General features: G+C 51.1%; 2 protein-coding genes and 1 pseudogene across 4 annotated transcripts in view; 1 reads left to right on the top strand and 2 right to left on the bottom strand.

Moving 5' to 3' along the window:
- Positions 1 to 12,896, top strand: part of POMGNT2 (protein O-linked mannose N-acetylglucosaminyltransferase 2 (beta 1,4-)) — a 14,532-nt gene extending 1,636 nt beyond the window's left edge. The window contains exon 2 of the mRNA XM_039837450.1: positions 10,751 to 12,896. Within this exon, the coding sequence (XP_039693384.1) occupies positions 10,863 to 12,608 (1,746 nt within the window). The 5' untranslated portion in view covers positions 10,751 to 10,862 and the 3' untranslated portion in view covers positions 12,609 to 12,896. The remainder of the gene's footprint in view (positions 1 to 10,750) is intronic.
- A 10,216-nt stretch (positions 12,897 to 23,112) lies between these two features.
- Positions 23,113 to 66,879, bottom strand: GASK1A (golgi associated kinase 1A). Of its 3 annotated transcripts, XM_039837448.1 has the most exons (6): positions 66,198 to 66,834; positions 41,281 to 41,437; positions 36,688 to 37,947; positions 26,109 to 26,231; positions 24,288 to 24,391; positions 23,113 to 23,611 (listed from the first exon to the last, which is right to left on the bottom strand). In XM_039837448.1, the coding sequence occupies exons 3-6, from the start codon at positions 37,882 to 37,884 to the stop codon at positions 23,401 to 23,403; spliced, it is 1,635 nt and encodes a 544-aa protein (XP_039693382.1). In that variant the 5' UTR covers positions 37,885 to 37,947; positions 41,281 to 41,437; positions 66,198 to 66,834; the 3' UTR covers positions 23,113 to 23,400. The 3 variants fall into 3 exon arrangements, with proteins under 3 accessions (XP_039693382.1, XP_039693381.1, XP_039693383.1); XM_039837447.1 differs by lacking the exon at positions 41,281 to 41,437 and having other exon boundaries at positions 66,198 to 66,839; XM_039837449.1 differs by lacking the exon at positions 41,281 to 41,437 and having other exon boundaries at positions 23,419 to 23,611; positions 26,050 to 26,231; positions 66,198 to 66,879.
- LOC120582554 (uncharacterized) lies at positions 32,380 to 32,498 on the bottom strand (annotated as a pseudogene).
- Positions 66,880 to 70,727: the final 3,848 nt, after the last annotated feature.

Raw genomic sequence — 70,727 nt, 5'->3', positions numbered from 1 at the left:
CTAAGCCTTGCTTAAGAAAAAAAATTAGCAGCAAACAAAGGCTTCTAGTGAATGTATTGAGCTAAGCGGAAAATTAAATTGCCAAATGCTCCATTCCCCCCAAATCCTCATCTTTCTCCATTTGGTGTTCAGTCGATACTCTCCCCTCAGACTTGGCCATCACCTGATAGGCTTTTTAAATAGGACGAAATGGTGAATGGGAAAGGGGAACCATCTAATGTCACCATAGGCTTTGGGGTCGGACTTGAGTTCAAGCCCCAGCCCAATGACATCATAGCTGTGCGACACCGGGCAATTCAGTTAATGCTGAGCGTATTTCCTCAAATGTGAGATGGGATTGCTGAGACCTGTTTTAGGTCTGTAAGGGAATTCATGAGATAATTCACGTAAAGGACTAAACATTGTGCCTGGCATAGAGTAAGAGCCAGTGAGTGGGAGTTGTCATATCATTATGATTAATAATAATATTCTAATAATAATCAGGCACTGTGCTTTGCCTGTGTTGTCTCTTTGAATTCACAGAACCACCCTGTGAAGTGAGTGTAACTGTTTTTCAGACCAGAAAATGGAGGCTTGCAGGCATTAAGAACTGGCCCAGGCGGTCACAGAAGAACAACTACTACACGATACCACTTTTTCGATGAATCTAAAATAGTCGAACTCATAGAAGCAGAGGATGGAATGGTAGTTGCCAGGCATTGCGGGAAGGGAAACAGGAAGGTATTATTAGTCAAAGGGCACAAAGTTTCAGGTACATGAAATGACTAAATCCTAGAGATCTACTGTACAGCACAGTGCCTGTCGTTAACCATACTGATATATTATTATATACCTAAATTTTGCTTGGAGAATAGATCTTAAGTATTTTATCATTAAAAAAAAATAGTAATAAGAGGGCAGAAGGAAACTTTTGGAGGTGATGGATAGGTTTCTGGCGTAATAGATTACAGTGATGGTTTCACAGATGTGTACTGATCTCTGGATGCGTCAAGTTGTATACATTAAGTATGTACAGCTCTCTGTATGTCAAAAAGAATTGGTCCGGGGTCATGCTGCTGCCGAGTGACAGGACAGGAGCTCACATCCTGGCATCCCAGCTCCAGAGCTGGTGCCATTTAATTCCACTCAGTGGTCTTTGCAGCTTTTAAGGCACCACTGCATCCTGGGGCAGACCCGGGGAGCCTCCAGCACTGCAGCGAGGGAGAGTTCTCATACTACCCTCTGCAGCCTGGCTGCCTGTTTCCTGTCCCCGTCCGAGGGCCAATGAGACTGGAGAGGAGCGCCCACCGAGTGAGTCTGGGGGAGGCGGTGTGAGCAGGAGGCAGCCAAAGCAAGGGCTCATGGGGCTGGAGGAGGGTGCAATCCTGATGAGACCTGGAGAGCTTGGTTATGAGAAGAATCAGTCTTGTTTAAGGGCTGGAAAGAGTCTCTGAGCCGCGTTCTTCTCTGGGCCTGATCTCTGCTTTTGGACGGGGCGGGCGGGGCGGGGGGGTGCTACCCATGAGCCATGGACTGGAGGAAAAGGAGCTTTGGATGGAGCCAGCATGCCACAGCTTTGTCCTTGGCTGCCTGTGAGAGCTCACACTGCCTCTCCAGACCTCTTTTGTAAAATAAAGAGTTGAAACTGATCATTTCTAAGAGCTCTTTTAGGTCTAAAAAGCAGGATTTTGTCCTTCTAAATTGGTGGCTTAACCCTCTCAGCACAGCACCTGGCAGGCGCTGTAATGCATGATCGCAGCAGGGTGCCCCCACACTTCCCTTGAGGGACAGAGGGGCCACAGCTCCCTGAGCTTCCTGCCATGGGGATATGTCTGTGCCTGGCCAGGCGAGGAGTGATTACACAAAGGAAGCCTTGGGTTGCTAAGTTACAGCGGAGGGCCTGTGGTCTGCGTTTCCAGAGTCATCCAAACCCGCTCTGCCCCTGAGTGGTAAAAGCTCATTGCTCTGAGGTCTCCCCTTCTCCTCTGTCACCAACTGCACCTGCGAGCCTGATGGCAGATGAGCCATCACTTAGTGGAATTAAGTGACTTGCTCTAGGTCTGATAGAGCAGACCTAGAGCAAGTCACTTAATTCCACTAAGCAAGAGTGTTTTTCATACTAAAAGAACGTGGAAATAATGCCAGTACCTGCATTGGAGGGCTTTTGCGAGGCTTACATTGAGAATGGCAGGAAAAGGCCCAAGGGCAGTGCCTGGCACAAAGTGGGTGCTCAGTAAAGGGAGACCCTCCACCCTCTGCCCAGAGGAGGCCCAGCATTCCGCGTTTCTGACTTCCCAGGTGATGCTGGTCCTGGGTCACATGGTGAGTCCTGCTTTGGAGGACCCGTGACAAGGCCCCTCCCTACTGCAGAGTTGCCATCACAGACTGATCTTGTTTTGCTGGGCCACCTCCAGGCAGGGACTCACAGGGTGCTGCTGATCCCGCCATGTTTAAACAGCTCTAACCCTTAGAGAAACGCTCTTCCCGCCCACTGCGCCAGACTCCCCTCCCTGTGACTTCTTCTGCAGGCCTCACTTCGGGGCCCTGGACCAGCCCACACAGCTGTGCTAGGGGCAGGGACAGAGCGGCAGCCAGCTGCTGGGAATTAGGTGTACCCAACACCTATGCCTGGGGCCTGGGGCCGCAGGTGTCACCATCATGCACGTGTCACCATCATGCACATGTGCCTAGCCAGTTAGAAAGGGTTATAGACCACCCCTTCTCTTCTCCAGGGCAGTGGCCCTACTCCTTCAAGCATCCTACACTGGTTAGCGTTTCTTGAACAGGGTCATGTACATGGTCGAGCCTGCAGGCTCTGGGTCTCGACACAGGTGCAAAGCCTGAGTGTAACGAGGAAACATCAGACAAACCCAAGGTGAGGAACATGCTAGGACATAACCGACCCTGACTCTTAACATTGTCAAGGTCGTGAAAGTCAAGGAAAGAACGAGGAGCTGCCCTAGACTGGAGGAGACGAGATATGATAACTGGATGCCATGCTTCATCCTGGCTTGGATTCTGGACCATAGAAGAGATGCCACGGATTAATAAGTGTCACACCAACATTAACTTCCAGGATTCGTGTTCCGTAAGAGAATGTTCTCCTCAGGAAGTACATGCTGAAGTGTTAAGGGCCAAAGGGGCAAGACGTTGACAACTGATTTTTACATTTCTCAGGAAGGAGAGAGAGACAGATGTGTCAAATTAACAGTTGGCCAATCTGTAGGAGAGTTCTCTGGACGACATGTGCAACCCGTTTTTGTACGTCTGGAATTATTTCCAGATAAAAAGAAGAAAAGAATGAGAGCACACAGACGCTAGAGCCCGCCCACCCGGGGCGGAGCCTCATCGTTGCTTCGCGCGCAGCCTGGGCTGGGCCCGACCTCTCTGCGCTTTGGCTTTGCCGTCTGTAAAGTGAAGATTGTCCTTGTGAAGTGGGGGACCTGGCACCTAGTGACTGGCCAGCATTGCTGCTGCTGCTGCTGCTGCTGCTGCTGTTGTTGTTGTTGTTGTTGTTGTTGTTGGGAAAAGGATGAGTTGAAGATGACACCGTGGTGACGAGACCAAAGAAAAACCTGAGCCAAGACCTGTCACCTCCCTCCACTTGCTGGTGTTGGTTTCCTGGCTCCCCGGGTGACTAGCAGGGCCCACTAGTGACCTGGTCACCCACCACATGGCTTCACCTGCAGAAGGCTTGGCAGGTGGTCACCTGAGCCCCGTGGGGCTCCACTGGTGAAACCCAGGTCCCCGGCAGCTTCATGCCCCTGCCTGCTCCTGGCACTTCCCACGCCTGCCTTGCAGCCTGGGCGCCCCAGTTCCTGCTTGTCTGGAATGCAGTGCCCATTCAGCTGCACAAGGCTTTGGGCCTGGCCATCACTGTCCTAGGATGGCTTAGTTGCCTCAGGACTTGCTTAGTGGGCAGGTATAACTGGACATAGTGATGCCTGCTGCGGACAGAGATTTGTAGCCAATAGGGACACGTGGATGCAAAACAGGGATGTTCATCTTATCCCTACAACCACCGAAATACCTCCCAAACCTTGCTCAAAACTCACCCACCCCTTCCCTGGCTGACCCCCGCCCCAACCAGTACAATTTCCTGTCATGCGCCTGAGTGTTGTGCACGCTCCTTCATGCTTCTTTGTGAATGTTCTGTGCTTCCTGTGGTGAGCTGTCCTCTGACCCTCTTGATGACTTCGGTCCTCTCAAACCGGACCTGAGGGCCCACTGGATCTGTGTACACGTTGGGGCCTGAGCATTCCCTGTAAGAACGATTTCATCTAGAAAAACTGCTGCAGGTTCTGTGTCACCTACGTGAGCATCTTTCTCAGCAGAGGCTCACACGATTCTGTTCCCAGCTGTGTACCTGTTTATGACCACATGGGTGCGCCGTTGTACTGCTCTGTTATGCCAGAGAGGACCATACAGGCAGATCTAACTCGCAAGTGACTCATGGGTGCCAAGCAAAAGCCAGATGATGTCAGGGTAGGCTGTGCAGCCAAGGGTCTCTGCCTTGGGAGGCTGATGAGAGAGTTGCAGGCAAACCAGTGGGGGGCTGGGCTCACTGCCTGCTTGACTGTCTCACCTGTGCCGAGAGCCTTGGCTGTCCTCAGCAAAGCCTGACATCACCCATCGCGTCAGGGGCACACGGACTGGAACTCTGTTGCAAACCCCGACCCTTCGAAAGACTTCCATACCCGTTTATTGATAAGGAAGTAGAGTCACAGTCACCAGCTATTAACGGAGGATTAATGTCTCAGCTTTGACCCAGCTGTGCCCTTTATACAGGAGTGTGAGATATTATCCACGTTAAGGTTTTAGTCTCTGAACTCTAAGTGTGTAACATACGCCTGCAAAAGTAAATGTTGAGTGTTACAAGGAGCACTCAGAGACCGCCAACATTTTGCCTAAGGGTAAATACTATTGTCGGAAAACACGAGGCCCTATAAATGTCTGTGTGAGTTTATCGATGGCATTGGCGCACATATAAGTGACCAGCATCAGTTCCCTGTCCTGCTTCTGGTAACAAAAGGAGTGGGAGGCAGTGGGAGAAGAGATCGTTCTGAGGATGTTCGAGTTGCTGGAACTCGTTTGCTCTTTACCAACTCACAGCGTGTGAGACACATCGGTGCAGGATGAAAGCGTCCATAACTCACTGGTAACTCAGGCCGCATTTAGGATAAAAGCACTTTCTCATGACAAAGTAGGAATGTTGTAATTTTCAGTGAGAAGTACGAATGGCCCTTAGAAGTAAAATTGTTATAATCATTACATAAAATCTTGTCTGGGCAGTGTCTTGGCCTGGGCCCTGCCAGGTCTTCTGCCACCTAGGCCTGGCAGGTACTGGCAGTCCAGCCCCCGACCTCCCCAGCCCTGCTCCTGGACCAGTGAGGAGAAGCTGGTCCGGGCAGCCATGCACTTGGGAACTCAGGTACATCTGGGTGAGGCCAGCAGGAGGAGGGCCTCACTTTACACCAAAGCCCACAAACTTGCACCGTGGTACCCAGCAGCCCCGGCCTGCACATCATCTTCACTTGATTTGAATAGTTGCCAGAAGTTACAAATTAGCACATTTCATATTTCAAGTGGATTTCTGGCTTCTCTGGAGAGACCAGCAGAGGAGTGTTAGGAACGGAATTGTACCCCCACAAAATCATATGTTCAAACCGTAACCCCCAGTGTGACTGTATTCGGAGATAGGGCCTTTAAGGAGGTGATTATGGTTAAATGAGGTCATAAGGGTGGGGCCCTAATCTAATAGGGTTAGTGTCCTTATGTGAAGAGGAAGAGAGACCACAGGCCTCACTCTGTCCACGCACACACAGAAGACACAGCACATAGTGAGAAGGCGGCCGTCTACAAGCCAAGGACAGAGGCCTCAGGAGAAACTAGACCTGCTGACACCTTGCCCTTGGACTTCTAGACTCCAAAACTGTTGAGAAAATAAATTTCTGTCGTTTAAGCCACCCAGTCTGTGGTGCTTTGCTATGGCAGCGTAAGCAGACTAATGCACACAGGTACCACCAGGCGGCTCTCCTGCCAGGCCTCACTAGCCTGGGCTTTCACCTGGGTGTTGGGTCTGCGCGTCACACAGCCCACCCCTGGCTTCGCTCTTCCCGTTGCCTCTCGGCCCCAGTAAGCATGTGAGTTTGTACCTCCTGCTCTAGGCCTAGAATTTCCGGAGCTTTTACTCCTTATCAGATCCCACGGTCTGTGAGAAAGACTTTTCTGTGCCTGTGTCTGGAGCTGGCCGGCACCCCCAGAAGTGGAGCCTGGACCCAGTGCCAGATGCCCAGACTTGGATAGTGAACCCTCATGGCAGGCGGCCCCCACCCCCACCCCAGCCACCAGCTCTTCCTGGGTCTGTAGGGGTGGCAGTGTCATGGACACCTTCTTCCAGTGCTTCTGGGAACAGATGAGATTCTAGAAAGGGAGGTTCGTTAAGTCCACGGTAATCTGATAATATTTAGCTGCTCCAGAAGCTACGTGAAGCAGGGGGTGAGTTGGCAGCATCCTTGTCTACCTGTTTCTAAACTGCTTTCTAAGGCATGTTTTTAATCCCTCATTCATTTCTTTTCTTCCTTTCCTTTTGAAAAATATTCCAGCTCTAGCATGTTTAGTCCAGCTTGAGACACTAAGCTCTTTGTGCCTCATACCAGCTGGATCCTAAATCTGGTGCCCGAGGTAGAGGAGGCAGAGAATTATGAAGTGATGACATTTGAGTCTCCTGGACTGCCTTGGAATGCCCGGAAGATGAGGTCCAAATGGCGCCTGGGCTGTTCGCCTGTGACAGTGCTTACACGCGCCACATTCAAATCCTGGCTCTGTTCCATGCACGCGCAGGGAACAGCTATTTACTTAGCTTCTCCTGGCCTCTGTGTCCTCAGGGATAACACAGGGAGAATATTAATGGTGCTGTGCTAGCCCCTTAATGCTGGGTTGAGAATTAAATGAGAAAATGTACAAAGAGCATCTAGTACACTACCAAGAAAATGTCGGGGGTGGTGGTGGCTCTTAGTGTTAACTTTATACTGAAAACTGGCTGCTCGGGACAGAGAGAAGCTTTTTCTAAATTTATGGGGCCATCTTCACGGGAGAAGGGAAACAAGCCAGTAGAAAGTCTGGGCGGACCTGGGAGATTGCGCGTACCATCCAAAGCAATCGGGGGTTCAGTCCCTTTGGGAATTGGCTTGAGGCCATGCGGCTGGCACCTGTTTTTCTTGTATCATTCATTTTAGGAAGCGCAATGGAAATATAGTTAGGTATTTGGGGGCCTATTCAGGTAGTTCACATGCGTGCGTTAGCCCAGGTAATTCTCACACATCCCGAGGCTATCGTTCCGGTTGTACAGATGAGGAAGTCGAGGCTCGAGGAGGTAAAGGAAGCTGCTAAGATGATAAAGCCACTTCACACCCAGAGTCTGAAGGAAGGTGAGCGTGAGCAGCGGCCCGGGAAGCGTTCCTGCCCACCAGCATTCAGGAGCGCTTAGATCTCCACGGCAGCCTTTTCGGTGTCCTGCACTTAGCGCAGGCCGAATGCACTTCGTGTCGTGGGAGATCCGCCAGTTGTTTCCAGCTTCCTAAACAGATTCTTCTGTCATCCACCTGACAGTGCTCCTCCTCTAGGGCGCACTTTGGGCAAGAGCAGTGAGAAGCAGGGGTCTTTCAGCAAAGCCAGTCCACTGTCCATCAGGATGACCCGGGGGTGGTTTCATGAGGAGGTGGGCTGGTCCCACTGGACAGGGAAAGCTTGCAGCCTGCGCAGAGCGCTTCGCTGACACTCCTGGGACAGGAGGAGAGTGTCGTGGTGATGGCCCCTCACCTCCCCCACCACCCCCGCCCCGGCAGCTAAGATGCTTCCTCCATCAGTGCTCCAAAGCATGCGTCCCCTCCTCTGTGACAGCTGTGTCACCTCAGGTATTAGCAGCCTCTTGTCACCTCTGCCACAGTGAAAACCTTGAGGAAAGGGATGTCATTTTCATTTTTGTGCAGAGCCTCACGCCCCGTCTTCTTCATGTCCTCTTAAGTCTTTGGACTCAGGTTTACGACTAAATATAGATATAGATAAATACAGATAACCTCTCACCACCTTAACTTCATTTAGGTGGGGTCAGCGAGACGTTGCGGATGGCTTGCCATGGCACCCATGCCAGCGCTGCCCCCCAGGGGAGCACCCCGTTACAGCGTTCGTAGCTGCCGCCCATTCTGCTTGGTTGGTGGCTCTGCCATGTTGGCATCTGACCAAAGCCAATGGTCAAGAGAGTGAACACGGGAATCCCAGAACCTTTGTCGTGAACAACTCCGGGCACGGCTTCCCACCACGCGCCTCAGAGCTAGGCCTCGGCAGGCGTTTTCCGGGGGGACTTCCTCTGGGGGTCTGTTCAGAGCTCGCTTCTTTGCTGGGAGATGGGAGCTCTGGGCAAGTGCTGCCTCCATGTCTTGTAAGCCTTGCAGTCTCGTTCTGTCTTAGCACGGGCTTCCTCCCCTGGGAGGAAGGTCTGCCACACCAGACCAGCCTCTGTCTGGGGCAAAGTGACCCGACAGGTAACTGGAGACACGAGAGGTCCGGTCATAATACCTGGAGGACAGACTCGGGTCCCACTGCTCAGAAGCGGGTTCTCTGGGAGAGAGAGGATTAAGGATGGCAAGCGAGGGGGAGGCAAATGCCAGCTTTGCTTTTGAGATTTCGAGGTCTTGGGCAAGTGTGCAAAGCTCCTAGAGTATGTGCAGAGACAGACGGCTGAGGGGTGGGGGGAGCACCCACCAGTGCAGAGCAAGGTACCTTATCGTCTGGGATTCTGGCCTCTACCCATTTCAGCAGGTCCAGGTGACAAAGGCACAGAGGCCGTCAGTCTGAAAGAGTCCTTATCCCAGGTCACCTTTGTCCTGGGGAGGCTCTTGGTACATGGAGTGGCCCTGAGCAACTGGTCAGACGTCGGGACTGAACAGACAGCATGCCCGCCCAGCCAGTCAGACAAGTCGCAGTCCTGCCGAAGGCAGCGGCCCGGCTGAGTGTCTTTCTCAGTCTCCAGGGCCAACAAGGGCTGCCCAAGTTCTCTCTCCCCACCCCTGCCCTGTCATCACTGAGGCTAGCAGCCTCTCCAGGTGCTGGTAGACCCAGGAGCAGTGAACCAGGCCTGGAGGGAGGGGCTGACCCTGGGCTCTGAGCATTTTGGTCCATTCATTCACCATTTTGAATTTTCCTCCTAGGGACTTGTGTGTTTATTGTCCAGGAACATTTTGATATGGTGATGGGGAAAGGCCTCTTCCATTGGGGCCAGGGGTCTGATGAATGTACTCTTCACCTCCATCTGTCATCTTTTGAAAGCCTTTCTGAGGATTGTGCTTGATCCTTCAGTTCTACCGCTTCTGCGGGCTGCTGCAGAGCAGTTGGGGCAGGAGGGGACCCTGGGGTGTAGGAAACAGACTGGAAGGACTCCGTAGGAACCGTGACTGCCTGATCGCTCGTGGGCTTTCTCCTCCCACACTCGAGCACTTGCCAGCAGGTAAAGGCCAGGGCGGCTCTCCATCTGTCTCCACAGTGGCGAAGGACAATAGTATCTGTGTTAATTACCGTTGCCCTAGAAGCAGATCCTGAGACAAGGATTCAAGTGCAAGTAGATGATTTGTGCTCCTTCCCAATAAACATAAATAGGGGAGTGGGCAAGTGAGACAGGGAAGGGAGAGGGGGTGTACATCAGGCCTTTACCGCTGTGGGTGACTGCTCAGTCCTTCGGGAGCTCTGGAAGCCTGTCACACCTGAGCTGTCCCACCTGGGGAGGATGTCTGTGCGTTAGTTCCCGGCAGACATCTGTGCAGGCTACCTGGCTTGTAAGTGGTCAAGTTAGGAACCCAGGCAATCAGACCTCCCGGCCCCATGCTTTAACACCACACTATTTCTAGCAAAATGTTCTGTCCATCCCCAGCGAACCTCCCTTTCCACATTTCCCCTTGGAAGGGTAACAGAGTCTGGAGCACCCAGTTGGCTATTCGCCCCACAAGGCGCCCACCCCCAGTTTCCTGGTTTCCACAAGCTTTGCCCCAAGGCCCAAGCTCAGCGGGTCAGCCCCCTGGGTTCAGCACCCTAGGTTCGGAGGAGAACCCTGGCCTCCTTCCTGCCTGGAGCCCCTGTCCCATACCCCCACCTGCTGCCAAGCCTTCCGTCCCCACAAGGACACTTAGGATAGGGGCAGGTCGCAGAGTGCTCGCCGGAGAGGCCGTGAGTGCCCGGGGCAGAGGCGCGCGCTCAGGATGGAGGCGAGTCTTTCCTGGAGGTGCCGCCTTCTGAGATTCCCTGGGTGCTCTGTTTTAGATTTAGCGTCTGTGGGAAGCTGCTCCTGTCTGTGGTCAGAGCACAAGCTGTGCCGCAGGCATCTGCCTCTCATCTCGCCAGGCACGGCTGCATTTCACTTTTTTCTCAATATCAAATTATTACCCGTCCACTCTCCAGAATTCTGCCATTTGTTAATAGTGATTTATTTGATTCTTTATCGTTTGCCTTTTTGGCCAAAGCAAGTTATGTGACCAAGCCCAGAGCCAGGGCGCAGGGGTCTGTACCGCCCTGTGGAAGCAGTGAGGATGGGGGAGGATGGGGGAGGATGAGGGCCTTTGAACAACAGTCTAATCACTACAGTACCGATGCGCAAGATGGTGCGCGGATGCCACGCTGTAGCTGGGGGACAGAGCCCAGCGCGGTGCCCGGAACACGGCGGGAGCTCGCGACGACTCCGGACAGCCTGTGCCAACACCTGTTTCTCTCCCTTCCCTTGCAGGCTTTCGCCGGTGCCCAGGGCACCCGCAGGGATGGGTAAAGCTCGCCCGGCCTGTGGCGCTTCCCAAGGGCCGGCATCTCAGTAGGGCCCCCCCGCCCCCGGCGGCATTAGGATGCACCTCTCGGCGGTGTTGAACGCCCTGCTGGTGTCGGTGCTGGCCGCGGTCCTGTGGAAGCACGTGCGGCTGCGCGAGCATGCGGCCGCGCTGGAGGAGGAGCTGGCCCTCGGCCGGCAGGGCCCCGAGGCGGCCACGCTGGCGCTGAGGACGGACTACCCACGGGCGCTGCAGACCCTGATGGAGGGCGGCACCACCATGGTGTGCACGGGCCGCACGCACACCGACCGCATCTGCCGCTTCCAGTGGCTCTGCTACTCCAGCGAGGCGGAGGACTTCATCTTCTTCCACGGCAACGCCTCCGTCATGCTGCCCAACCTGGGCTCCCGGCGCTTCCAGCCAGCCCTGCTCGACCTGTCCACCGTGGACGACCACAACACCCAGTACTTCAACTTCGTGGAGCTGCCGGCCGCCGCCCTGCGCTTCCTGCCCAAGCCGGTGCTCGTGCCCGACGTGGCCCTCCTCGCCAACCGCTTCAACCCCGACAACCTCATGCACGTTTTCCACGACGACCTGCTGCCCCTCTTCTACACCCTGCGGCAGTTCCCCGGCCTGGCCCACGAGGCCCGGCTCTTCTTCATGGAGGGCTGGGGCGAGGGCGCGCACTTCGACCTCTACAAGCTTCTCAGCCCCAAGCAGCCCCTCCTGCGGGCCCAGCTCAAGACCCTGGGCCGGCTGCTGTGCTTCTCCCAGGCCTTCGTGGGCCTCTCCAAGATCACCACCTGGTACCAGTATGGCTTCGTCCAGCCCCAGGGCCCAAAGGCCAACATCCTCGTGTCTGGCGTCGAGATCCGGCAGTTTGCCCAGTTCATGATGGGAAAGCTGAACGTGAGCTGCACAGGGGCCCCCCAGGGCGAGGAGTACATTCTGGTCTTCAGCCGCACCCAGAACAGACTCGTCCTGAACGAGGCCGAGCTGCTGCTGGCGCTGGCGCAGGAGTTCCAGATGAAGACGGTGACGGTGTCCCTGGAGGACCATGCCTTTGCGGACGTCGTGCGGCTGGTCAGCAACGCCTCCATGCTGGTCAGCATGCACGGGGCGCAGCTGGTCACCGCCCTTTTCCTGCCCCGCGGGGCGACCGTGGTCGAGCTCTTCCCGTACGCCGTCAATCCCGACCACTACACCCCCTATAAGACGCTGGCCACGCTGCCTGGCATGGACCTTCACTATGTCGCCTGGCGGAACATGGTGCCAGAGAACACAGTCACGCACCCCGAGCGGCCCTGGGACCAGGGGGGCATCGCCCACCTTGACCGGGCGGAGCAGGCCCGAATCCTGCAAAGCCGCGAGGTCCCGCGGCATCTCTGTTGCCGGAACCCCGAGTGGCTCTTCCGCATCTACCAGGACACCAAAGTGGACATCCCATCCCTCATGCAAACCATACGGCGCGTGGTGAAGGGCCGGCCAGGGCCGCGGAAGCAGAAGTGGACAGCCGGCCTCTACCCGGGCAAGGTGCGTGAGGCGCGGTGCCGGGCGTCGGTGCAGGGCGCCTCCGAGGCCCGCCTCACCGTCTCCTGGCAGATCCCATGGAACCTCAAGTACCTGAAGGTGAGGGAGGTGAAATACGAGGTGTGGCTCCAGGAGCAGGGGGAGAACACCTACGTGCCTTACGTCCTGGCCCTGCAGAACCACACCTTCACCGAGAACATCAAGCCCTTCACCACCTACCTGGTGTGGGTCCGCTGCATCTTCAACAAGATCCTCCTGGGACCCTTTGCAGACGTGCTTGTGTGCAACACGTAGCGAGCGTGCTGAGGCCAGGCCTCGGCCGGGTGGCTCCTCCAGCTCAGTGTCTCTGGGCCCACCAGCCCCGCTGTGGTGGCGTCTGGAAATCGTTTGTTTATTTATTGAGCAGGCCTGCTCCAGACCTGTGCCTCCGTGTCTTCGCGCTGCATCTGGGCTGTGGGGTTCACAGCACTCCTCTGTGCACTGGTGCCATGGGACCCCCATCCCTACCCTCTTCTCGCATCCTGAGCATCCATACCCCTGGAGAAGGTCCTTAGGGGGAGGAGGAGGAGGAGGAGGAAGAAGAAAAGAGTGGAGGAGGAGGGGAGGAGGAGGAGGAGAAGGAGGAGGAGGAGGAGGAAGAAGGAAGAAGGAAGGTAAGATTCCCAAGGAACCTCTTCGACTGACTGACTGTGCTTTTCCCTCCCGAGTCTTTCTGGTTGGTACCGAGGTTTCTAGACTGCGAGTAATGGTGATGGTTTGGGCGGGTGGTTCGTCAGCTTCCGTCACCATGAATTAACCCGTAGCCCAATGAAGATGTGTTTGGAACATTCATTAAATGATTATAAATGTCTTGGTCAAGTCTTTTTATTGGACAGTAGGAAGGGGGGCTGGGAGTCGACACCAGAAACCCTTTAATCCTGATTGTCCGCCGAGGAGATGAGGCAGTGGGAAGGCGTCAAGGACTGGGAAGCAGGGCGGGCCGGCTGCGTTTCGTCTTGCCCGCTGGATAGATTTATCCCATCTCAGTGGGATAAATGAAGCAGGTGGGAGAGGAGAGCGGGGGGTTCTTAGGCTCAGCTGGACATTCAGACTCACAAGACCACAGTAGACTGTACCTGACATCGGATTCACTTCAAAGGACCCGGGACGGGACGCTCGGCCTGCCAGCTCTTCTCTTCCACAGGAGAAGTCCTCACACCAGTCCAGGGGCCATCGTCCTGCCCTCTCCCCAAGTGACTGCTTAGGGGCGATGAGAGGAGACCCATGTTGGTAGTTGGGGGGGGGACACGTTGGCTTAGAAGCCCCATAGGAGCCATTATCTTTTAAACAACCCACAATCATAGTTTCTAGGGTCCCTCAAGGGACATGCCTAGTAATAAGAGTTACGGCACTCAGGGAAGCCACGCTGTGGTGTGAGTTCCTTCACAGTCCTGCCGTCCAGATGCAGTTTATCTCTCAGAGGGCATTCTTACCATCAGCAGTTTTGCCGAATGCCACGCCTGACACTCTGCCTTCATCTGGCTTCCAAACAGAGCTGGAAGGTTACCCTGGATTAAATTTGTCCTTAGAGAAAGAGAACGAGTTTTAGCCTTTTCTCGTAGGGAGACCCTGATGCAGGGCTGACTCTTGCAAAGGAGAGAGGAAAAGGTGGCCATCGAGGAGGCAGGGCGTCCTGAGAGAGTTGCACCGGGCTGGTCAGGAGTTCCTGAGCCAACGTCGTCTATTAAATGAGCGTCCTGGTCACTGGCTCAGAGCCGCATGGGAAGCGTGGCCTCAGTGCTGGTTCGGCAAGTGGATTCATGGCAGGAGATCTGAGGGGCACCTTTCATGGGCACCATGTGCTTCCATGACATTCCTTTTACCCAGAATGTCTTTCTCCCTAACTGGACCCTTCATCTGCCACCATCTCAAACTGCCACACGAATCCACACGTAAAGATTCAGTTCAGTCGGAAGTCTCTGGCACTGCTGGCGGGGGAAAGATCCTGCAACCACTTAGCAAACCATTTGGAAGTTTCTGCTGAAGCTGAACACGTAGCTATCATCAAGCTCAGCAATTCCACTTCTAGATCCATTCCCGAAACATGAGTGCTGATGTCATCAGAAATACAGGTATAAAATATTCCCAGCTCTGAATAGCCAAAAACTCAACAACCCAAGTCCAGGTATGTTCATGCAAAGGACACGACAAGTTTTAAAAACTGACCTATGGGTACATGGAGCAACGTAAATCTCACAGATACAGAAGCCAGACTCAAAAGAATATATACTCTGATTCCCTTTATATGAATCCTGGGACAAGAAAACAAATCTGTGGCGAATGGAAGTCAGAATCGGAAGCGGGTACGATGGATGAACACAGGGGAGCTTGGGAGGTTGAGAATGTCTTGATCCGCATGGTGGTTACACAGTGGCAGTCTGTGCAAGCAGTCACAACCGAGATTAGTGCACTTGACACACTTTACTGTATGCATGTTACACCTCAGTTAAAAAGAAAAAAATAGCTCAAGTGGTACTTCTGGAAAACCCATGTGTGTTTCCTCCAGCCCCCTGTAAGTAGATCTGCCACATCCCCCAAATCCTAGGTCTGTGGTCCTGAGTGCCTGCAGGCTAGATGCTTGGTATGGGTGTTTTGCATCTATAGATAGTGACAAAGAAGCTCCCTGAATGGTTCATTGGTTCAGGAAACAGTGGGTCTCTGCCTGTGTCCAAATTGCTTTGTCCACTTTTGCAATTCTGCTCTATGCGAAACTTTTTCCTTTTAACGTTGTAACTTGAATGCTTTGCCCTGTCACCTCACGGTATTCTTGGAAACAAGATTCTGATAGTCTACAGAACATCCCATTGTGTAGACTCACAAATGAGCATCCTATCAGGTCACAGCATGGGTGAAGCCCAGCCCCGGCCACCCTTTGCTCTCACTGGGTATGACAAGCTTTTCTTCTTTTGCTGCTTTTTTTGTTTTTAACATTTTTTTCATCGATGTTTAGTTGATTTATAGTGAAATGCACAGCTCTTCAGTGTAGAGTTCCATGAGTTTCACAAATCCATCCATCCACGTCCCCACACCCCTCCACGATGTGGGTTATTTCTGTCATGCCCACGTTTTCACGTTTTTAAACTTCAGAAATTCAGGAGGCGAGAACTATTTCGTTCTCATTATATAGGAAGTATTAAGGCACATTTAACATTACGGGTATTATTTCTCAATCCTATTTGTCTTAAATCTGCATCTTAACACGTCGACCCATTCAAGGCTCAGGTGAAGATGAGAACAAGGGGGTCTGTGAGCTGGGATGCTGGGCTCAGCTCACATGTTGCTCAGACCACGCCTCACAAGTGCTGGCTTCCTCATCTCTAAGTAAGCCTGCTCTGTGTCGGAGGCTTCTCACATCCCCAGGGCCCCTGCAACCAAAACCTACCACCTCTGGGGTTCTCTGGGCTTCCATCTGCCGTCTAACTGTCTGACGCTGCCTCCTTCACCCTAAGCCTCTCGGGTGGACAGCTCCACAGCTCCACACTCCTCCCAGCCCGTCACCTTCCATGCCCCTGGGACTCACGGCCCCCTCATGTTATCTTCCTATAATAACTGAACTCTGCCTCCGATGTCGCATGAAGGCTGAGTTTCTACCTAGAGACGCGTTCCTCTCTGGTCGACTTCCTCGGAGACTCAGTGACTCTTCCCTTGTTGGTTAGACAAAATCAGAGGTGTCACGGGTTACCATGGCTCTCGTCCACCCACCCCGAAAGCCTCCAGTCTCCATACCCAAATTCCCTACCAGACTCCATCCTCCACATGAGCATTCCCTGAGCAGTGCCAGCCAGAACCCCAGCGGGGCCAGGAGAGGCCTTGGGCAGCACCGCTGCTGGTTCAGGGTGGGGAAGGAAGGCCGGTGATGTAAAGAGGAAGAGGAGAGGGACAGGAGGAAGCACATGCTGTCCCTCACGGTGATCATAAGGAATCTGAAAGAGGGAAAGAAAGGCCAGCGTCCATGGAAAAGCAAGAACCCGAGAGACAGCCCTCACCTGCGGGTCGCCCAGGAGTGGGGACTGCAGGAAGTGTCTTACCTGAGTTGGCCCATGAGCCTCAGGGGTTCCGGTGGGGATTGCCCACTCGTCCAAAGGCCCAGGCTGAGGGGAAACATCTCGGGATGTTTACAGCGGTCCCCTGCCCACGTCTCCTGACTCAGGCAGAGCCGGTCCTCTGAGCCCTCTGGCCCACAGAGCGGCCCTCACACTTCCTGCATCCAAGGTTACAGTGACTGTGCTCACCAAACAGAGCTCCGAGGCACACGTTCTGACCACCAGATGGAATATGTAAAACTGGGCCTGTCTCCAAACATCTGGAACATGTGGCCGCCACAGCACACGGCCTCCCATTCCTTCCAAATCGTACGTTCTCTGGGGAAATTTGCTCAATAAGATTTACTGAATGAGGGAGGGAGGGAGGAAGGGAGGGAGGAAGGGAAAGAAGGAATGATGGGGAAGGAAGGAAGGAAGGAAGGAAGGAGGGAAGGAGGGAGGAAGGAAGCTATAGGGGTGGGAGCAGAGGCTCTGGGGTCAAATGGGCCTGGGTTCAAATACCACCTCCACCCATTACCTGCTCTGTGACCTCAGGCAAGTGACTCAACCTCTCTGAGCCTCAGTTTCCTTTTCTGTCAAATGGGAGTTGTTTTGGAAGTTTGTGATAAGGAGCATAGTAAAGCTCTTGGTACAGTGGAGGCCACCATCCGTGTTCAGTTCACACCGGGCGGTGCTCCCCAGGTTCACAGTTGGACCTGGCTGCCTTCATCCGTACAGCCTCAGGCAAGTCACTCTCTCCCCAGCTGACGTTCTTCGTCTGTAGAGTGAGAAGCATACAGCTGGGGTTGTCGTAAGGCATTGAGGAAATTATCTGTGTAAAGCCCTCAGCACCATGCCTGGCTTGTAAAATTGGTTATTACGGCTCCAGAATCCTGTGCCCAAACCCTGGAGGCCAGATGTGATTCAGAAGTGTGAATTTTTCAGATATAGAAAGGTAATAAGGTGCATATACTGGGTAATACGCAATCCTCCCAGCAGAGGCTGAGGTTACACCCAGTAATTGAACACATCGGTGTCTCTGCAGTGAAACGTATGAATATTCACGCGGCATGGGACATGAGTTCTGGCACCCCACGTATGAAAAAGCTTTTGATTTTCAGAGCTTGGGGATTGTCAGAATTGCAACTAGAGAGTTGTGAACCTCTGTTAACATCATCAGCCTCTCCTGCTTGAAATTCCATTATTTTCCTTGGATTAGACATTTTGGGGTGAGGTGTAAAGGAATAGGGTCAGGCCTGGGGTGAAGCCAGCTGGGCACATGGTGGCCAGGTATTGTGGTGGCCTCACTGGAGTCCTTTGGCCAGCCTCTTCTGAAAGCCGATTAGCCTGCAGCTGAGAAGGCTCCTCTACCCCCACCCTCCGACACCCTGCACTGCAGACTCCTCGCAGCTCCTGCCCTTGAAGCCTCTTTAAGGTTGATGGGAATGTCCTGATTCACCGTCCCTGGCAGTTTGCTTTGCTTGGCGCACCACTCTCATTCCAGAGGCGACGGCTGGGGGAGGCCCTGGGCGAGCAGCACACTGAGGCCGAGAGTGTTTTTTGAAAGGATAAAAAGCAGCTGAAGTTTCAAGTTTGCAGGAAAGGCGCATCTCAGAGACTGGGCAGACTTTAACAAGCAAATATCAATGGGCAGGGAGCCAAATGCAAGTGAATGTGCTTGACCACATCTCCAGTCTCCGTTTGCAGCTCCACATGCCAGGGAACCAGACCTGCCTCATCATCAGCTCTGAATCCAAAGGGATTAGAGCAAGTGGGGCTCTCGGAGCGGCCGGGGCTGCGGTGCGAGCATCTGGTAGTGGTGGCCTTGGCTCAAGACTCGGCAGCACAGCTCCTGCCTGGGCTTGAATTCTGGCCTTTCTAACCTGCAAGCTGGGTGACCTTGAACAAGTTACTTAACCCCTCTGTGCCTCATCTGGAAAATGGAGATAATAATAATAATCACACCCACCCATGAGGTTGTGGTGAGAGTAAATGCTTTGAACCATGCAAACTACTGTCGCAGTGCCTGGCACATAGTCATCACTCGATAACTGTTGGTAGTTATTAGAGTGGGTGCTCAGTAAACTTCTGTCAAATGCTAGCCATTAAGTGGCCAAGCCCAGACCTGAACCCATAGCTCCTTTGTTCGAGTCCAGTCCTTGGAAAGTCAAAACTAGAAAAAAATAAATTTAAGGACACACACACACACGCACGCACGCACACACACATACACCCTTGAAATTTATATGTGCGTGTATAATTTTTTAAAGACTTTCTGAGGCAGAAGGTGGGGACTCAAGGGACACCTGTTGCGGAACAGCACATTGAGTGGCCTGTGCCCTCCAATTGGAACCATTCTCAGCTGATGAGTAGCTGAGGTAGGGACTGGGCTGGACCCTGGAGTTCTGTGGACTTGGGCAGTGCTGGGCTTGGGGACCCCTGTACCCCATCTCTACCTCCCCCTCCGCAGAGGAAGAGGTCAGTGTTGAGGTGAGTTCCGCCACAGGCGGTCGATACACACTGGGCAGGCTGGGAGGGGCCACACAGCATCTCTCATGCATCTTCCTCTCTGCACAGAGCAGGCCCCTTCACATCAGGACACAAACGTCCTTGCTGGAAGCTTGGGGCCTTCCTCACTGACAGGAAGTTTCTGGCTTGATAGCCTCAGAAAGAAACTCTACACACACACACACACACACACCCCAACACCACTACCACAACCACGCACCAGCCAACCCACCCACCCTCTGGCAGATGTCCCTTCCTTGTCCAGGCAGCCACCCAGACCTACTTCCACGTAAAAAAAAAATCTGTGGTGGGATATGCCTCTCCATAGGGTGCTGGCCAGCTGCCTTCACCTAGATTACCCCCTAACTTTGTTTAAGTCTCCTAGTCAAGTGGTGTGAAAATAAAGACCACCCAGACAGTGGCTGTTTATTCAGAGCTTGCTCTGGCAAGGGAGCCAGCACCCTTCAACAGAGACAGACAGAGACAGGCGGGGGAGTGGAGCAGCTTTCTAGGAGAGAAGGGAGGGTGTCAGGGTTGCCCTGACTGGAGGCTATGGGCCTGGGGAAGCTGTAGGTGGTACCTAGAAGTGAGGCATCTCATGTGACTGGTGAGGGGAACGTATCTGGCTTTCTCTGGTTCATCCTGACATGAGAATGAAGCTGAAAAATAGTGAAGCTGGCAGCGACTGACCAAGTTTTGACCATTCTGGGCTGATTGCTGCAGATATTGTGGCTTGAGTTCCTGGGCTAAGAATAAAAAGAAACTTTCTTAGCTTAATGAAAGATATGTATCAGACACTATTTCTTTAAACCTCGTTAACACCCAGTGGTAAAGCTCGATAGGTGTTCTCGCTGAAGTCGGGACTAAGATGAGGGTGCTTGCTATTGGTGCTGTTACTCAACTTTCCTCCAGAGAGAACAACCAAAGCAATAAGACAACAAAAACGACTGAAGATGTTCACACGCACACACACGTTTATGAAGTAAAACGTAAAATTGACATTATTTGAAAGTATTAATTTCCAAAGCCTCTTCAATAAATGGTGCTGGGAAAACTGGAAAACAACACACAAAAAAGGAAACCAGACTGTTATCTATCACCACACACCAAAATTAACTCAAAATGGATCAAAGATGTGAATATAAGACCCGAAACAATAAATTGCATAGAAGAAAACATACGAACTAAACCCGTGGATGTTGGATTTAGAGAGGATTTCATGAATTAGGCCTCAAAAACAAGGGAAGTAAAAGTAAAAATAAATCAGTGAGACTACATTAAACTAAAAAGCTCCTGCACAGCAAAAGAAACCATCAACAAGGCAAAGAAACAACCATCCAAATGGGAAAATATATTTGCAAGCAATGCCTCCGATAAGGGCCTAATATCCGAAATATACAAAGAACTCATACAACTCAATAACAACAACAAAAAAACAAACAATCCAATCAAAAAATGAGCAGAGGACCTGAACAGACACTTCTCCCTAGAGGACATACAAATGGCCAGCAAACATATGAAAAGATGCTCAATACTGCTAGCTATTAGGGAATGCAAATTAAAACCACAATGAGATACCATCGCATACCTGTTAGAATAGCTGTTATCAATAGGACAAGTAATAACAAGTGTTGGAGAGGATGCAGAGAAAAAGGAACCTTCATACACTGCTGGTGGGACTGCAAATTGGTACAGCCACTATGGAAAACAGTATAGAGGTTCCTCAAAAAACGAAGAATTGATCTACCATATGATCCAGCAATCCCTCTACTGGGTATTTACCCCAAAGACTTGAAAACTCATATGCAAAAAGATATTCACACACCAATGTTCATAACAGCATTATTCACGGTGGCCAGGACATGGAAGCAACCAAAGTGTCCTACGATAGATGATTGGATAAATTCTATGTATGTGATACATATGTACAATGGAATATTACTCAGCCATAAGAAGAGATGAAATACTGCCATTTACGACAACATGGACGGACCTTGAGAGAATCATGCTAAGTGAAATAAGAAAGAAAAAGTTGAAAACCACATGATATCACTTATATGTGGGATATAAAATCAAAAGCAACAAACAAACAGAGATTCAGACAGTGGATTAGTGGTTACCAGAGGGAAGGGGAGGAGGAGGTAGATAGGAGTAAAAAGGGCCAAATATTTGGTGACGGAAGGAAATCTAACTCGGGGTGGTGAACACACAACGCAATATAGATACAACTTACTGTTGAATGATACACTTGAAATTTATTTAATTTTGTTCATCGATGTTGCCCCAATAATTTTTAATTAAAACATAAATAAAAATAAAGTATTATTTTCTATTTTAAAACTCTAGGATATTCATCCAAAAACCTATCTAGAAAAAATCTAATCAAGAAAAATAACTCATTCTGAACATCAGTAAAAATTATAAAATATCTTTAAAATGAGCTTATTTGTTGAAGAAAACTTTATAAAATGTTACTGGAAGTTCAAAGATTAATAGATAAATCATGTCCCTAATGAGAGCACGCAATATTACAAATGAGTCTGATACTACTAATTAATCCATAAGTCCATTATAATCCCAATCAAAACACTAATGAGATTTTAAGGACGATGGGAGGGGGGTGGCAGGCTTCATAGATTGACACTATTATATTAAAAGAAATGCACGAACATAGCAAAGAATTAAAGTAAATAAAAAGATGAGAACTTGCCCCACCAAATAAAAAATAACAAGATAATTTTAACTTAAAAGATATCATGCTGATACAGAATATGAAAAAATATCAATGCAGCAAAATAGGGAATTCAGTATATTGCAAGAGGGTACTTTCAGATCTGCAGAGAAAAGGTAGACTATTGAATAACGATGTTGGAACAACTGACTATTTGGGGAGGAAACAAAACTTCAGTTAGATTCCTACCCCACGTGATTCTCAAATAAAATGTTATATGGCTTTAGAGTGAATGTAAAAGAAATACTATATAAGTACTAGAATAAAACATAGGAGATTATCTCAATAATTGTGAAATAGTGACAGCCTCTCTAAGAAGGCATGAAACTCAGGAGATTTAAAGGGAAGGACAAACAGATTTGAGTACATAGAAAAAATTTTCCACCTGGCAAAAGACTCCACAAACAATGTCAAGACAAATAACAGGCTGGAAGAAAATATTTACAACATAACTAACGGAGAAAAGATTGATTACACTAATTAGGTTCAAGGATCTGTAACAAATTAACAATGAAACAACAAATATCTCCAAAGACAAAGACAATTCAGAGAAAATAAAGTACAAGTGGCTGGTAAATAATTGGAAAGATAACTTCAACAGTGATTAAGGAAATGCAGTTAAAAAAAAAAAAGTTTCCCCATCGGTTGAATATAAAAGAAAGATGTGAGGATTGCCAAGGGTTGGTGAAGTGATGGGAAAACATTTAGTCCCCTCCCTCTTGGTGGGAGTATAAATTGGCACCACCATTTCGGAGGGCAATTTGGCAGTTTCTCTCAAAGTAATAAATGCTCGTACATACTCTTTGGTGCAGAAATCCACTTATATGGATACAGCTAGCGGAAATGATTGCACACTATGCAAAGATGTTCATGGCAGCATTGTTTATAATCGGTGAGAAGTTGGAGCCACCTAATATTTATCATAATTGGAACAGCTAAATAAAATATGACACGAACCTGCCTTGAAATTCCATGTAGTCATCAATAAGAGTTGGGTCGATCCAGAAGACTGATACAGAAGATAGGAAATATACTACAGTAAAAGCAGAGAGTTGACTAACATAGATGGTCCTACATTTGTTATAGTTTAATTTGCATGTAGTTTGAGTGTAACTAAAATACAACATAAACATCTCCAGGGAGTTTCTGAGACTTTCACGTTTTATCTTATGTGCTTCTATTATTTATGAATTTGTTTTCAGTAAGCATGTATTACTTGGATAATTCTTAAATCAAAAACATAATTTACTAAGAATTGAACATCTAAAGTCAATAAAGACAGAATGTTTAGTGTTTCACTTCTTAGACCTGAGTGTTTCAGCCAGAGCAGTTCTGGGCCCTGAATATAATTCTATGAAGACCCTTTATTAAGCTCATCTTACGTATGTGTGCAGGCATGTACACATGCCACATGTACCTACACACACACACACACACAGTTGTCCAGCTCTGCATATGCACGTGGGATGCATGATTTTACAATACATGGAACAGTCCATAAAACATTCGTGAACATATTTATTGGTGCCAGGGAGTAAATAGCCAGAGCGGAGAAGGTGGAAAAGGAATGTGGGAGACTGAAAACCCACAACCACCTCCACCATCCCAAGCAGGTGACACATCCCACGACATCCATGGTGCTCTTCCGGTTTCTGGCTTTTCCCATTTGTCCTCAAGATAGTCGAACCCAAGGACGTGTGGCCATCAGGATGGATGCTCGTCCACTCAGGTCGTGTTGTGAGCACCCCACCAGTGAAGCAACAGCCCTGCCTGGGCAGCGGGGGACTCACAGGTCCTCATCCCTGAAGAGAGTCAGGTTGTGCTTCTGGATGTGTTCCAGCAGGACCTGTCCTCGCCGCTCCAGGGTCCGGAGAGCCTGCTTCAGCCCCTGTCGCCCGCCTTGGCTTTCCCAGAACACCGGGTCTGTCTGCAGCGACTTGAGCAGCATGTTCTGTAGACAACCTGACTGGAGAACCTTCACGACAGACTCAGGAAACCTGGACGAAAGGTCCCCCAAGCGCCAAACAAAAAGGGAAAGCAAAAGTAATCTCAGAGAGTTCCCATGAAAGGCGAAGCCCGATGGCCAGAGCTTGCACAGCTGGGGCACCCAGGCAATGTCAGCCTGCAAAATCTCAAGGGCCATGCCCACTGACTAGTCATCAGGGACCCTTCCACCTGCTCAGCTGTGAAAGCAGGCAGGAGATAAAGCCTTCAGAGGGGTCCCGTCCCACAGAGAGTCAGGGCAAATCGACTCTGCTCTCCCGGGTAAACGCCTGCTGCTCTGCTTGGCGAATGCCAGGAAGAGCCCGAGGAAGGCTGAGCTGCGGGCCAGGAGTGGGCAGGAAAGGTAGGCTCCCAGGCCAGCTCTCCCAGAGCAAGGGAAGGCCTGGGAAGGCCCTTACTCCAGTGAGGCAGTTAGTGTTCTATGGGGCCAGGTGGCCCTCTGGATATTGAGCGGGGAGGCAGGCATTCTGTCTGGGAGCCAAAGGGCCTGCTGGCTGTACCTCCTCTCAGCTTTCCTAGGGCCCCCACCTCCTCTTGAGGTTCAGACTCAACAGCCTTTGTCTGATGGAGTGTGGACTTCTCAAGAGCCCTGGTTTAAGGTCCCACGGTCTACAGCAGGGCCATCAAGCCTCAGTCCCTGAACCTCCACCCGCCCCCTTTGACCCTCACCCATCTATGCCCTCCAGCAGCCGGAAGTTCAGCTTGTCCTCAGGGTGCCGAAGGTTGCCAGCATTATCGATGTAGACCAGATGAGATGGATCACCGCTCCGGACCTCAGGGAGGACGACGGGCAGAGACAGAGATGGGTAAGGGTGCAGGCTGGCCAGCATGCAAGGGCTTGTCAGAGTGAAGGGGCTTAGGGGGCCCGAGCTGTCAGTCCCACAGTCCACCCTGCTACTTGCCCAGATGGTCCCTAGGCGCTGAGCAGCCAGCTCACTCTGTGCTGGCGCTGTGCTGAGTTCTTCCAGGTACCACCTCAATGAGCCCTCCCAGCAGCCTTAGAAGGAGGCCACTGGTGCGAACCCCATTTTACAGAAAAAGAGGCACAAAGAAGTTAAGTAATTTGCACCAGGTCCCACTGCTAATAAGTAGCTGGCTGGTTCAAACCTGGACCCATAGTTGCCAAGCCTGTCAAACTGCAAGGCGGAGGGTCTGATTCGTGCTCTGGTGGCCAAAGGGGTGAGGAACATGGACAGGGATCAGCAGGTGCAGAGGTAAACTGCCCAGCAGGGCTGTGGCTGCAGGACGTAGCCCACACATGCACGCTCACACACACGCTCACCCCCATGCCACCTGTGCATGTGCACCTGGGTGTCCCCCCGAGCATCACCTAGACTACTCGACACCCTTTATCTTCAGGGAGCACTGACCATGCTTCATTCCCCACGGGAGGAGTTCAGTGCCTCCTACGCCCCTTCAAAACTAAAGTTGGCAGCAGGAAGTTCTTTAGCATCTTCCAACTACTGCGTGATGGGGAATGAGAGGCCATCTCTTCCGGCCCCCTCCTCCCACACCCATGCCCAGACCCCATTCTATACGTTCTCCAAGATTCCCCTAATTCTCTCTAGGGACCTAGGCTTAAATTACAAATGTTTGTCTCCAGGACCCCAGCTTCCCCTCTCTCTGCCTCAACCTCGTGGCCCTTCTCCACGCATCGGGAATTTCTCGAAGCCTGGTGACTCCTCCCTCTGAAATCTGCAGTCCTAAAGGGTCTGTGGGATGGCTGCCCTCCAGGGGTAAATGATGGATAGAAAGCCTCATCTTTTACCAGAGAGGAAGAGAGATGGCTCTGGGGACAGAGGATGGAGAATTCTCACCTCCCAGCACCTCCACAAGGAACCCTGGCCCCAGGGCTGCTGTGACCTGAAGCTCAGCCTGGGGCACCATGCTGACAACCACCCCCCAAAGCAACTGGCCAAATAAGGCAGCAAGGACACCGGGCTCACTGGGGGAGAAGCTAGAGAAGCCGTGGCCAGGTGGCACCTTGCTCCTTGTGCAGGAGTGGCTACCCTGCCATGCCAGCTCCTCTCTGATGGCCTCAGCACATCGATTCCCACTCTGGGCTCTGGTTTTAACAGGAGGCAGAACAGCGTTTTTCTGATCGGCACCAGCCTGTGAGCCACCAGGGTCCTGGCAGAGAGCACTGTCACTGCCACCAACCGGCCATGTGGCCTTAGAAATGCCCTTCCTTGTTCCAGGTCACGAATTCCACATTGACCGGCCCAAAGAGGACATCAGAGAGACACACTCTGAGTCCAGAGGCCCTAGGGGTACCCCAGTGTCCCTCGACTCTCCCCCCACCCTACCCCCACCGCAACCACATTCTCAAAGCTCCACTTCCGTCAGTTTTATACATTATTCAAACAAAGTGTTCTGCTGCTCAAAAGAACAGGATGGGGGACCCCAGGGTCACGTGATCTCTGACACTCACTCACAGCATCTTCTGAAGGAGACAGGAAGACCCCGGTCTGGGGTGACGAGGGGACGTACCAGGATGTGGACCAGCCGCAGCTCCCCGGGGTTCCCACACTTCTCCCGGAGTCCCTCTTCCACACAGGGCGCCGAGGGCTCCGGCTCGAAGCCACAGCAGTAGCGATCCAGGCGGTCATGGACCTGTGGGGACACCCGTCCTCTGAGAGTGTGGCACGCTGCCAGCCTCCTCCGGCCCAGCACTGAGGCCGCTTGGTCCCTGGGCCACATGCTGGGGACAGCTCTACTGCTGTCCTCCGGCTCGTAAGGGGCCTTCTGCTCTGCTCCTCCGGCCAGCTGGCCTGCACACCAGGAGCTGTTTGCTCACGCCTCGGGCCAGCATGGCTGTCCAGCCAGCACCCACCGCTTCATCTACCGCGCTGCTGCTCGGGTTCTCGGGCCTGAGGCCGCTGGGCCTCCGATGCTGCCTACCCTTCCACTTGGGAGACCCACACGTGAATCCACTTTTTCTTTAAGCAGCAAGTGCTACATCAGGGATTCCTCCCTTTTTCGGAGGTAAAAGTCCTTTAACGACCATTTAGACAGCTCCCAAGGGGACAGCCCCAAACTGAAGTCATGGAAGGAGGAAGGGCCTTTCCTTTCGGGGCTCATTTCACACAGGATGCCTGAAGTGTGCTGTGGGGTCCGCCCTGAGCAGCTGCGCCTCGCCTCCGCTCCGTACACAGGTGTAGACGACACTCACGATGTTTTAGAGTGGATCAGAGGATTCTCATGACAACACTTCCCACTCACCCGCTTTCGGCAGCTTTCCCCGAAGGAAGGAGTTACAGGTTTCGGGCTGGGTGTTAGGCAGAAACGAGCATCCACCCCAGCCCTGACCTACAGAGCATGTTACCTGCTGTGCGCTAATTGACAAAGAGGTCGAGAAAGGAGAAACCTAAATGCAGAGGTGGCAGAGTCCTCTGTGCCAGCAAGACAGGAAAGAGAAAGAAGGGGAGAGGTGGTTGGGACGTGCCAGGCAGTAGAGGGGAAATGGCGTGAGAGTTGAGAGTCACTGTCACTTACAGGGTGGGTGAGCTGGAGAAGACGCACCCTTTTCCCTCTTAGGGAGGAAGTTCGGTTTGCTACACCACCTTGATGAGTGCTTACGGCAAAAGATGAGATCTCAAGAGGTCTGGGTATGGGAGGACTTGCTTTGCAGGGGACATTTGTTTCTGTGGAAGAGAGAGAGAGGAAGAGAGAAGTCAAGCAGGAAGCAGCAGGAGGCTGAGGGTATGAGAGATGCCCTCTGTGACCCCCCATCCACCAGTGAAGTTGCCGCCTTGGGAAATGCATGGTGGTCGTGGGGTGAAAGGGACCCGGCTTTGAGTTCCGGCTTGGTGTGTGGCAAAGCAAGGCGGTATTCATGGCGTGGGGAACAGGAGGGTTCAGCTGCCTGAGCGTTGCCCACATCCTAGGATAGGCTCCGGACTTTCACTGGTCGTGGGACCAAGGGTTTGAGTCATCTCCTCAAATCTGCAGCTGGGGGCGGAGTCAGAGGAAATGGAGGCCCTGGCATCCCTGGGCTCGACCAATCAGCACGCAGATGCCTTCCGTTCCTGAAAGAGCAGGTGTGGAGAAGACGCAGAGTGGAGACCTGGTCCGACTTGGCAGACGGGCTCATCTCCATCAGGAAACCTGAGATCATGCGTGCAGAGGAACTAGAACCAGCTCCAGGTAACAGACTCTGGTTGGGGCAACTGTCCAGACCAAGCTAGAGGAGACAGGGTCAGGGTGGAGGGGAGTGGAAGTCGGGGGGAGGGAGGCAGCGTGTGGGAACCAGACTGCACCCACAGAAGGGGAAGACCGCTCCCTCTCTCAGTCCCCAGGACTGTCCTATGACTCCCAGCTCTGGCGGGATCTTGAGACGCCCACTCCGGATGATGATGCACAACAGCCAGGGGCCACCCAGGCAAACACAGCAGTTGCCCAGTAAAGCAATGACACAGTGTCTCCCTCGGAGATGTCAATAATGTTGTACAATAGGAAATATATTTGGTCTCTGTCCAGGTTCCTTTCACGGAGCTCTTAAAACCCTTGGAATTTCCTGAGTGATAAGAGCATCTTTTGTTATTTATAATAAGCCCCTTTGGCCACACCTGAGTTTTATGCTAATGAGATGATCCAGGGGAGCCCCCAGATAGCTTCAGGGGACAGGCCAGTCAGCAGAAAGACAAGCAAGAATAGAGGGTGGGAACTTTTAGCTCCACGCTCCAACTTCCAGGAAAGGTAGGGGAGCTGGAGATTGGGTTACAAACGCCTGAACCGTGAGAACTGAAAAGCTTCCAGGTCAGTGAACACATCCACATGCCAAGAGGGTGACATACCCCAACTCCACGGGGACAGAGCTCCTGTGCTGGGGGCCCTTCCAGACCACACCCTACGTACCTCTACATCCAGCTGTTCATCTGTATCCTTCATAATAAGCCAGCGCATGTAAGGAAGGTGGCTTCCTAAGTTCTGTGAGCTGTCCTAGCAAATTACCGAACCTGAGGAGTGGGTCCCGAGGACCCACTGTCTGTAGCTGTTTGGTCAGAAGAAGGGATGCAGCCGAGAACGTGTGACTGGCATCTGAAATGAGGGCAGTCTTGTGGGACTGAGCCCTTTACCTGTGGGACCTGACACTACAGGTAGAAAGCATCGGAATTGAATTGAGTTGTTGGACACGCAGCTGGTGTTGGAGAACTGGTTGGCATCAGAAAAAACCATCGCTCAGATGACCGTCACCAGAGTCACTGCCATCTCTATCCCATTCACTCTTCATGGCAGCTTTGCTAGGGAGACGTTATTAGCCTCATTTTACACATGGGGACACTGACCTCAGACGTGTCCAAGATCATAAATGTAATAGCAGTACAGCTGAGATTTGAACCGAGGTCTGCCCGACTTGAAGCCTGCCTCCCTGAAGATCAGGGTGAGGCAATTACAGAGGTCGAGTGGGCATGACTATGTCCCAAAAAACTTTATTCATGAGCCCCGAAGTTTATGACTTTTATATAATTTTTAGATGTCACGAAACATTCTTCTTTGGATCTTTTCAATCATTTAAAAATAATTAAACCGTTCTGAGCTCATGGGCTGCATGAAAATAGGTGGAGTGGTGACTGTTGCCTGCACTGTGGAGCCCGAACGGCCTGGGGCTGAATGGTGACCCCGCTATGTCATAGCTACGTGACCTGAGGAAGTCGCTTCATCTCGCTACATCCCCATCTTCTCAACAAAATGGGGCCGTGGTACTTCCTTGGGAAAACATCAAGGACCACAGAGGGCGACGATGTATGTAAGCAGAGGTGGTTGCTATGGAGAGCCTCCGGTTGTGTCTGCCTGGGCGGGACAGGCCCCATGGCCTTGAGGAATCTCAGGGGTCCCTCTGTAGCAAACCCCGGCCTCACCCAGTGCTGCAGTCCTGAGAAACAGAGGCTGAAATAGTGTCACGATGGTCTGTCCACTGTCTTCTACGTGCCGGCCTAGTTTCTGGAGCGCGGACACATGTGAGACAGACCCCCGCCTGCCGAGCTCTCTTTGGCTGGGCAAGTAAACGCCAGGGCAGTTCTAGCAAAACAGAAATCCAGCCACTGCTCTGGATTTCACTTTATGCCTGATGCCCAGCCAGCCAAACCCCCCACCTCCCTCCAAACCCTCCCTGACCCCGTGTCCAGGCCATTCTGTGCACATTTCAACTTGTGCGGCATCTACTTCCAGAGCAAGCTACAAGCGGGCAGGGCTGGCTTCTCCGAATCTACACGCATTTGAACATCTAACAGGAAAGGCCGGGTCGGGCCCGGTCGCGCCCAGCTGCCGGTTTGATTATTCTGCCACTCCGTGTGGTTATTTTTTTCCACCAAAGAGAAATTAATTTTAAACATCAGACTAGCAGCTAAACAGGACAACGTTCAAATTTCATTCCTGCCACCTTTCATAATTTGATTCTTTTCCTCCTTTTTGAAAAACTGAGGAGATACCAAGAAAAAATAATAATCCTTTGCTGTGTTGATTTTCTGACTGACCGAGCAATGTTGCATGATCCTGGCGTGAACTGAAGTTTTTGTTTAATTTTACTGAAGCCATCGTAAAGCCCTTACTCTGTACCAGGTGCCGATCTGAGGGCTTTATACATCACAACTCTAAGCCCTTCCCAGCGACCAGGGGACAGATACCTCTATGACCGCCATTTCTCTGGGCAATGTGCCAAGGTCCCATAACGTGGAAGCAGTGGCGCCTAGACTCGCACCTGGGCAGTCTGGCTTCGGCTACTAAGTGGGACTATGTGGCTGGCCTGTGTTTTCCAGCATTGGAGATGGCAAGTTTCTTGACAGCAAAGGTGAAGACGTGGCTGGTTCAACCTGATCCCCAGCTCCCAGCACTGGTGTAGCACGGCCAGCCCGGACTCTGTCGACGTTTTCTAAGTGACGGAATGAATGAATGAAGGGCGTGGCTGGCTTACAATAGGAAGGAGCTAGGGAGGTCTCCACATGAGGACTCCGATCACTGAGTCAGCTCCGTCATGTCACCTCCCTGCCCAGGATGCCATCTCCCAAGGCTTCAGGGAAAGGCCTGGTTCTGTGGCCTCCAAACCGGACATCCAGGTGGGACAAGACACTGCAGTCTGCCAAGGACGGACACCAGGCACAGCTGTGGGGGGAGGTGAGGTTTGGGGGGAAGCCCGGCACAGGGCACGAGAGGTGACTCGAGTCCTCTGAGCCACCAGGCTCCTGGGCCAACACCGGGTCCTCAGCAAGGGCCTGATCTGGGTCGGCTGGATTCCAGAAGAGCCACCGGCTGTCCCTAGCGGCCCATGCCCCCCACCCCCACAGCCATACAAGGACCCTCCTCCAACCTGGAGGCACAGGCCTGGGTCCTTCTGGCTGAAGAGGGTGGTGCTTGGCTGGGCTGCCTCACTGCCTGGGGTCAGGTCCCTGTTCTCCAAGGAATTAAAGAATTCATGAGGCTTTGAGGATGTCAGAATATGGGGGTGGGGTGGGTTACTGGGCACTGACAGTCACCCTCCTCACGCTGCAGTGCTCCCCATGTCCTGACAAAGGACAGGCTTTCTGGAGGCTCTGGGGAAGATCATCTGGACGCTTCATTTGCCCCAAGCCTGAGGCCAGAAGTCGGGGCACCCGTTTAGGATTCGGGTGAATAAGGGCTCTGAGGAGATGGATTGAGAACGAGATCTTATCTATAAAGACATCTGTAGATCAACACAAAACATCAACACAAAAACCAGCAGCCGCCACAGCAAAGTAGGTTCCAACCAAGAAAGCTAGGACGAGTCCCCGTTAGGACACTTGTCACAAAAGTCCCCACATAACACAGTAGGGGGGACAGGGATCCTGTGATCTCCACAGATACTCAAAAAACATTTGATAAAATTTTACATCCATTCCTGACCATAAAAGCTCTTAATAAAGCAAGAATAATGAATAGTTGTTCATCATATCTTCAGTCCAAAGCCAGCATAATGTTTGATGGCGAAACACTAGAAATCGTCCCAAGTCTGTAGGAACAAGTCCCGTCCACCATGCCATTAATATTTCCCATCTCTCGGAGGTACCAGCACTGTAATGACGTCAGAGAAAGAATGAAGAGGCAATGAGAAGACAGAACCTTCGTCACAGACAAAATGGCAGTGTACTTGGAAAACCCAGAGTAAAGCCGAGCAACTGTTGAAGCCAAGTGAACTTACTGGGGGGTCAGGAATCAAACTAATACACAGAAATAACAGCCTTCACTCAGACCAAGAGCTGAGAGCCAGAGCATGTGACAGAAAGAACCACTTTATTTTCAATGGCCACAGAAGATGAAATACCAACATGAAAGTGAAGATACAGCTGAAGAAAACAGCAAGATGTTCCGAGGAACATGGATAAATGGAGAGACATATCCTATTCTTGGCTTTAAGACTATATTTTATTTTTAGGATGGAAATTCTATCTTAATCCCCAGAAATTTAATTTGATTCTAGCAAAATCTCAAAAGGACTTGGGAAGGAGAATGAAGGAACCAACTGAGTCTAAATTTTGTATGAGAATGGAATGAGAGGACATCAGGAAAATTATTTATTTATTTATTCATTCACTCATTCATTCACTCATTCATTCATTCATTCATTCAGACAAGGCAAACTTTGGTTGACCTCACAGATTGCAAGGACCTTGTCAGCTTACAATCCTTCCTTCCTTCCTTCCTTCCTTCCTTCCTTCCTTCCTCCCTTCCTCCCTCCCTCCCTCCCTCCCTCCTTCCTTCCTTCCTTCCTTCCTTCCTTCCTTCCTTCCTTCCATTTATTTTTTTACGCCCGTATCACCTGGTCTTCCTAGGTGGTCTCCCACCCAAGTACTAACCAGGCCTGACCCTGCTTAGCTTCCAAGATCAGACAGGATCGGGCTCGTTCAGGGTAGCATGGCTGTAGACTAGGAAAATTCTTAAAAAGAGCAATGAGAAAGACCAAGCCCTGCTAGTTTTTAGCATCAAATATAAAGTGCAATAATTAAAACGGTGTGATTCTGGCATATAAATAGACCCTTTACTGGAACAGAAAAGGGTTCAGAAATAGACTTACATATGGAAATTACCTATAAGGATCAGGGAGCATTTCAGACTGGGGAAAAGATTAATTCTTCAACAAATGGTGCGTTTGGGTTGCCATCCGAGATCAGACAGGATCAGGCTTGTTCAGGGTGGCATGGCCGTAGATGAGGATGGCCTTTTAAAACATGACATACTAACCTAAGTCATAAAAGAAAAGCTTGATCATGTTACTAACATAAAAATGTGTGACATTTCTTCACAACAAAGAGACTATCAACAAAGCTTAATAACAATTGAACCTGAGAGAAATATTACAACCCAGTGAAAACAAAAAACCAATTTCCTTAAACTATGAAAAGCTCTTAAAATCATTGAAAAAATGCTCAATGTCACCCTTCCAACAGAAAATGGGACAAAGATAGGGACAGAGTTTTTTATAAAAAGGTTTTTAAAAAGGCTGAAGCGAGACAGGACGACACCGAGGTGGAAGAAGCCGAGGGAGCGGCCCACTTCTGGGCCGTGCAGTGCAAGGTCCACGCCTGTTTGCAGCCTGAGCCTTTCCCTGCCTCCTAAATTCATTTTCTAGCGCTGCACGGCAAATTACCAGGAACTTTGTGGCTTAAAAGAACATGGATGATCTCACGGTTTCCGTGGCTCAGGAGTCCATCACATTCTGCTGGGTTCTCAGCTCAGAGTCTCCCCAGGCTAAACTCAAGGTGTCGTCCAGGGCCACATTCATTCACAGCTCAGGGTTCTCTCCTAAATTCATCTAGGTTGTTGGCGGAAATCATGTCTTTAAGTTGTGGGACCAGGTCCCCGGGCATCTCAGAGTCCTCCCAGAGAGGATTTACCCACAAGCAGTTCATAGTATGCCTGTTTATTTCCTTCCTGAGGCCAGGAGGAAAAGCTCTCAGATCCTTCCTCATCCTTGAGAGACTCGCCTGATTAGGTCAGGCCCACCCAGGATGCCCTCCCTTTAAATTAACTCAAAGTCAACTGTATAGTAACCTAATCACTTGATATTTCATCATATTCACAAATCTCGTCCACACTCAGGGAAAGGAATTAATTCTGGGGGTTGGGAAGAGGGTGATCTTGGTGACCATCTTAAAATTTTGCCCATCACACCTCACCCTAATCTAGATCCCATATTTAAACATATGAAAAATTGCCCGGTGTCACCTTTCAAACAACCCTTGTCCAGGCAGGCTGTTCGACTCCTCCATACTTGGCTGCATCACCTGTGAGATGGTGAGGTGTGCAGCATCCATCTCTGGGGTCTGTCATGGGACTTAAATGAGTTCATGTGTGCGGTTCGTATCAGACTCTGCACTTCATAAATGGTAGCTACTATTACATTTCACGTTTCTGGTTGGAAGCCTGCGGGGGTCAGCAGCAGTCACGAATCTGGGCTCTTCTCTAACTGATGAAACACCTGATGTCCCACGTAGACCAAGCCAGAGAAGATGCCCGTGAACTGAAGCCACAGATTTGGACACAGAATAAGGAACATACACAGAGTCGCAAATGACTGAAATGGGCTCCTTGGGAAAGAAAAGGACAGTCTCACTCAGAAGAAACCAGTTTACTGACACCCACTGAAATCTGTCTTTGACCTCACACATGATAATTAGCAGACGCTATAGGCATATCCCAACTGTGTCCCCTTGGTGCTCACGATTCTTGTACATGCCGATGGCTTTCCACAAGTGACTGTGGCTCTCTGCCTTAGCCCCTCTCCAGTGCAGGAACATGCTTGGCTGGTCAGCACATGGGCCAGGCTACAGATGCCAGGAGGTCCACACCTTCAGGAACTGTCTGTCTCAACCAGTGACAGGTGGCAGTTGGTGAGTAAATAGCCCAGCTTCTTTGGCCCCAGGCAGGACGACTCTGAGGCATGTCGTACATACTCCCCAAAAGGTCTCAGCAGGATTGAGTCCTGGGTGCCCACAGTGGTGTCTGGGCACCACATGGAATGTATGGGGGTATGCGATTCATATGAATGATGTGCGTGTGTGTGTGGCTATGGCACACGTGGGCATATAAAGCTCATGTTTAAGTGTACAACGTGTCAGTGTGTTGTTCCATAGCATCGTCTCCACAATCACTAATCCAGAGGGCTGTGTGGGATTTGCGAAGCACAGGGTATGATTTGTGGGGGTGTAAGGAACGTGTATGTGTGCAGTGCTCGTGTATTTTGTGTCCAGGTAAATGGTATGTTGTCCTACGCAAACACAGAAAAACAAGGGTTTATACTGGATAAAATAAAACAAAGGGGCAAGCACACCGCAGAGTGGGCTGTATGTGGCATCTGTACCCGGCTCTCAGTCAGAAGGTACCTCGGGTTCCCGTGCTGGGAAACCCAAAGCCCCGCCTCTGTCGGCCTTGCCAGTGGTTTCTAGGAAGGCAGTGTCAGCCAGACAGGGGTGTTTGACTTGACCGGCGTTCAGCAGACCAGGGAAGACATGGCACGAGGCCAGCCGAGTCACATCTGCCCACACACCCAACCCGTGTGTGCTTTGGCTGCTGAGACTCATGTCCCCACAGCAGGACTTGGCGGCCGAGGAAGAGTCCCACACCGCAACCCCAGGGGATGGACAGAGGGGCTCTGTGTGGAGCAGAAAGCTGCCGTATGCACATCGGCTGCACTGGGGCTTTGCAAGGAGCTGCCTCCAATCTCAAGGAGCTCGGACATCCCTGGACAGGTCCCCTCTTCCTGCCCTCAGTCACGGCCAGGTTAATAGTGATTCTGTGATTGAGAGGGTGAGCTCTGGAGTCAGACCGTCAAGGCTGCGTTTCTGCTCTACCAGCCGTGACCTTGGGGAAGTAACCTCACCTCTCTGGGTTTCAATTTCTCAACTTTAAAATAGGGATAAATGCGATATCTCACTCATAAGCACGCCACGAAAACTGGGTGAGTTAGTTCCTATCAGGTGTCGGAGACAGTCGCAGCTTATTACCGAGTGTGTGCCACCGCCACGCACTGTATATTACATGAACGATCTCGTGTGCAGAAACCACACAAGGTCAGTGTTATCATCAGGTCTAGGACAGACCTCGAGACAAGGATCCAAGCAAAAGCAGTCTATCCAGAGCTAATCCAAAAACACAAGCAGGGGAAGTGACGTAGGGAGGGCCAGCCATGACTCCTGCATGTACCTGGGCCTCAGTCCTGGTAGGAAACTCCGAGAGACACATGGAGTACACGCCACAGAGCGACCCCAGCCAGGGAGTCGCTGGGCTTTACACACCCAAAAGGAGGTGTTGCTCTGGAGGAAGCATGGCCAGCCTTCCAGGCTTGCCCAGGACTCTCCCAATTTCAGCACCGAAAACCTTATGGGCTGGGAAGCCCTTCTATCCCAATCTGGATGGCAGGTCACACTATCTAGATGACATTAATCCCCCAGCACCCGACCTGTCACACACTGGGCGGAGCAGGCTCCAGGGCACAGGCCCAAATGCTGGCAGTTTGGGGATACCAAGCACTAAAATGGTCAGGCTCAAGGGGATGAGGTGGGGACACCAGTCCCGTTTTCGAGGTGAGAAAAGTGAAGGTCAGAGGTGAAGTAATCTGCTCGGTGTCATACAGTGGGAAGTGGCCTGGGGCGGGGCATCCAAACCCAAGTCTGTCTGATGCCAAGGCCCACGCCAACCACCGGGCTGCACGCTCCTCCATCCACGAAGCTGCCACGGGGATACAGACTAGAGGAGCTGGGAGCGGCGCAGGAGACCAGCCAGTCCAGTGACTGAGACCAACGCCTACAGGCCGACAAGTACCGCTCAGAGGTTTCGGGGCAGGTCACTAGGTGGGTGTCAGACAACAAAGAGAGAGGGCCTGCGGCCAAAAGGGGAACATGGCAGCCTCTGAAGAGGGCAGCGGCTACTCGTGAGCTGTTCCCACATAACACTGGATGAATTAATACTGAGGCGGAAAAATAACAAAAACAGGTGCTTGGTGGTCAAAAGACAAGGCCTCGGGGTGGTGGGGAGAGTCACTATCCATCCTCAGATGCAATTCCAGCGTCTCGAGTCACCCCAAATCCCCTACCTCGTCTGGCCCCACCCCACATACCTGCAGCAGGAAGTCGAAGAGTGCCAGGTGTGCCCACTCGGCGTGGCAGATGCCCGGGCAGCGGGCCTGGCCTGGCCGGCCACAGCCTCGTGCCAGCAGGGCCTGGTACTGCAGCCAGCCCAAGGCCAGAGAGTTCTGATCGTCGTCTGGGTCCCCCAGGTGCTGCACGTCAGGCGCCCACCAGATGACGGGCCTCGCACCGCCGTCTGTGTAGCGGTAGGGCAGCAGCGGGCTGTGGAAGTGCCGTGCCACCGCAGGCAGGCTTCGACGCAGCCCCAGCACTCGGTCCACGTGGAAGGACAGGACCTCGGACAGGTCCCCAGCCCTCTTGATCAGGCCACAGAGCCCCTGGGAGCAGAGCTGGCTGAGTCCAGGAGACACATCCTGAAGGGCGCCCTCGGTGGAGAAGCCGACCTGCAGCACTTGCCCATGGCCAGGGACCCTGGCTTTGCCCACCACCTTGCCCTGGGCCAACAGCCGGAGGGTCTGCACATCATGCTCTGTGAGCCATGGGGGCACCTGCCCGCCGGTCCTCAAGCCAGTCAACAGCCCAGCAGTCTCAGAGGCACACCAGATGGATCTTTGCAGCTCCCCAATGGAGCCGGGCCACCGACGAGCCCCTGTGGCCGGGGTGGGATCTTTTTTTGCTTGTCTCCCGCCAGTGAAGTCTCCATTCCCAGCTCCTGGCAGATCCCTGCCTTCCACTGGATGGGGCCTGAGGGTTGGTCCAGCAGTAGCTCTCTGGTGTTCTGCGAGGGGGTCAACCAGGGTGCCTGTCTCTCTCTGAGCCTCCTGGATTGGCCTAGCACCCCAGGGTTGGCCCCGATCTTTGGCACTCAGACCTCTGACCTCATCCTCCCTTGAGAGCATAAGACTCTGGGTGCCGAGTCTCAAATCTCCTAGAGATGCCAAAGTAATGTCCCTCCTGACCCTCCCTAAATGGCTGCTGTCCCCTCCCAGGGACTGCTTGCTGCTGTCCGCTCGCCCTCTGTGGCCTTGCTGCTCAGCACGCACCAGACTGGAATTCCTGAGCAGGGTCCGGCCTCTCCAGAACCGCAGGTTTCTTGCCTGTTGCCTCCGGCGGGAGCTCAGAGCCCGCAGGCTGTGGGGGGCAGGGATGCCGGTTACCCCCCAGGGCTCCATGGCGGCTGGATGCTGTGCAGGGAAGCGAGTGACAACCACCACAGACAGAGTCATCAAGAGGCAGAAGGCCACCACCAGCCGCCTCTTGCCATGCAGCTTCCTCCAGAGCCAAGACGCCTAGCGGATGGGGTAGAAAAAAGAGGGTTTCAGATGTAGGAAAACATCAGCCCCAACTCACAAGACTACAGGGATGGTGAACAAGGGCCCATCCTGGACGCCTGCAGAGGCGAAGGAGCAGAGCCCAGGCGAAGCGACACCGAGTCGCCTTCGAGAGAGGAACAGGCACTGCAGCCAGCACTCCTGCTCCGAAGCTTAGCTGGCTCGCCTTCTGGGGTAGGCCACCGAGCACCATCAGAGTCTCTTCCGCATCTGTCCCCACCGTGAGTGCAGGCTCTCTCTTATCCTCTCTGCAGGGCCACTTGGTCAGGCCTCTAGTTGTTTCCCAAAAATACACCCTTCCCTCTCCCCGGGCACATGGCTTCCCAGCTATGATGACTTTACCCTGCCTCCCTTGCAGCCAGGTGGGCCACGTGACTCGGTCCCTGCCTGTGGCAGGTGTCAGCCACTTTTGCCTGCCCTGCTTGCTCAAAAGGAAGCTGGCTGCCTGGCCTTTCTCTCTTGGCTCACGGACGTAGCGGCAACAGCTCTGCACGTGTCACCAAGGACGTGGGGCAGTGGTTTTTCAACACGTGGCCTCTGAACCAACAGCAATCACCTGGGAACTTGTCAGAAAGGCAAATTCTCAGCCCCTTCAACCCCCGCAACTACTCTATCAGAAACTGGGGTAGAGCCACCTGTGTTTCAACAAGCTCTCCAGGTGATTCTGATGCTTGAACCCCTGGAGCCACCGGAAGGGAGGAGCTCAGAAGCCTCTATGACCACATGGAATCACAGCTGCCAAGAGCTGTTTGAGCCACTGCGTTTTGGAGTCAAAACTTATTCATTTTGTAACTTATTCAACTTATAACGTACGGTAGCTCTATTTTTAATATTTTGAGAAATCTCCATGCTGTTTCCCATAGTGGCCGTATCCATTTTTCAGTCTGCTGCACATGGCAATTATTTTCAGCATCAAGGAGGTAGCTATTCCACGACTCGCTTTGGTTGACATAACAATATGTCCTGAGGCTTTGTGCACATCTGTCTTCTTCAGTATAAGGTTAGTTAAGTGCTGCCTAACAGTTCACAGTGAGAATGTGCCATAATTTCTTTACCCATTCCTCTACCGGAAAGGTATTTAGATCATTTCCAATTTTTATTACGGCAAACAATGCTGCATTGAACATCCAGGACATGCATCTCTGGGCGAAATTGTGAGGATTTCTACAGAGGAGACCCCCCAAAGAGGAAGTCGTTGGGTCCCACCCCTTCTTACTGATGTTAACTTTTCATTGTCTATCAGTTAGTATCGCCTTTAATCTTCACAAGAACATCCGGAAATGGGAATCATATTATTCCTGTTTCACAGATGAGAAACCAAAAGGCTGAGAGTATTAAGATTCGCTCAGGCTCATACAGCTGGCAAGAATGCTAATATATCTATTAAAGCTAAAGGGAGAAATGGCCATGGACAAGAGTCTGTTTGGGTTTTTTTTCCCCCTTTCTAAAAAGAAAAATGTGTTTTCAAGTTGGATTCATAATCTGTGTTCTCAAACTTTTGGATATCACAAGGGAAAACGAAATCATCTTTTTAAGATGTCTCAAGAAGACAGAACGTTTTGATCCCTCTCTCGGCCTGACTTGGCTTCCGTCGACCTGGGGAAAGTTGGCAATTGTGCAGTCGTGCAGAGAGAAAGGTTCAAAATGACCATGAGCAGATGTCCCTGCAGGGCCGGCCACCCAAGTAAAGCTTTGGGGAAAGAAAAGCAGCTTTGATAGAACTGGAAAAAAAAACATCCTCTGAGGAGAAATAGTTGAATAATGAAGAATACGTTAGAGAAAGGAGTAATGGGAATGACGCATAACATACTAGAAAGTTTGCTGGTGGAACCCGGCTGACCCCGCGGCTGCACGCTCGCCAGCTGGACCCGCCCCCGCCTCCCCATCCGAGATATCCACACGGTCTTTTCTGCCCCGCGATGACGGAACAGCGTGCCCCTCACCGTCTGGTTCTACGGCGGCTCTATTTCTCCTTCCTCCCCATATCTCTACCTCCCGCCCTTTCACTGAGATGCCCTTAATCCCTCAGACAAGATGCCCCCGGCCCAGCAACCACGTCTACCCACAGCCGCAAAGGAAGGAAGACGGGCAGAAAAAAAAAAAAAGCTGAAAAGCAAATGGCATGGGCTGGGGAGAAGACACAGCTGAGTTCTAGACCAGCTTTTGCCCTTCTGAGCTGTGTTACCATCGGCCGGTTACACAACCTCTCTGTCCCTTTTCCTCAGTTACAAAACAGGGGAGACTAGGATAATTCCTCCCTCCCAGGACTGGCATGGGAAATATATGCAGCGAAATAGTAAAGGGCCAATTACCCGGCTTGGTACATTTAAATGAGTGCTGGGATCAGGGTTTTTCTGCCTCCGCTTTCTGAACCCATCTCTACCTTTCTGGGGTGTGAAAAACACCCAACTCCCTTCCAGAGTTTTGGCACATTGTAATGTCAGAGTAAAAAAACATGAGGCAGGGGAAAAAAGAGAAACTCTTCCATCATAAAACCACAAGTGTAAGCCAAGAGGCGGCCACCTTGGCCGCGAGAAAGGTCTCGTCCTGCACAGGCGCCATCCAAAGACATCCAGGGTAGAACAGGAAGGAATCGCCTGGCTTGAAGGCGCACGGGAAGGAGAGGAGAGAACGGGGGGGAGCCGGGAGGGAAACATGTGGAGGGGCTGAAAGGGAAAGACTGAGGTTCTGACGAGAGTGGGGTTCGGGTTCCCCAGCGAGTGTGGGAAGGGCAGCCAGGAGAGCAGTAAGGAGCCAAGTCCACGGAAAAGCTGGGGGGCTGGGCTGGGGACAGGAGCCACCACCCCATTCCCAGTCAATACCTCCACATAGGGTGGAAGGCAGCTCTTAAGCATGAAGTCATTGTTTAAAAAGGACAGTGCCATTGGTGGTATTATTTGTCCACAATTCTTCCTTCCTCCCCACCTTACCACGGTTTCACTAAAGATGGAGCACACTTCCCCGCCCACTGTCCTTGACCTTGGCAATAGACTGGCTGTTGCCGGTAGAATGTGAGTAGATGGAATGTATGCCACGTCCAATGGAGGCTTTAAATGTGCTGCGTGGTTTGACTCGCCTCCTGGCAAACTTGCCCTCCACCATGAGAGGAGCACACGCCAGGGGAGGCACCTGGAGCAGACCTGAACCCAACCCCCAGCCTGGAGCCAACCCAACCACACTGCTGGGTCCAGCCTAGCCACGGCCCTGCAACCAAGATAAAGGTGAATGTTACTGTGAGCCACTGAGGCTGTGAGGTTGTTTGTTACGCAGCATTATCACAGCGAAACCCACCTAACGCAGACCCTTTTGTGATTTCTGTCGGGCTCAATGTGCACCCTTGGTCAGATGACAATACAGAAGTTTAATTGTACGGTGATGGATGGGAACTAGATTTACAGTGGTGAAGACTAAGTGGTGTACAAAAATATCAAATTATAATGTCGCACACCTGAAAAAAAAATGCGTTTAGTAATGAAATGTAGCCTCTTCCCCTTAACTAATAAGGATTAGTGCTGTCCCTACAGATGGGGCTCAGGCTGCGATGATGATGAGGGTAGTACGTGGCCACAGATATCTTCTGTAAACCAGTTTCTGCCATAAGGTGGCCATTTGGCATGGGGAGCCTTCTGTCAAATGGGAACCAGAGAAGTCTTTTGAGAAGGACTTTAAAAAAAAAAAAAATTCCAACAAACGCTGGCCGCCTTTGCACAGAGACCGTCGGAGCAACGAGGACACTTGCAGGAAGGGCTCGACTGGAGTTTGTGCTGTAACAGCCAGCGGGAGACTTTTCCTCATTTCTCAAGGGTCACAGGGAAAGGAACGCTCTTCTACTTTGGGAACATCCAGTCAGGGTTCTGACTCACTTTTGGGCACTAGCTCTCCCTTCCCTGGACCGCCTCCCAGAATGCCCCGCTCCGAACCCTGCCACCTGCCATCATGATTAACACTGTCGTCCCCACTGGCTGCTGTAGAGGAACCAATGGCAGGGACAGAGGCAAAGCCATCTTTTCCTCACTCCCAGATGTCAAAGAAAGATGACAAAAACCTGGTCCTCCACTCAACAGCCATGGGTGATGGGACAAAATGTTGGGCATGGAAGGTGGAGAGGAAACGGAGACCGCATGTTCCTTTCCCCGTCAAGAGACAGAATCACAAAGCACCTGCAAAGTGCTGCTGGGTGGGAGTTTCTTGGGTGGGAGAAGGAGCAGAGGGAAGCCACGTGATGATGATGATGATGATGTGTGCGTGTGCACATGCGCACGTGCATGCACGCGTGTGTGCGTGTAATAAAAACTGAGTTTGGCTTTGGTTCTGGAGTCATGACTAAAGGGGTGACAGACCCTTCTGTGCTGTCCCCCACCCCACCTCTGCCCTCTTCTAAACAGCTCCCACCGGCTGGTCACTGATTCATCACTACTCAGACTCTGAGTGAGAGTGACAGAGATTTTGGAATGAATTTGGAATGTTTTTGTTCCATTTTTTTAAAAAATCAATTAAATGCTTTTCATAACAAAACCATGGCCAAGATAAGAGGGAATACATGAGCATATTGTCAGAGGGCTGGATTAAAACCACATGCCAGTCCTATGAGTAACGTTGCAGGTTAGACTTGGTCAAACCTGCTTCCCTTGGATGAACCCAGAGTCAGGCCCCAGGCACTGGGAGCTGGGCTGGCACAGGCCTCTGAGGACAAAGACACAGCCCATCAGAACCTCCAGGCACACAGTGTCCCTCTCCCAGTCAGATCTTCTGGGTCCTGGGAGGCCGGAACTGTCTGTTCCACTGTGAGCAGAACCCCAGGCTGCCTGTCTCCTAAGCCACCACCTGGCCAGGCCCGCTCACTCAGCATCATTGGAGGGCTATGATTTTCCTTCCACATCAGGAACTTCGAGACAAGAAAAAACGTATGCCCCTGTAATTTCTAGCCTGGCCAATTTCCAAGAAAAAAGAAAAAAAAAAGAAATGATAACAAACATTTATTCACTACGTGCCTGGGACAGCTTACACCACTTCCATTAACTCATTTAATCTGCGACCCAGTCTTATGAGACATAGAGAGTCAGGGTGACCCCAGGGCCCAGAGCTAGCAAAGACAGCACCGGGACATGAACCCAGGTAGTCTGGTTCCCGAGCCGCGGACCTAATCACTGTGCCACCCCGGGAAAAGCCCCTGCTCCAGCCCTGGTTCCAAAAGCCTGCACTGGGTCTCAGGGGCGGGCCCTGCTCTCAAAGGAGGTTCACCTCTTTGGGACTGGTCAGGTCATCTGTAAAATGAGGCCTGAGTGAGATTAAAGTAGGTGGCAGCCTGTTTGCAGTGGGGCCAACTGAGAGGAAATAAAAATGTTTTCAGGCTACATTCATTTTTCTTCCAAAATGAATATAACTCTATTGTGTCTCGTGTCTTACTTTACTAAATAGAATATCGATGAGAAAATGCCTTCATTTGTCCCACTCAAATCTTGAGAGGTAATATCAGAAGCAGGGTTTTAATAATCCGCTATCCTCAGATTAGGTCTCGGGCTTGATCTCGAAACCAGGCAGGTCCTGTGCCTCCTGCTCCTTCCAGAACTGGAAGAGGCTCAAGTTCCTTCCGGCTCCTAGAGTTCTCAAGACCATAGCCGGGAGCATATCTGACCTGAGAGGTGAAAACAGCAGATCCTTTTAACCACAGCCACTTAGGAAGCATATACCGTGTACCAGGCACTCTCCAAACCCCACAAGGTGTGTACGACGGTGGCGATTTTACAATCATAGAAATTAAGGTTGAGAGACGTGCCTTGCCCAAGGTCACACAGCAGGGTCAGTGGCAGGCAGGATGTGAACGTTTCCTAGAGCCCAGGTACTCCTCACTCGACCACAGACTGACGAAGGAAGACTCGAGAACCTTGGGGACCAAACAGGGGGAAGGAGCCTGGGATTTGGCGGCCCCTCTGCTACCTCCTCCAATAATGTCCGCTGGCTTCGCAGTCTTGATTTGCAGCCATCCAGGGGGTGCTAAGCCCAAGGAGCCAGCCCAGCCTTGTCAACATGGTCCACACAGCAGTTTCTTAAGGACAGAGAGAAGTCCTTGAAAATGAAAATCTTTCTTCACCTCCTCCTCACCTTTCCTTAATCGGCCCAAGCAAACACTGTCCTAGGCACTTTTGAAGAAAAGCATTTTGAACAGGTAAAGGCACTAAGGATATTTGGCCTTGGAGATTTATGGCAGAGAGAAGGAGCTGAAGGTACCACCTAAAGTTCTCCTGAGGCTCAGATTTGCATTTCCTTGACCTGCTAAGCAAATGAGTCCCTGGCTACCTCCCCAGGTTCTGCTGCTTTGCATCCACAGCATAACTTCAGGGATGCAGTAAGCTTGAGATGTGATGGCGACTTCCTTGTTGAACAATTGGCAATAGCTAGTGCTTGGGACAGAAATGAAGACCAAATGAAGACATCTTAGAAAGTGATCGTTCTTAGTCCAGGGGAAGAAAAGAAACGGGGAGAAGAGCCCCAGAAGATGCAAGCTACGAAAACAATAAAGAGAAAAACGTCACACTTAGAGATGGCCTTCTGCCCCAGACTCAGCTCTCAGGAAGCCAGGCAAAGAGAAAGCAAGACACATCACTGTGAGAATTCAGAACACTGGGCAAAATAGCCTACGATTTCCAGAGAAAAAAGAAGAAAAAAAAAACAGCTTTTATACAAAGTCACCAACAATCAGAGTGGCTTTGGACATCTTGACTGCCACACTGGTAGGTTAGAGCACAACTGAGCGAATCTTTCAAAATCTGACAGAAAATGATTTCTGGCTTAGGATTCTATGCGCAGCCGAACATCTGACCCAGTATGAAGGGGAAAATAAAGGCAGTTTCAAGCATTTCACATAATGTTTCAAAATGGACTATTCCTCACGCATCAGTTCCAGCAAGCTGTTGGATGAACTGCTCCCCCAGATCCAAGGTGTAAACAGAGAAGAGCGTGTGGGATGTAGAAAAGAGAGATCCAACCCCAAAAGAGGCAGCAGGACTCTGCATGTTGGTGACAGGAGACCCTAAGGAACAGCTGCCAGTTGAACGGGTCCACTGGGAGGGTTCCTAAGGTGGTGAAATTGACATGTGCTTGAATCAATTACAAGGAAATTGATTTGGTGATAAATAAGGAGAAAAACTAAGCAAACAAAAAAGGCGATTACTAACTACAGAAAAACAAAGTCACACAGGACAGGGAAAATGATCGTAAGGTAGCACACTGCTCAGCCACTGTGGTAGGCTGAAATGACACCCCCAGGGTCCGTGTCCTAATCCCAGAACCCGTGACTAAATTACTGGACATAGGAAAAGGGATGTTGAATGGGTGATTAAATTAAGGGTCTTGAGATGGAGAGATTATCCTGGATTATTCAGATGGGTTCAACGTAATCACAAGTATATTTATATAAGAGGAAGGTGGAGAGAGATTTGACTAGAGAAGAAAAAGGCCATGTATTGACTGAAGCAGGGGAGGCAGAGTCAGAAGATACTATGCCTCTGGCTTTGAAGATGGAGGAGAGGCCACAAGCCAAGGAACATAGGTGGCCTCTAAAAAATAGAAAAGGCAAAGCAATGGATTCTCCCCTGGATCCGCCGAGGAGGAACCTTGATGCTAGCTCTGTAGCTGCATAGGAATATATTCATGTTGTTTTGAGCCATCCAGTTTGGGACTATTTGTTACAGCAGCAATATGAAACTAATGCATCTGTGAATAGCTTTTATGCCGTCGTAATTACGTAAACACTAACCTAACCAAAATTATTACCTTATTATGCTGGGAAGGTGGATGGAGGAGAATGGAATGTGTGTGGTAGAGGTGGGGAGAGACTCAAATCCTCATCTTCCATAGACGAAAGTTCACAAGTAATGATCAAAACTGAAAACAGGGTTTGAGAAGTATTGCTCAAGTTTTCCACTCTCAGTTTTTACAGACGAGGGGAAAGAAACCCAGGGAAGCTGTGGTTAGGTTACCCAATGAATTATCTTCTCTCGAAAAAAGAGCAGCTGGGGGTAGGCTCTTGTGTGATGATCTCTCTTTAGCCAGTTTATGTTTTGTATCTTAATTAATAAAACATCTGACAGGTTAACCCAGACACCTGGGGGAACTGTAGGCAAAGAGCATGTGTGACATATCCAGAGTCTCAATTGCTAAGTGAAGAGAAATTAGCCTTCACACTGAGCAGAGGACTCTCCTTGGCCAGCTGAAAAGCTCTCACCTGAAATCATCTAACTTTTTTCCCCACAGCCTGACCCAGACATCTCTCCTCAGTGAAGGCTAAGTACAAAAAGGCCACCTTGGAAAACCCAAGAAAAGAGGCCCCCATCACTCATTCCTGCACCTCCAAATGCCTGAAGCCTGACAAAACTTCTTCCGGCCATGAGGTGGGCAGAAAAACAACTGATTCGGAATCCGAGGCAACTGCCACCAAATGTCACCAAAGCAACTTCCTAGTAGATCCTCAATAGAGGTATGAATGAATGAATGAATGAATGAAGTACATAGAGTCAAAAGAGTAGCTGACACAGTGGTGGGGTTCAATTAACACTAGGGGGGAAATCACCTCCTTCGAACCAGTGGTCTCAAAACCTTTTGATGACCTATCCTTGTTGGTAAAAATGCTGAGCACATCCCTCCAATATTTACAAACTATTTTCCCCAGTATTTACAAATCATGAGTAGGTAGTGCTACATGATGAATATGTTCATTATAAAACATGACCAGGAAGTAAAAAATCATAAAAGGACTGGGTAAAGTAAATGTAAACAGAAGCTTCCGTGTTTTCACACCGTAACCCAGAGCATCGATCGTCTAGTATGCCCCCTGAGGTGGCGAGACCTCCGACCTGGAAGCGATCTGCCTTCTTCACACACCAGATGACTCTGGCAGCGAGTGATCTGAGTTTGATTGTGCTCATCTATTATTTTTTTTTGAAATGCACACTTACTCGCGGTGTACTAAAGATAACTTGACGGGGTTATGAGACAAAGTAAGTGTTTTCTTGTATAGATCAGTAGAGTCACTAAGATTGAGATCGATCATCTAGAGACTCTTCTCAGAAATACATGACTCGAATGGAGTCCAGGTGCATTTGAAGAAGAAGACCGGGGTCTAATGAACACCTGTGGTTCCCCGATGTTCAGAGATGAACATCAGAGAAGAGGGTTAGAAAACAAGAAATGTGGGAACTTCGAGCATAAGAATAAAAGAAATGAAGAAACAGGGTCTGCTGTGAGCCAGTGTTTACCCAACTCGGCACTGCCTAGCAAAACGATAATGCTAACCTCACGTGAAATTTTAAATTTTCTACTAGTCACATTTGAAAACGGGGCGGCGGGGGAACCAGGTGAAATTGATTTTAATATTTTTATTTAGTCAAATGTATCCAAAATGTTATCATTTCAACATGGAAGCAATATAAAAATTATCAATAAGGTATTTTACGTTGTTGGTCCTAAGCCTCTGAAATCAAGTGTGGATTTCACACATACGGCACATCTCAGTTCAGAATAAGCTGCCTTTCAGTATGTGGCTGGAGGCTACTGCATTGAACAGTACAGCTCTAACTGGGGCATAGGTCCCTGGAACCCCAGAAATCCACAGAGTGTTTGAGAAATGCTATAGTAAAGGATAAACAGCACCAGATCTCTTGAACCAGTGCAACTATAAACACAAAACGAAGGCAAGCATGAAAACTGCAGCACAGTGGAACTCCAACTTATGGGAAAGTTAGATTCTAATAGAGCAAATTAGGCAAAAAAAAAAAAAAAAAATTAAGTGTAGATCAAAATTACTCATGAAAATCTCTTAAGGAAGAAATCGATGCATCACCCATTTTTCCTCCCACCTTAGAACAGATGCTGAGTCTTTTGTCTCAACAAAATAAAACCATAGAGCTGGAAAATTCCAGGAGCACACTCAGCCTCGGAGACCATCGTCTTGAGAAACACACCAGACCATCTAACGAGGGGTTCCAGGAGAGGAGACGTGAACACAGACCTTCCCCAGCTCCATTCGGAAGGAGGCCAGTGACGATCAACACCAGGTGACTAAGCAACAAAGTTTCTATGTTGTGTCGTTTCTAGTAATAAGAAGGATCAGGAGAGGAAAGGAGGGTGTGTGTGACTGCACAAAAAGAGATCGGGGAGCGGCTTCATGTGCAGAGAAAGCGAGAAGACACGGCTTCAGGTAAGAGAGAGGGTGCCTGAGAAAAGAGGCAGCAGGCCACGTCCCTGGAGCCTGCGGTAGAAAGAAGCCAGCCAAGGATCCAACTGGCAGGAAGCCTCCCCATCCCTCGGAAATTCTTTCCCCAGAGCAAACTTGACTGCCTTCTCCTTGGCCACACAAAAAGAAAAAGCATCGTTGCCCGAGAGCCCCCCAATGCCAGGGTCTAACTACCTGTCCACACCTTCACCCTTACCTTCCTCCCCTCTAATTTCTCACTGAGGCTCCTGGCAAAACTAGGCATTCCTGTAAATTAGCAGCTGTAGCCAGTCGCCTTCCTTGAATCTCAGTTCTCTTTTGAAAAGGATAAAGTCAGCCAGCGTTTGCCCCGTCTCAGCTTTGTGTCCACAAAAAAATAAGCAAGCACGGCGTCCCCGTCCACATCCTGAGTAAGGGGCTGTGCGAGCGAACTGAGCACAGACCAGTATTTCATAACCCCTGGCTCCGTTCCCTCTGTTCCGGCTGCCTGCCCTGCTCTGGCTGGACCAAACCCATTCCAGGCTGGAAGTGACCACATGCTGTTTGCGTTAAGTCATATCCAGCGTTAGAAGGAATGGGCCCTTATCCCGGACTGTGCATCACCAAGGTCCACCCAGAAAAGGCGCTGGAAGGGTTACATTCCTCTCCTCTGGGCCATGAGTGGAGCTTTGACCAGCACATGACCGAGGGTGGGCTTTTTGGACTAGTCCCCAGTGCCAGCGCCCTGGTTACACAGAGTTCCGCCAAGGTGACGATCTGGTGCTGGGCGTCCCCAACACTGGGGCATCTGGAATGGTTTATCTGCTGGACAGGGGAGGGCAGAGGTGGAAAGGAGAAGTAGAGCCCAGGAGAGAGCAGAGCCCTCTTGGCAGGAGAACATGGGCCGAGTGTCCTCTCCCTCTCGTGACAAGCATTTCCTAGGTACCTCACCAGTGCACAGTGGTGCCACGGGGGTCCAAAAGAACAAGATCTTCCCTGTCTGCAAAGACACATACATTTTAGTTCAGGAAATGGGTCCAGGGCAAGACTTTAAAGGGCAAAACTAGCAAGTAGGAGAAATTAGTCTTCGGTGGCCTCCATGCCCCAGCCCGTCCCCAAATACAACTATTACTAAATCGCCCATAGCTCAGCCACCTGACGGATGGTTACACAGTTCGTCTCCTGGGCAGAGCACTCGAAAACAATGACTGTAAGGAGAATGGCATTTACAAGTACTAAAGTGCTTTTCCTGTTTGAGTTCCTGAGAAGCTCAGCTTCGTCTTAACCTGGGTATGTTACAGGGAATGTTACAAAGAGTTAGACCAAGGTAACATCCGACTTCTGACCAGGATTACATGCAAATACATGGATTTGGAGGCAGGGCTGCTGTCTTGAGAGATTTCCCAGATTCCTTCATCTCTCTCTTTAGTATCAAGGGCCACGCCTGGGAAATCTGGTTGATTCGGCCCACGGGCCACCTGTTTGAGACCCCTGGTTTACACCATCTCTAAGTTCCTTCTACTTCTGAGATTCTTTGTGTTTCCTAAAATCCAGAGAGGAAACCGACTGGAGAGCTATAAACCTAACTCTGCAAGTGGTAGAACACAGGTTATTGGTTAAATACCTAAGAACTCGTGATTTGCCTCGTTTTGGGAGATGGGAGTGGGAAAGCATCTGAAGGTCGCATTGGTCTCACTTGACCCCTAGGAGCTGACAGCCCGAGCCTGACCTCCTCACAGGACGAGGCCAGCCGATGAAGAGGGAGCGACTCCTGGCCCTCAAAGCCGAGGCCAAATGACCCCTGGTAAACTGAATAACGGCTCCCAGTGACATCCAGGTCCTGATCCCTAGGACCTGCAAAGCTTACTTTATGCAAAAAAAAAAAAAAGAGACTTTGCAGGGTGTGATTAAATTAAGGATCTTGAGCTGAGGAGATTATCCTGGATTACTTGAGTGGGCCCCAACTATAATGACAAGTGTCTTTATAAGAAAGAGGCAGAGGGAGATCTGAATACGGAAGGGGGAAGGCAATCCGATGAGAGCAGCAGCGACCGAAGTGATGCTATTTGAAGATGAAGGAAAGGGCCACACACCCTGGGGTTTGGCTACCAAAAAATGGACAGGCAAGGAAATGGATTCTCCCCAGAGGCTCCAGGTGGAACCAGCCCAGTGACACTGATTCCGGACTTGACCAGTACCGTAAGAAATCAAATTCGTGTTGTTTTAAGTCACCAAGTTTGTGGTAATTTGTGACAGCAAGAGGAAAAGAATACAACCCCCAGCCCGGCTGCTACAGGGAGTGTCCATCTGGCCTCCTTTGCAATGTCTTCCCACTGCAGGAGCCCCTGGGCAGCAAAGGGTCCAGAAAGGGCCAGGTCGGGCACGTCCTCGTGGGCATCTGTGTGTCTATGTCAGGGAGGGCAGTCGGGGGAGCCAGCCAATGGACAGCCTCCTCCCCTGCACCCCACCCCAGGAGGAAGAGCAGGGAGGTGGCCTCAGGGCTGACAGCTGGTCCCACACAGAGGCCCTGAGCACCTCCATCCTGGGGTTGGCTGGGTGAGGGATGGCTTCCTGGAGGATGACTTCCTGGAGGATGACTTCCTGGAGGATGACTTCCTGGAGGATGACTTCCTGGAGGATGGCCTCCTGGAGGATGGCCTCCCCCAGAGCAGTGCCCAGGGCCATGGCCAGGCCCACCACCATGGCAGAGCTCCTTCCGACCTGGCTCTATCTTTACGGGGCAAGTGCAGAAGCACCGGTGTGCCCCAGCTCGGTCCACAACGTGGAGTACAGGTTAGGAGGAGGTGTGGTGATCCACGAATGCAACAGCAGACACATTGCCTGCCAAACGGGCTTCATTCCTGGGAACCCGAATCGAAGTCAAGAAGGGGGATGGTGCTATTACAATGAGGGGAGTTCAATCGGATCGTTGCCCTGCAGACTGAAACCCGTTAGTCGTGTCTGCATCACCATCGGAAGAGAAGAGCGTAAGAAAACATGAGTCATCGTACCTCATAAGGATTTAGTATCATTTCATGCAACTTTTACTTCAGTTACGCGCACACACACGTGTGCACACACACACGCTTTGGGTCACAAGGCCAAACATATTCCCAAGCACATTGGTAAAAGAAAGTGTGAGGGCCGAGGGGTTAAATGACATCATGTGACAGTTAGGACCTGATAAGACACTAACGAGGTTTTCCCACCCTGTGCATCCGAAGAAAGTTGACACTGACTGGAGAGTCCCCTGCTCCAATCTGGGCGTCATCAACAGCCCCTTCGTCTCTCTCTTTAGCATCGAGGGCCGAGCCGAGTCAGACACCGAGTCAGAACCAAGCATCACCAGAGAGGTGACAGAACGGGGAGTCTCACTGGCAAGCTCCTGGTCATGGGAGAGGGGGTGTGAATCATTGAGAAAGAACAATCGGAAAGGGGGCCCCCCCTCACAGTGCTGTGCCCATCACACCAGAAGGCGAAGGGCAGAGACCTCAGACTCACACTGGGGGAGGACGCCCCGGGCAGGTGTCCTGTTCTTCACTTGTTTCTGTGATGGTAGAAAGATGTCTAATGAGTGTCTAATGAGTGAATGTGTATAAAACTCATAAGGAAGTCTCAGGGATGCAGCGACTGTTTGAAAGATGGTAGCTGCCATTATTATTATCCACTAAGAATGAACTCCAATGAAGGACAAACTTGCTGAGGAGCTGGCTGGGGGTCAAGTCCCTGGACGCCTTGCACCAGTCATTACCTCTCTCCCAAGGCCTGGTTCGGAGCATGTCCACCCCGCTGGCCCTGCTCCCTCCCCATGCCCAGCCTACCTTTTCTCCTTCGGCCTCTGTGGTTCTGGAGTTGAGGTCCCCAGAATATTCCACAATACCTCGTCCTTCATCAACCAACTCGTGGGAGGAGACCCCTTAAAACTGGAGTTCTTCCAACTGTTCCTTCTGCAGAGTCTGTGCTCACAGTGTCCTCCCACACGGGCAAATGACAAGGTGGTGACCAGGATGACTTAAAAGACTTCCGAAGTGGTCAAAGAAGCACAGCAAACAGGCTCTGGAGTCAGACTGTCTGGGTTCAAATCCTGGCGATTTGAAAACCACCTACTCGCTGTGTGACCTTGGGCAAGCTACTTACCCTCTTGATTTATTACCAGGTCCCGACCGCCGCAGGTCTGCCATCCATCCCACTGGCCTTCAGACTTTCTTTTTACTGATACACGTAGAAATGCATTTGATATTGTGACCCGATATGTGTGTGTATAACCAAAATAAAAGTTTCATGAACCACTGCTTGCCCTTAAGGAAAGTATGACTCATATTTCCTTTCTCTCTTCTCTTTTCTTCCCTTAAATCAGGGGTCCCCAACCCCCTGTTAGGAACGGGGGTCACATAGCAGGGGGTGAGCAGCCAGCAGCAAAGCTTCATCTGTATTTGCAGCCGCTGCCCGGCACCAGCATCACCGCCTCAGCTCCACCTCAGATCATCAGATGTTAGATTCTCATAGGAACATCGGTCCCTGGTCCCAAAAAGTTTGGGGACCGCTTGGTAGTGACCCACTAACGTGGAATATGTCTCAATTTCCTCACCTGTAAATTGGGAGAAATTAACACACTTACCTATAGCTGCTGGGTTGGGTGCCCCGCCCTGGTCCCCTCCCACAAGCAACTTCGGCTCTCTGCCCGCAGGCTTCCTTTGGATGCCCGAGTATGCCTGCTGGGATCAGCCCTCAGACAGGAATTGATGGGTAAAGGCTCCACATCTTAACCCCTCTGGCTGGACAACTCTGAGGCAGCATGTTCCATGCCATCTCCCCAAAGTCCCAGCAGGAATGAGTCCATGGCCCACAGCAGTAACCCGCTCATTCACGCTTGCTGCGTCAGCTGCCATCCTGGTCTCATTCCCTCCCCCCACCCGCTACCTGTTCCTGTCCTCTAGTGACATCTTCCAAATAAACCACGTGCACTGGAATCCTTCTCTGAAGGTCTGCTTCTAGGGGAGGCCAATCTAAGACACAACCTTATAGGACAGTTATACAAATAAAATAACTGTCAAATGCTTACAATCATTCCAGACTCATAGTAGAGGCTCCATAAATGTCAGGTTTCTCCCTGTGCAGAGTCATGTGAGTTACAGCTGGAGAGGAAAGAACCTGCAGAGTGAGGGTCAGAGCGGCCGGGGATGACAGGCCCCGGGAGGTGGTGCACTTTAGGAAAAGAATGTGTTGTTTTCCAATCTGAAGATTCTCCGCATCTCTGCGGATCCCAGATCTATCTACCTATCACCGCCACCACCTCCCGCGTCATGAAAACAGCAGCCTGAACACTGAATACCTCCCGCTTGAAAAACAGCAGAGTCAGGCCAAGAGGGAGCCCTGCCGAGCGGGGAGCAGAGGCCAGCCGTGGGACGAGCAGGTCCTGCTGAGGGCCTGTCCACCCTCGGACCCAGTGATGTGATCTCAGACCCCCTCACCAATCTCCCAGACACAATCACACATGGAACTAACATCCTGTGACTCTGCTAAAGGGAATTACAGGTGTCACCCAAAGTGTGGGAAGCAGAGGATGGAGGGTAGGCAGTCAGGGAAACTTCGGTACCTCCTGCACCATGCAAGGAATGCTGGCTCGTGGGGTTGCCCATCATGGGGCTCCCAGCCCCACCACAGAGGGATGGTAGTCCAGCCCAAGTTACAATCTCAGCTCTGACTCACTGCTCAGAGCATACGAAGGGAGCGTGGAACATGCACTTTTACACAAGGCCCCTGGCACATGCAGCTGCTAGGTCTCTGCTCCAGAAACAGAGTGACTTACATGTCATCAGAATGACAAACAGCTTCTTGGGTTTGTGCACATTCTCCAGGGCTCAGTGTGGATGGTGCATAGCCTGCAGGCATAGGCTCAGCAGGGGACTGAGCACCCTACATCCAAATGGTCCTGGAGGGTCCCGCTCAGTCCCGGATCCAAAAGCCAGCCCTCAAAACAGATTGGCTCATGATGACCTTTCTCCAGTCCCCAAGCTGCTTGCTAAGCTTCACCTATGGGCCCAGAGGAAGCGGAAGCTCACCAGCTGTTCCTACCCTCATCAGCCTGTTAACACTGGGCTCAGATCCAGGCTGCTTGGATGTTGACCCCACAGCTCCACTGCGTCCTTGCTGTGTGACCTCGGGCCTCAATTTCCTCATCTATACAATGGTGATAAGAATGGTACCTCCCTCATAGGATCGTCCATCATTAGTTCATCGAACAGATATTCCTGGGCCAAGTACTGATCCAGGAAGAAGAGATACACCATGCACAAAACAGGCTCGTGAACCCTCTGCCTGCTCCCAAGATGGTAGGGAGTTAAGGGAGGAGTTCTTTATCTCTCCCTCCCTGTCTGCTGGTTGTTCTGCTCCAGTCTCTACGTTGATTATACGTTGGGGCTTTTGCAGCCTGCTGGCCCCAAGTGCCTCTCCACATCCATAACTGAATTACCATTTTGTTCCAGCTCGCAAGAGCACCAGTGTGGGAACAGCACAGGCAGATGGAATTTGGGAGACCCTGTCATTTGTTGGAAATTTTCTCTGGCTGCCTTTTTTTTTTTATATTAACAGCCATATATTTTCTTCTCAGGCCCAGGAGTGAGTGGGGCTGAAAAAAATTAAGCAAGTTTCTCTCTGGGCTGTTCCAGCCTTCCAGAGATCTCTACGCTCTGGCCGCTCAGAGGCCAGGACACAACACCAGAGAAGAACAGGAGGTGGGTAAGTTGATATCTTTCAGACGCCCTTCTTCCCACTTCAGACCAAACCCATGAATGACAACAGGGGACGCTGAGCCAATTAGGGACACTGAGAGAAGCATCCGCCTCCCTCGTTGCCTTCAATCCACCCCGGTCTTCGTGGTTCCGATGAACTGCTGCAGGACGAGGCCCACGGGAGCGTCTGTAAACCGGGATCCGCGGGCCAGATCTGGGCTGCAGGTGTGTTTTTGTTTAGCTCGACGTGTTTTAAATAAATTTGAGTCAAAGTTTAAAAACCAGGATACTCTACATAAAAATCCAGATTTCCAGCTTCCTCTGAAAAGAGGGGAGTTCTAGCCACACCGTGGGCCCACGGTCTTACGTGGCTGCAATGGAGTCTGGCGCTGTCTCTCCATGACATGCTCTCTGCAGTTCGCCACAGGCCTTACCACTCCCTACTGTCCCCCCAGCACGGAGGAGGCACAGCTGCTTTTGGGGTCTCGCTTGCTGTAGTGTTTTTCACAGGAGATAAACACTTCTTTGACCACAGCTCAATAAAACTTGAAAAAAATGAAACACAGATTGACTTTTTTCTTCATGGTGCCTAGCTAGCTCACTTTATTCGCTTATGCCAGCGGCCTGGGCTCCATCAGCACTGTGGTTTCTACTTCCCGGACCAGAGCTGCACTGTCCAACGTGAGAGCCAGTAACCACACATGACTATCTACATTTAAGCTAATTAAAATTAAAATTTTCCATGCCCGGTTGCACTAGCCACTTTGCGAATACTCGACAGCCACCGGCGAGGGGTGGCTACTGTGGCCGACAGAACAGCGACCATCTGCGTCATCTCAGAAGGTCATATTGGACAGCTCTGGAGAGATCTGAAGATTAAACGTGGGAGGCTGCCAACCAATGAAAACACTTTTGAGCACATATTCTGCATCTGCACTGTGCTGGGCACTGCGGGGGAGCTGCTGTTTCCTGGAGGTTCACTACCTAACCATGGAGAGAGCCACAGCTAAAAACAAGACACAACAGGATGTGCCCGGCGTTGTCACGGGGACCCTCTCAGAGTTGGACGAGAGGAGCAGGTTTCGGTTTTCATGGTACAGAGAATATGTCTGCGGCTCTGTCACATGCCCCCTCGGCCCAGTCCCAGGCAGTCTTCTCGGAAGCTTCCAGGAATGGGGATGCTGCTAGATATCTGCGGCTTAACCCCACATATGTCGGAGGCTCCCCAAGCAAAACACAAAAAGAGAGTCGAGTCGGGCTTCAGGACTCACCCTTGCTGTCAGGGTTTCTCCTCCCGGCATTGCCCTTCCTGACGCCCCCACACCCGCTCCATCGCACCCCACTGCCCGTGTCTCCTGCGCTCATGGCACCCAAGGCTCTTCTCTCCTCGAGGCCCCGTTAATCCAGCTCTTCCCACGTCCAGGGCTTCCCACTGCAGCCGCCTGCCCGTTCCTCTCCTAGCTCTAACCCAGACACTCCTGGGACTCAGACACGCAGGACAACGCTCTAGACAAGAAACCGATTTCCAAGGATATGTACTTTTAACAGAACATTTCCAAAAACCAGCTATCAAAATAAAAGGGCTCTGTCAAAGGGTGACGATTTTTCAGGCTGATCGGGTGGACAGAGCCTAGGATTTGTGAGTGGAGGGCCCACCTCGAAGTCCTTCATATCTATGAACTGCATGACGGGCCATCGCTCTGCATCACTGACTCTAAATAACAACTCTGATTGCTGATCTTGACAATGGGTCTCACGATACCAGCTTCACGGTCGAAGGATTAAGGGTTCGATGAGACCGTGGATGAAAAAGTTACAAAGCCCAATGCCAATACCTGTTGTTACCTGTGTTAAGGAGGAGTCATCATCCGACATCCGGCACAGTGTCCCGCACACACCGAAAATTTGTTGAAGATTTTTTTTTTTAGTGACCCTGGAGTAGACGCTAAGGGAAGACCCTTCCAGGCGAAGAGGGCTCTCGACATGCCCCAAGATCACACAGATGAGATTGTGCACAGCGCTGTGGGTTCCGAACTTTTCTAGGACCCAAGGCTGCTCTGACTAGAAGAGGGAAGCCATGTCTCCCTCTCAAGAATTTTACTTTTTTTTTTTTAATGTATAAAATGAAAGACATAGGGTTACAGAGACGATCAGTTATATCGAAATACAGTTATCAAAATATTCTAAAAAATGAATTTGTGATATAATAATGCATGTGCTTCTTTGACACACTGAAAAACAAGCTCTATCAGCACATCTAATAACAAAGGCACTTGCAAAGCAGCGAGGAGTAAAGACTATATTTCGAAGTATCCACTTCCGCTCTCAGGATGGAAAATAGAAAGGCACGTACTCCCCCACTCTCGAACCCCTTCTGCATGCGAGCTAGGGTCCAAGGCCACTCCCAGCCCCTGCTCCCCTTGGTGTTCCCCTTAAGGGAACTACTAAGAGACCCAGCGGACCAGGCCTTGCTGTGTCTCTGGCCCTGTCTGCTGTTCAGGGACAATGTGATCACAGCTCCCGACGGCTACTGGACCAGGTGCTTTGTGCTCACTGTAGCATTGAACACACAGGCCCACCAGGGGGCAGTGTTATCTCCATGGGGAAACTGAGGCTGAGCGGTTAAAGGTTCACTGACTTGCCCAAGGTGGTAAGCGGGGTTCGAATTCAGTTCTGATTACAACTCACCCTCTGAACTCTCCATGCCTTAAAACTGTACCAAGTAAGGCATTGTGACCATTACAGTTTAAACCCAGTCACTCTGGGTCTGGGAGATGAGTGAGTGTGAACCAGGAGCCAGGACCCTTTCCTGACTCACAGTGAGGTGACTAAACAGGGTGGCATTGCCCAGTCAGCCATCCGCACTCCCTCCCCAAAGGGAAATGAGGAGATTTTAACTAGAGTTTCAAGAGAAAATGTTTCAAAATAAAGGACTACAATAGCATCTTTGTAGTTGCAACAGGATCTGTAGGGCACCGGGAGAAGGGGGGATGGGGCGGACAGAACTCGGTGAGCTGCCTCAGACCAGGACCTGCACAGTGGCCGAGTGGGCAGGGCAGCCAGGAGGCAATGCTCATGCTGTCCAGGAGGCCACCCACTGTCAACGGCCGCCAGTTCCTGAGCCAGGGTCCCGGTCCCCCAGGAGGTGCACACTGAGCCTCTGTGTGGGCAGACAACAGAGCCCCTCTGTCCCAGAGAAAGAGGCCTGTGTGTCCCACTCACCCTCCTCCAAGCACAAGGATGGACATCCAAATGGCCCATTCACTGGTCATCTCAGCCTCCCGTCCTCAAACCGGCTGCAGCTTCCATCTCCATTGGACCCAGGCATCCTAGACATTGTGACCTAAAGCCTGGGCACAGCTGCCACCGCAGCAAACCCCCCTGCTTCAGAGCAGGGTGCCATGACCCCACCGTCTGCAGCTGCTCTGTGGGTTATCAGATGACCCACAGGCTGGATGGAGTTCATTTATCTCCTTGGGGAAAAGGATGAAGGGAGTTGTGGCTCCCGCGCTTTTTGAAAAGATGGCCCTTTAACGTTACAGGGTTGACAATACTTCCCACTCAAACATGTCACCAAGCACTGAAGATTACTACCGCAACTTTTTAAGTCCTTGTCAGAATGTCTTGAGAATTCCCGGTGCCAGGTGCATCGGAAATCACCTCATAGCACTGGTGCAAAACCAGTCTGGACAGGGGCAAGGCCAGCAGCTGGACAAGCCACACTGGTCACTGACCACGCTCCCCCAGCGGGCGCACAGGGCTGACGCCCTGGGCGTGTGAAGTGCAGTGAGGCCTAGCAGTCGGCCCCCACGAGCTGGACCGACAGAAAACGTCACTGCTCTGCTGGAGGGTGACACACTGCCGGGACCCAGCTCAGAACCCCACACCCAGAGCAGCCCTGGGGCCCGTGCCCCCCAGGGGCATGCCCTCAGGCTGCGAGGGCAACTGTCTGTTCTAGCGCAGGTGCCCATGGGGTGCAAGGACCACCCCCCCCACCCCGGGCCAGTCCCTTTCTCTCTCTCAGCCTCACCCTCCTCATCTCACATCCACGCATCGCTGGCTCTGACTTGCCTCTGTTTCCCTCCCTTCCTCTCCTCCAGCCCTGTCCCCTCTGCTGTCTTTGACCAGTTTTTCTGGCTGATAAGTGTTTCTGGAAAAATCCCTACCCGACTTGGCTCCTAATCGTGGAAGCACGAACCTGCATCCTAAGCCAAGATGGAAGGATTTGAATTCTCCAGATGGTTCCAAAAGAGGCTGTTTGCTCATTGTAAGCAAACACCCTCGAAAGGCAAACAAAAACTGCCCACAAGTAAACAGCACGTGACACGGCCCCTTCCCACCGCCACTTAGCAGAAACCCAAGCCCAGCGAAGGCAGGGAAGCTGGGCTACGAGAGATGGGAGCAGCCACAGCCCCTGCCCACCCTCCAGCAGGGGTGGTCAGCTGGGCCCGGGGCCAGGAAGCAGGGAACCGGTGGGGCGGGCTGGCTGGCAGAGGGCGCCAGGTACCACAGGCAAGGTGGCTAGGGCGACATAAATAACACTGCCGTCATTCATTACTGCAACTCCACTCTGTCCTTATGACTACAAAGGCAAAATCGATTCAGACGATTAAGGGGAAACCGTCAAAACTTCACCATTGCTCTTGAGAATATAACATAATATTATCTACTTTATAGGATGAAAGTGATTAGCATCATTTTTAAATAAGTTACTTGTATAGCATGATTACTTCCAAGTGTGATTAAAAGACACAGAAGATGAATACAAATGAAGACTAAGAGAGAGGAAGGCAGGAATACAAGGAGAGGCCCGTACACCCAGACGCCTGAGGAAGAACCTGGAGTCACTCTCCACTGCCCCGAGGCTCGCCCATCAGAGGTCACCAAGGGCTGGAAGTTCTCCTCCCTAAATACCCCTCCCAGCTGCACCGTCTGACCAGACAGCGGGGCCCATTCCTCCATCCTGTCCACCAGGATCCCCCTCATCCCCAGACACTCGCCCCACCCCCGCTCCCCTCTGCTTAACGCTGCACTTTAAAATGCAAACACTATCCCACCTCTCCAAGCTCAGAAGCCCTTCCACAGTCCCCTCTGCCCTCCCGATAACACAAATTCCTGGCTGGGTCCTCAGACCACTCCCGCCAGGAGCCAGGCTCCCAGCCAACCTGTGACAGCTCGCGTTTGCCTCCAGGGCTTTGCAAGACACTGCCTTTCCCTCTTCAGTCTTGTTCTATTATTTTTTAAATTATATGTTACATATAGTAAAACTATGTTTTTAATGTACAGTTCTTTGTGTCTTAACACAGGTACAGATTCATGTAACTACCACCTGAAGCAGCATATTAACAGTTCCAGTGTCCTGAAAAACGTGCTGTCCCTTCGTACTCCCAGCTTTTCTATCCCGAACCCCTGGCTACCGTTACCTGTCCTCCGTTCCCACAGCTTCACCGTGTCATATAAAAAGAATCAGAACATCATGTAAAAAGAATCGCACCGTACAGAAGCCTCGAGAGCGAGCTCTTCCACTCAGAACCCTCGAGAGCGAGCTCTTCCACTCAGCAGAAGGCCTGAGCGTCCCGTGTTGTCACAGGCATTGTCCTTTTTCTCTTTATTGCCGAGTCTGTGGTAAAGACGGGTCGCAGTGTGTTTATCTTACCTGCAGTTGAGGGACATTTGGGGTGTTTCCAGTTTGGGGCAATTTATTTATTTATAAATCAAGCTACTATGAACATTCGGGTCCAGGATTTTGTATAGATGTATATTTTCCTTCCTCTTGGGTAAGTACGTAGGTTTCTGGGTACGTGGTAAGTGAATATTTAACTTTAGAAGAAACTGACAAACCGCTTTCCAGTGTGGCTGTGTCATCGTGCATTTCCACTGAGCCGTCCAGTCATCCTGGCCAGCACTTTCTATTGTCAGGGTGTTTTGGCTTTTAGCTCTTCCAGTAGATATGTAGTGGCTTCTCTTTCTTCGCTTGGTAAATCCAAGCTATCCTTAGACGCTCCCTGTCCTGGAGCCTCCCCAAGCCCGCTCGGTCCTCGGCCAGAGGAGGACCCTTCTCTGCATCCTCATCAGAGCATGTAGCTCAGAGGAAAGAAATGTGTCTTTGTGCTTCCCTTTCCCCTGAAACTACTACCTGCTCTGTCCCACACGCACACCCACACGGTGCACACACACAGGCACACACAAGCAGCGTCACCAGACTACATGTTCCAGGGGGCAGGTCTGTGTTATTTACTGTGGTATCTTCTGCCCTGGAACAATGTCTAGCTTAAAGCAGATAAATTATGAATGAATGGATGAATGGGTGGATGCATGAACAAATGGATGGATGGATGGATGGATGGATGGATGGATGGATGGATGTCAAGGCAGCAGGGAGAGAGAGGGAGCACTAATACATTGTTTTATATAGATTGTGAATTCCTCTCATGTGGCCTTCTGGAGGTGCCACTCAAGAATTCCAAAGCCACTGGGAATAAGACTCAGGCTCTGCCCAAAGAAGTCACGTGTTCATCCAGAACCAGTCGCAGCCTGGAGCCGGGCATGAGGTCCCCGCTGCTTCCTCGTCCACCACATCCACCTCTCCCTCCCTTTCACTCTCACACCATTTACCTTGAATTCACCAGCCACTACCTTAAAGCACCTTCCAGCTCACTCTCAGTGAGCAGTTCTTGGAGCTACCAGGCCAGACCCTCGGGAATATGGCCAGGCTCCGAGCCACTTCCAAAAATATGTGCCTGTGTTTGGGGAGGGGACAGGCTGTCCACATAGAGAAGGGAGGCCTAGGGGTCATCCACAAACCACTGCTCCATCCCCACTGTCAGGCCAGGTGGCCCTTGAGTCGCAGGCCCATGTAGACACATCCAGACAACACAAGGATTATACCCCAGACGCTCCAGATGGAAACACTGTAGCAGCCACATTAAAAAGCCAACCAAGCAAAGATGGCCCAGGTGGCTCATGGTACCCGAGAGCCTCAAGGAAACCTGATGCATTCTGTTTCTAAGTGGGTGCTTTGGGAGGAGACGGGGGTGGGCCTCTCAGCCCTCTTCCGAGGGGGTTGCCAGCATCTCTGAGGCCCATCTGAAGCACTGTCTCTCACTGGCCCCTGAAACAGCTAAGAAACTCATTTCTTTGTGAGGCGGAATCCACCCCCTACCGCCCACCCCCACCCACACACACACTTCCAATCAGTTTTTGGACCCAGGCTCAAAGCTTGGTCTGGTTGGGGCCGGTGGATTGTTTAAAACCCTCTGCTCCCAGCCGGCTAGGTGCACAGCCTGGCTCATGCACGCAGCAGGAGCTGCAGGTGGGGGCCGTGACCACAGAGGGAGGGTATCAAATTCCCCACAGGCTCCAGGGGCTGGATGCTTAGCTTCCCAGGTCTGATTCCAAAACCGGTTTCACTTCCCAAGGGACTTGGCAGGGTGACTTGCTGGGGCACCCCAGCGTTAGACCTCAGGGCCTGAGGCTGAGTGGGGCCCGCCTTCTGATCCAGCAAGAAGGTCTGGGGAACAAAGACTGGGCCAAAATCTCCCGCAGACTGAGTAATTCCTGCCTGGTGAGGCGAGAGGTTTAGAGGAGCAAGAAAACTATTTTAGAAGAGAATCTATCTACACCGGATCCACACTTAGAAAAGAGTCCCAAAGCACCCACCGGACTGATAGTGAACGAGATGCATCGGTGACTCCCTTACTGTTTGCTTGACGTCTTGACACACACACAAAAAAAACACCTCATTTTTGTGGGTCCTCTGTAAAACCTCCATTCTGAGACACCAAGTGTGTTCACCTCCGTGATTCCATTTGCTCCTCTTACAACCGTTATTAATGCTCCATTTTGCAGATGAGGAGCCTGATCAAACCCTGTGCCTTTTGTCCACCACTCCAAGCCGCACCGAACGCCTCAAGTATATCAAAAGGCCACTGTGTCTGTGACGGGACCTGCATGCTGGCAGGGAGGGGATCAGAACTAGGAGACCTAGGCTCGAGGCCAGCTCTGAGTGACTCTGAGGTCACATTCCTTCTCTGGAGACTCCCTTCTGAGCTTCACCTCCGGGGATTTTAGCTCTTGGTTCTTCAGAGGTGAACTGACCCCTTCGTGGCTCTCCTGGGACTCCCTTTCCCCCACGTGCCTGCCCAATGACATGCCCACACCGCAGAGTGAAGACAGACAAGAGGAAACGCCTCCCACAGCCACACTCTGGGCCCTCAAGGGTGACTGCAGTACAATCTCTGATGAAGAGGCTGAAGCAATTTGTTCACGCAAGCTTGTCTGATTTCCACTTAGCCAGCATTCACGCCCCCATTTCCGTGGGCAATCAGAAGCTGGCTACATGCCACTGAAAACAGTCCCAAAGTGGAAATGAGCTAAAGTCCACAAGCAGGAAGATGATTACCAAAATCTTGGTACTGAGCATTAAAAGTATGGCTATGAAGATTTGTTTAGAAATGCAGGCATAGAAATGTGCTTTGAGAAAGAGTGAAGTAAAACAAATCGGGTTGTAAAACTGAATGTTCAGTATAATTTCAACTCTTTAAAATAATACTCACAGAGTAGGAAATACATCACAACCATAACCATGGATACCTGTGGAAGTTGGCAGATGGCTGCCATATACACAGTTACTCTCCAAGAATCAGGAATAAAACTTTTTTTTTTTTTTAATTTGACAGTAATGGTCTTAACTTCTATCAGTATTTTTCATCCGAGTTCAGAGTCTTTGGCACACATCAAGTCTCCCCCCATTATTATAAGGAAAGGTAGCAAGGGTCTCAATCTTAGCTTTAGAAATATATACAGCAAGCCCTGGCAGAGATGCACACCCCTTCAGGATGATCGAAAATGCCTGCATAGGTCTTGCGATTCAGTGCTTACTCTTTCAAAAAATGACATTTAAAGACTCCAGACTTTTAGCTTTATGTTTCTAACCCAGTCTTGCCCATCTTATGTACCTTGGATCGGTATATGATGGTGTTAAGGAATTACTGGATAAAGGCTTCCGTATCCTGTATTCACATTTCAGTTTTAATGAGTTAAGAGAGATTTCTCTATGGAAAGATTCCCCCAAGAGGGGCAGGCAGCATGTATCATTTCCCAGATGAATTTCACCAAAACCTCCTACTTTAGGACTCGTGATCAAGGAGTGGCAGCTGCAGGGATACCTGGGGAAGTATAGATTTGAGCCCCGACCTTCCCTCGGCCTTGTAGCCCATCGTCCTCAGTCCTGACTACATGCTGGGATCACCCAGGGAGCCTTAAAAAAAAACTCCCTTTGTCTGGGTCCCACCTGGGTTTGGTCTGGGGAGCAGGCAGAGCCAGGTCTGAGAACCACTTCTAAGTTGTCCGTACTAAGAGGTCAACACCAGGGTTGGAGTCCAACCCCAAAACTATTCACACATCATCCATTTTCGGAGCTAAATGGAGCCTCGATGGGTTTCTGGTCCAATCTCTTGTTTTACAGAGGGGGAAACTGAAGTTCCCCCAAAGGATTCCTGGCCCCCTGCCCTTCCTTCCTTTGCTGGTTCCAGCCAGGCCCAGGCTGCCCCGTGGGCCCGCAGGCCTCTGGATCACAGGATCCTTTATTCACAGGGAGAAGCAAAGGAAACCTCGAGATCTCCAAGGCTATTCTGCTGCCCGAGGTTACTCACTGGGCTCTTATCTCTGGCAAGTGGACCCTGACACAGTGCAATCTTGACTCAAGTCCCCAGAACGGAGGGTGAGAAGCCAGGAGACTGCTGGCTCACGGGGACAGGAAGCCCACACCGGCAGCAGAGCGAACACATCCACGTGCCCTGAGACTGCCAGAACAGAAGACAGGTGCCTTCTCCTCTCCCTGTACTCTACCTGCCGCCCGGGGGGCCAGAGAGACTCCTGCACACCAGGAATGGTCCCCCGATGATGGCCTTGCCTCCCCCGCCTGCCGGCAGCACTCTCGCCCCTGAACAGGGAATTTTGTAGTAAAAAATCTCTACACTTTCCAGTTTCACATCCTGTATCTTTGATTACACCCTTTCTTTAATCTTTAGATTCCATTATTTCTTTCTCTTTAGCAGCTTTGAGAAGAAAACCTAGAGGGATTAGGGAGAGGGTGGTATACAAGAGAAAGCGGCGCGCGCACACACACACACACACACACACACACACACACACTGCTGCCTTGTGGCATGCACATGGCACACACAGAGCCTCACAGGTACCTTCCCTGGGCCCCCAGGTCCTGTTGACCAGCCCTCAGCCTCTGGTCTGGACACTGCCAGCACACCCTTGCACACAGCGGGCTGTTCTCCCAGAGACCCTCCACCTTATGGGGATCTCTAAACGCTTCCAAACCCCAGGCCTACCGCTGCACTCCCTGAGAACTACCTCTGGTGAGCTCCGTCTGGCCCTCTGTGAGTTTTGGGGAGTGTGCCACAGAAGCAGACAGGAGAGCCCTGTGGGTTCTTTCAGAACTCAAACTCATCCCGTGGCTGACACCCCGCAGGGCAGGGCACTGCAGGAGCAGGTGGGTGGGGGCTGCAGGTAGCTTCTACCCGGAACAAATCTAATCAGCAGCCAGCCACAGGGGCAGCCCTTTCCCTAAGGCTGGCTACCCGTGGACTGTAGCTCAGCTGCCTGGTCACGTCCTCAGTGGGTCCACCTTTCCTGCTTGTTGGTGTCTGTGAGCTCTATCAATGGAAGAGCGACTTTCACAAGGTCCCCAGCTCCATGAATGACATCCCGGACTGACCAGGGCTCCCACACTTGCCCTGTGGTCCTGAGAGGTGGAGGGAGGTAGGGTACAGGGAGCCAGGCACTGGACCTTACCAGAGCTAACTTAATTCTATAGTAATAAATGTAAGGCATTACTTTTTAATATTCAAATTCGACTAAGTTATGGAAGATAATATAAAATTCACATGCATTTTTCAGTGGATTACTGACTTCGAAGGCGCCTCACCCATCAGAGGCCGCCTTGGGTGCCCCCATAGAATTCTCTCCGCCCTGTGGACTGGATGAAGTTTGCGCAGCATTGCGAGTGGGGTACGGTTCAGCCAGGGTGTGCAAGTCCGTACTGAAAGCCCCCTAATTATGGCCCTCCCACTATGGGAAGCCCAAAGCTGACTGTCCCCGTCCTAGGTGCCGAAATGAAAGCCGCCACCGCTCCCATGCAACTTTCGGGGGAACGATTCCGGTCCCGGAGGCCATCCGGGCTCCGCGTGCCCACAGTGGGTACGCGCTGCCCACGGCCACCTGTCTGGAGCCCACCCACCCTTCCGCCGCGCTTCTCCTCCCGCGATTCCTACCATGTCCTCCGCGGTAGCCGGACCCGCTCCTCTGGCGCCCCCAGGCCGTCCCTGGCGCAGTAGGTCGCCAGGCTTTCCTGGATGCGGGTTTCCCGGACCGAAGGTCCACAGCCTTCCAGGGGCCAAGTGGCCCCGCGACAACTCCTGGGCGCGCGTTTCGCGCGGGGATGCTCTGCGGGTGGCGCTGTTAGAGGAGGTCTGGGCGAAGGCGCGAGGGGTCTGTGAGTCTGCGGGAGCCCTCCCGCAGCCAGGAGCCTCCAAGATTAGCTAGGGACGTTTGCAGAGTTTGCAAAGTCCCTGCCGTTGGTCCGGGCCCAGCCCCTTCACTTCCCCGAAAGCGCAGGAGGGAGGAGCTCCTTTCACAATAAAAGCCCCTGCCCCGTGCTCGCCAGGGCAGCAGCCGCCGCCTGAAACAGTGGTCCAGGTGCTAGGGAGGAAACGCACCGCACGCGGCGGGCTGACGAGCCGAGGCAGGAGGTAGGGGCGCAGCGCAGGGGCTGGGCGTGCTGACCAGATCCCACCTCCAAGGCGTGGCGGCGCTCTGCGAGCCCGAGGCAATTCAGAGGGGCCTGCTGAGAATCTCCAAAGCTATATCCTCCTTCCCCGCAAACTCTCAGAAAGACAAGTCTTTTTTACTGGCATCTCATAGCCTCCTTAGGGCTCGGTCCCCAAGGGTAGTTTGGAAGAAAAATTTGTTGACCACAGGAAGAGTTTTTCTGCATTAGAACTAATCAGTGTTTAAGTAGCTGGAGTGATTGATAGCGACCCCTCCGCTATGGATACACAGTGCCTCGTGTCCCCAGTCACCTACAGGTGGGCTGTGGCAGTCTCCCAGGACCCATGGGTCTGCATGCTCCTGGTAGGAGAGAGCACTGGGAATGGAATCCACAGCCTTGGAATTGGGGGCTGGCCCCTCTGTTAACGAGTGACCTTCGGCCACTGCCTGGACCTCTTTGAGACCCGTGTCCCTACGTAGCCCAACATTTGGATCTCAAGATTCTTAAGAGCCTGCAGGCAGAGTCAGCAGCAGGGCACCCCAAGGGAATCTGGAAGCCGGGCTGAAATATTACCCTCCAAGATTGAAACTAACAAGAATCATTATTAGATGGACAGAAACTGACATCCTCTGCAGCGTCCCCTGCTGCAGAACACTTTGAGACTGTCACTGATAACAGTGCTTCTTAAGTGGAGCAAAGGCCTAGAGAGTCTCCTTAAATTGTGTGTGGGGGTGGGGAGAAAACAGACCCAAGGGGAAGTGTTTTGCAGTCCTTATTATGTTCCATATGCTTTCTGTAAGTTATTTCATGTCACCATCACAAACATCCTAAGGAAAGTTATTATCGCCATTTTACAAATGAGGAAACTGAGGATTGGGGAGTTGAAGTGACTCTGGTGAGGGTGGATAGTCAATAAGTAATTTAGCAAACCAAAACCTATTTGCTGGAGCGTGAGAGGAAGAAGATTGATAAGGACCGGGAGGTAGGATGAAGTGCTGAAAACTGCAGCTTGTCCACGCACAGGGGGCGGGAGAGGGTGGGAATCATGGGGAGCACTGGATGGGATGCACTGGATGGGGAGCACTGGATGGGGAGCATGAGGGAAGAGGCAGTGCGACAGCACAAACTTTTCAGTGCTTTGTCCAGATGTTGGGGGAGACGATGTGGTCTTTTCAGTCTCCCTTTTTGACTGCAACCCACATAAGACGTACATACATTCCATGTTGTGACCCTTTACACAAAACGTATGTATAAATGTAACTAAAACGTTTCATAAAATATTATTGCATATGGTACACTCTAATTTTTTTCTACTCTATTCCATTTTAATTGTTTTTAATGGTGGTCTCAAATCGCTAACTTTACTTCACTAATATCCGCTGAGTACAGTTGAAAAACAGTACTACAGAGGTAAACAGAGACAAGTTCTTCAATGTTTTCAAATGGCACTGTGGTGACCTGCAGAATACATCTGTTGTAGATAAAAATAATTTAAAAGGAAGGGATCCAGTTTTCCCCCGGTTTACTGGATGCAGAGCTCTTTTTCAGAGAAACCAGCCCTGGAGACTCGTGGGACACACTTGGGAAAAGCTGCTCCAGGACCTGGCCCAGTGACATGAAGTGTCACATAAGAACAGAGTCAAAACTCTACTTTCTGAAGCCAGACACCCAAGCTCAGCACCGTGTGTAGACCTGATACTCTGCCCAGCTAAGGGGGCGCCCAGACAGTGAGTGTGGGAACCCACCGTCAGTGAACACCGCCACTTCAGTAGCCCAGACTGCAGGTGAGCGGTCAGTGCTCCAGGAATGACCACAGCTGAGGAAGCACATAACACCGAGTTCCGGACCCACCGAGCTGAGAACACACCCCAGATCTGCAGTGACTCCGCCTGCCCTTCAGGATCCGGCCTATGAAATCAACCTCCCTTTCTTTACTAAGTCCTGGTTGACACTGATTCCTCCCAGCCCCGGAATCCTGTCATTCAGACCACTGTATCCACATTATCTTAGATGTGACAATTTACCTCCGTGATAACATCCTCCTCCACAGAGCCGTGCCTGCGACTGTGACTGAACACGTCTACAAGGCTGACAACTTTTGTCATGCGCTTTCTTATTCCCTGTCCCCCTGCTTCCTCACTCCCCATGCGTTTGTCCAGGGAACATCTGGCACACGGCCTGAGTTGGGCTGAATGTCAAGAACAAGTAAGACCTACGATCATGTTAGAAAACTCTCTGGCTTTCTACTAAGCTAAACATCCATGTGCTCAGTGACCCAGCAAACCTACCCTTAGACCTGTACCCAACACATGTGCACCAAAAGCCATGCTCACAGCAGCATTATTTGCAGTGGTCCAAACTGCACACAACACAAAAATCAATAGTAGAAACAATAAGTCAATAGTGATGCATTCACACAATGAAGTGTTTTACAGCAACGGGAATTCATGAACTACAACTACACTCAGTCGTTCTGTGGAGGGAAAGAAGCCACAAAAATAGGCCTACGTATGATTCTTCTTATGTGAAGTACACAAACAGGGAATGCTCCTTCTGCTCTTAGAAGTCAGGTGAGTGGCTGCCCAGGGGAAAGGTCATGGCTGGGAAGGAGATATGAGGGGGCTTGTGTGGTGCTGCTAGTGTTCTGTTTCTCCATCTGGCTACTTCTGATGTCAGTACCAATTAGATGAAAACGTATCAAGCTGTAATGCTTATGATATGTGCACCATCTGTATGTTAAACTTCAATAAAAAGCTAGGTAAAACAAAAATTAATGCATACTATCTCTAACCTCAAAGGACTCATAATCTACACCAGCAGGCTCCAAACTTTTCTGACTATTCATATAAGGAGCAGTAAGTTTTTAAATATATCTTCAAATATATATATTATATATTTACAAGCTACTTAAGTACACCACCTTATTATTTATCTGTATAAAACAGACAACAACCAAAACAAAAGGATTTTGAAAGGCCTTCTACCTTCTGCTCCGCACACTGGGCTTTCCTGTAGAGCTGCTGGCAGTGCCGGCAATAGGCTGCCTTGAAGCTGAGCCCTGAATCAGACTCAGCCCTATGGGCCTTAAACACTTAATAAGAGTGAAAAAAGTATCTTTTTAAAGTTTTGAGCTAAACTTGGTTTTGCAAGAGGTGGAGATTTATACCTTCGGGTCTATTTTCCTAGGAAAACAGGACCTCCCTTAAACTCCACCCATCTCCACCACACACACACACACACACACACACACTCACTCACTCACTCACTCACTCACAATGGAGCGCCTAGCCAGGCAGAGCCCTCTGCTGAAATGGAGATTTTGTAAGGCTGCTTCCAAGAAGCTGAATCATGGTAGTCATGAGAGCTTTTCACCAACATCTGGCTCGCCATCTTTCAGATAATGGTTAGGATGTAGTCTCCACCCCACTTGAAGTTAGGTGTGGTCCTGCTACTAGCTTTGACCAATAAGATGGAGGTAGAAGTGATATCACTTCTGGGGAAAAGCCAGAAAAGCCAGTGCTTGACTGGCCACGTTCCTTCTCCTACGCAGTGCTGAAAAGCACGTGTTGGGATGGAGCCTCTATCAGCCTGGGTCTCTGGGAGACTGTGATGAGCAAAGCCCCACGAGCCCTTATTAGATATGTAAATGAGAAAATCTACATGTTAAGGCATTAAGATTTGAGAATTACTTGTGACTGTCGTATAACTTAGTCCATCCTAATCACAAGAATAAAATGACTTTTGAGAAGAATTCCTGAGAAATATAACTCGGATTTTGCTATTCCTCTGCTCAAAGCCTCGCAGAGGTTCCACGTCTCCATCTGAGTAACATCCCACGTCGTACAGGAGCCTACAAGCCCTTCCACACTCACGGTCCTCACTGCTTCTCTGTCACCACCCGCACCCTCACTCACTGTGCTCCAGGTCACACTCTCCTCCTTGCAGCGTCTTGCACGCTCCGGGCGCTACCCCACCTCCGGACCTTTGTGCTTACTCCTCCCTGACTTGAATGCCCAAATTCCCTCATGGTTTG

This window comes from Pteropus medius, unplaced genomic scaffold (genome assembly GCF_902729225.1).
Source record: "Pteropus medius unplaced genomic scaffold, Ma_sr-lr_union100, whole genome shotgun sequence".
NCBI classification, from domain to species: Eukaryota; Metazoa; Chordata; class Mammalia; order Chiroptera; family Pteropodidae; genus Pteropus; species Pteropus medius.
The sequence above is the reverse complement of the archived record's forward strand: the minus strand, read 5'-3'. Positions and strand labels throughout refer to the sequence as shown.

Excerpts from the sequence above, each read along its gene's own strand:
- GASK1A (XM_039837447.1), bottom strand. Across the intron at positions 26,232-36,687 it reads TCTTCGACTTCCTGCTGCAG|GTCCATGACCGCCTGGATCG; the intron begins GTATGTGGGGTG and ends GTGTCCCCACAG. Across the intron at positions 24,392-26,108 it reads TGCGGCTGGTCCACATCCTG|GTCCGGAGCGGTGATCCATC; the intron begins GTACGTCCCCTC and ends GTCCTCCCTGAG.